The 72,089-nt window shown below is 42.5% G+C and overlaps 1 long non-coding RNA gene across 1 annotated transcript; it reads right to left on the bottom strand.

Moving 5' to 3' along the window:
- Window positions 1–23,438: 23,438 nt before the first annotated feature.
- On the bottom strand, window positions 23,439–55,953 carry LOC138741570 (uncharacterized). Its single transcript, XR_011343579.1, has 4 exons — window positions 55,464–55,953; window positions 35,575–35,632; window positions 32,222–32,299; window positions 23,439–26,625 (listed from the first exon to the last, which is right to left on the bottom strand). It is a non-coding gene; the product is annotated as an uncharacterized lncRNA (long non-coding RNA).
- Window positions 55,954–72,089: the final 16,136 nt, after the last annotated feature.

A 72,089-nucleotide genomic window follows, 5' to 3' on the forward strand; every position in this document is an offset into this window, starting at 1 on the left:
CTGGAATGACCTCTGCCTCCCTCAAGACCCGCAGTTCAACTCCTGCTCCTGTTCCCTACCACAGGTTGTAAGGAGCTGCAGCTGGATGCACCTTCTGCAGGTGTAGTCATCAGGGACAAGTACACTGTCCCAGATTTCCCACAACCAGAGCAACCCACTGCCCTAGCCAACTCCATTGTCTAACTTTAATTAAAGGATTTAAACTACCTCACCTGGCCTTACCTCTCTGGTAGCAAGAAAGCTCCTTCTCAGCCTCTGCTCACCAAGGCCTCAAGCTCCACTCTGACACTGGGCTGTTCCTCACAGGCCACTTATTTAGCTACGTCCTCCTTTTATTTGGTCCCTGCCAATTAACTCTCCAATTACCCACTCCCACAAATCAACACTTAGCTTAACACTTTGCCCTTTTTAAACAGTCAAACACTTACTTCCTATGGATGTTGTATGACTTGCCGAGTTCCTCCAGTACCTGTGCTTTGCAATATATAGTACCTGCATTGCTGTGGGTCGGATTGGTTTGCATGCCAAGCGACGAGTCCTAGTGAAAAATAAGAGTTTATCAGATAGGATATCTGATAAAATAGCCCAATGCCTCTCGAACTGCTGAAACTATTTCCAAAATCACATGGACTGTTTAGCTTAAATTTGATGCGCAAGTGACAAGGATGGGATTGAACCACAAGGCTGTGAACTAACAATTGAGCCACCATCTAGGCGGCTACACATTAGAGCAGAGGTTCTCTTTTTCTTTCCATTCACATCCCACTTTGTAATCCCTATACTATTAGTGCTCTGTGATTAGTAAGGGATTGCTTAAGGTGGGATGTGAGTGGAAAGGGAAGGTTGAGAACCACTGTTTTAATCGTCCCTCATTGACTGATTATGTGCAGGGTGTCAGAACTCCAAAGGAAATGGGCCATTGACAATTTTTCTCAAGTAAAATATTTCAGTAATGATCGGGTCTAGAGCAGTGATTCTCAGCCTTCCCTTCCCACTCACATCCCACCTAAAGCAATCCCTTACTAATCACAGAGCACCAATGGTATAGAAATAGGTGGAGAACCGCTGTATTAGAGAAAAATTAACTGGAAAAGCAGAAACTTGTTCAAGGCAGAGTCATAAAGCATGGAAACAGCCCTTTGGTGCAACTTGACCTCAAAGGCCAAAAATGTCCCACCTGCTTGCATTTGGCCCATATTCCTCTGTCTTATCTATGTATCTCTCCAATGTTTTCTTGAATAGTCCCTGCCTAAGTGACATTTTAACAGCCTATTCCATACACCCATCACCTTCTGCCAAACAAAAGACCCCTCATGTTCCTGTTCAATCTCTCCCATCTTTCCCCCCCCCCCCCCAACCTTAAACAAGGCCTTCTGGTTACCGATTCCCCTTCCCTGGGCAAAAGACTCTATACGTTCACCCAATATATTCCTCATGATATTGTTCATGAGATCACCCCTCGACCTCCTGCGCTCCAAGGAATAAAGCCCTAGCCTGCTCAAGCTCTCCCAAAAGCTCAAGTCCCCGAGACCTGGCAACACTTTTTTTCCAGTGAGGGTAGGTGAGATACAAACCAGAAGACATGGGTTAAGGGTGAGAGGGGAAAAGTTTAGCGGGAACTTCTTCACACAGAGAGTGGTGGGAGTGTGGAATAAGCTTCCAGCTGAAGTGGTGAATGCAGGTTCAAATGTAACATTTAAAAAGAATTTGGATAGGTACATGGATGGGAGAGGTATGGAGGGCTATTGGACTGGGTGCAGGTCAGTGGGATGAGGTAGAAAAATGGTTCAGCACAGACTAGAAGGGCCAAAGTTGCCCGTTTCTGTGCTATAATGTTCTATGGTTCTAACTGCAAGAAAAATAAACAGACTTCTGGAGGCTCAACAGCTTCTATTGTTGGTGGGGGGGGGGGGGTGGGGGTGAGAGTAACAAATCTTTATACTGATGTTGGCAAGAGCAGTCATCCACATACATATAGGCTTCTTTGACGGAATCACATCTTGCAAGTTGGTGTGAACCCAGCAGGGGGCATTTCCACCATAATAATACAGCTGGGATTCGGCAAAGAATCAGATGATCTCTTTCACCTTTATGGGGGCTGCAGGGAGATGCTCTTGTTCCTTGTCATATCTGTATTAATCTCTTGCAGCTGGTGCTAATTGGACCTCAAGGCATTTCGAGAGAGAAAAAAAAACAAGGAACCTGGTAGAGTTTTGCTATTAAAGGCTCAGAAAGGATCTATCTTTTTTCATAATTTCCCCGTCTCTCCTGTGTCTGTTCCCAAGAAGAGGTCTTCCAGTCCAGATCATTTGAAATGCCCTCCTTCTTCTACAAATGTGGCTTCTCCTCCAACACCATCAAACTCAGCCCTCATCTACATCTCCTTCATTTCCTGCTCATGGGACCGTGGCTCCTCTGCCCCCAAACGGAACAAACAGAGGATTCCCCTTGTCCTTACCTACCACCTTATTAGTTTCCATATCCTTCATAATTTCTGCCACCTTCTGTAAGGACCACCCCCTCCAGGACTCCCTCATCCCTTCCCACCAATCTCCCCCTTGGCACTTTCCCTTGTGACCGTAGGAAGTGCCACACCTATGTCCACACCTCCTCTCTCACGAAACAATCCTTCCAAGTGAAGCAACACTTCACATGTCTATCCACGGGAGTTATCTACTGCATCAGATGCTCCTACGTCGGAGAGACCGGATGGGGACTGAGAGATCACCTTCGCTCTGACTGCGTCAATGACAGGGATCTCCCAGTGGACAACCACCAAATCTGCACCCTACTCCCATTTGTTGACCTACCTATCCATGGCCTCATGTCCTGTCCCACCAAGATCACCCGTAAATTGGAGGAGCAACACAATTTTTCATCTGGGCACCCTAACCGGATGGTATTGACATCAACTTCTCCGGTTTCTGCTAGTCTACTCTCCGTTCTCCCTCCCTTCCACTTTATCTTCTTTCCTCCAGGCCTCCACCACCTTCCCTCTCCATTCACAGAGCCATCCCTGCTCTTGGTTGATGGTGTGCCCCCCCTCCCTTATCCATCTTCCTTTGAGACTGTGCTCGCCCCCACTATTATGTTCGAGCACCTACCCACTTCTTTTTTCCCGTACCTCGATGAAGGGCTCAAGCCCAAAGTGTTAGTTATGTCTTTTTAGTTATACAGTGCTGAGTCTCTCCAGCACTGTATTTTTACTTCAGCCACAGTGACTGCAGACTTTCATGTTTCCACCCCCCACCGCCCCCCCCCCACCACCCCGCCGTCTCCTGCAGGGCATTCTGTTGAAAGTTTCCGAAAATCCAGGCACATGGCATCCACTTCATTTTCTCCAATTAACTGTCATTTGAGAAGTTTGTGGGTGAAGCGTGTTCACTTTCCTTCAGAAGACAGATGCTCATTAAATCTAAAAATCTTTGTTTGCAAACTCTGAACTGGCCACTGAAACTCTCCCTTCAGGGAAAGATCCCCAAAAGAAAATCTTGAGTAAAAAAGTTTCCTCCTCATTGCCGCTGGCTCCTTATCTTGAAACGATGACTCATAGTTGACTATTTTAAATTATCTTGACCAGATTGCTTAGTCGTACAATACTTTGCATCGAAGTACAATTTAGACACCATGATTAGCACAGGCATATGTGGTGAATGGCCTGTACTTGTGCTGAATTCTTCTATGTTCATTGAAAATATTTCGATTTGCTTTCCACTTGACAGCTTTCTCTACAAGGGCAAAAGCAACGTCCTGCAGTTCCCTGGGGCAAAATTTACTGTCAGAAATTTTGAGACCTTGTGCTCGTCATTTGGGGCCAAATCATTGAATTAGTGTCAAATTCCAACATCCATTTCAATATTGAAAATAAATGGCTCCAAGGAGCAAACTTCTTATTTACAACATTAGAAAAAAAGGAATTTTCATCAACTGGTAATGACAGCTTAATAGCGTGTTTTAAACCAGGCCAAAAGCTTCTAGTGTGGCTATTGTGCAGAATATGCCACTTGACTGAAGCTTGAAATCAATTCTTCATTCTCGGTTAAAGAACTAAGATATTGAAAATCAAAAACCTGCAAGTTTTGGAATTGGGAAATTAAACCAAAAAATGATGGGAATACTCAGTGTGGAAAGAAAGGCAGAGCTTTAAAAAAAAATTGACAGTCCAGAACCAAAATTTTTTTTTCTTTTTTCTTTATTTGAAATATTGAAGATATTGAAACAAAGTCATTCAATTACCAAAAGCAAAAGTCCCCATTTGGCAGAAATTGAGAATTAAAACCAGAAAACAGTGGAGGTTCCTGCAAATACAGGAGTTAACATTTTTTTGGCTGATGACCTTACAAATGCACATTTCCGTTGTTTTCAGATTTCCCGATGGGTTTAGATTTTGCATTTACAAATGGAATTCTTTGGGCCACAAAGTCACAGCAGAGTCCATATGAAAACTTTGGCACCGTCCTGTTGGGGATTTGTATCGCTGAGTATACAGAGCTGCAAATCACAGAAACACATCGTGAAAGACAACTGCTTATGGTCCTGTTAACCCAGATTTAAATACCGTGCCAGAAACAGGAAATGATCCAGGAATTGATCAGGAAGGGTATGGAGGCTATGGATTGGGTGCAGGTCAGTGGGAAAAGGCAGAGTAATTATTCAGCACAGACTAGAAGGGTTGAAGAGCCTGATTCCGTTCTATCATTCTATGGAATTTGCTCAGCACCACCTTAAAAAATATAACCTCTTCCATTTATTCCTGAAGTCTCTGAAGGAACAGCTTTTGGGATGAAGCTGAGAATCTCTGTTCTACGTACAGTATCCAGATACCCCTGGTATCTGGCAGCTATGGAGATTGGTAAATGCCGGATAAGTGAATTTGCCGTTTGCGTGAGTTCTGGATAATGGGCCTTTTACTAAATTATGATTATAGAGACATGGCTTTAAGAAGCACAGAAAATTGCAAATCACCTACCAATCATCCACCTCCCACCCACCTGTTCCCACGTTGACCTCATTAGCGCTATCAGGTCCCATAAAACCAGGTCACCTTGGATCCCACATTAAAAGAAACCAGTGATATTACAAGAGAACCAATGAGTCGACCTGACTGCCATCAGACACTGCTCAATAGCAGCCCTTTTGTCACCAGAGTGAGACAGTCAGGTGTGTGAGCCCCACACCGGGGCTTGGAGCACCAGATCTAGATGGGCATTTCAGAGAGCATCGTAGAGAAGGTGTATTGCACTGTTGGAAATACTATCTGTTGAATAGTGAACCAAGGCAAAAGACCTACTATTTTATTTGAAGCAATCAAGTGTTCCCTCCAGAATTCATCCCCAAACCAACACAAATAGGATAGATCATCAGGTTCTTACCTTACTGGGCAGTACTGTTAGCGCAACATAATTATGGTGCTAGAAACCTGGATTTGAATCCGGTGCCGTTTGTAAGGAGTGGGTACGTTCTCCTAGTGTCTGCATGGGTTTTCTCCGGGGGTTGTAGGTTAATTGGTGTATTTGGCCAGCAGGGGCTTGTGGGCCAGAAGGGCCTGTTACCCAGCTGTATGTCTAAATTTAAAACTTGTGTAGCACCATTTGCTGCTGTACAATTATTTTAATTTTAAGAGAAGATACAGCAGGGTAACAGGCCCTTCCATACCACCCAGTTCACCTACTAAACCTGCAATTCTTTTCAACGTGGGAAGAAACCAGAGGGATCCCACGCTGACACAGGGTCTTTACAGACAGCGCCAGATTCAAACCCAAGTCCCTGGTGCTGTAATAGTGATATGCGAACTGCAAAACTAACTGTGCTGGATGTCAACTCAAAAAAAGTTTTCTTGGCTGTGAATCACTTTGTAATTATTCTGTGGCCATGATGGAGGATCTTCCTCTTTGCTTTAAAACTTCATTGTCCTGGTGGTGGGTGGCAGGTTTAAACTATAAACAGAAATAATGTCAGACTGTTATTTACAAATATCCATAAAGTGTGTCAGGTCGAGTTGTTTAGTTAAGGTGCCTCCCATCTCGGAATTATTTATGAAACAGACAGATTTTCTCTTTTTCTTGGGGTAAACTCCAATGTCCTCAGAACTCCGCATCCAATGTGTAAACAGACACTGAGAATCATTATTTCTTTGAGAGGACATCTTTCATTTTGTAATGTTAGGTAGATCAGTGCTTCTCAACCTTTTTTTCTTTTCACTAGCATCCCACTTTAAGTATTCCCTAGGCCATCAGGGCTCTGTGATTAGTAAGGGATTGTGTAAGGTGGGATGTGGGTGGGAAGGGAAGGTTGAGAATCACTGCTCTAGTCCCAATTGTTACTGAAATATTTGGCTTGAGAAAAAATGTCATTGGTCCATTTCCTTTGGAGTTATGAAACTGAGCACATAACGAGTCAATTAGGGACAATTAAAACAGTGGTTTTCAAACCTTTTCTTCCCACCCACAGACCACCTTAAACAACCCCTTTCTAATTAAAGAGCACTTATGGCATAGGTATGTGAATGGAAAGAAAAAGGTTGAGAACCTCTGACATAGATCATCATTACTGCAAGTCATCAATCTTCAATCACATTTCACACCCACAAGCTCTAACCAATCATTCCTTCATTCTACCCTCACCTAGGAGATGAGACTAACAATTTCCTCTCAGTTCAATTCTTGGAAGTGCATTATGATTTCATGGGCCTGTCCTGTCATTTTGACTGTGTGGTAAATACTGGCTTGAACACAAGGAGCACGATTCCCTTGCCATTCTTCAGTGAGTACCATGGGCTATGTCCACCAGCAGGTGGCCCTTTAGTTTGCCTTTTGGTTTTCATTATACTCCACAAGCTACACTTTTGCCCAATCACCTAACCTATCAGTATCATACCTTGAATAAGGGCTCAGGCCCGAAACATTGGTCGTAAATCGTTACTTCTTATGGATGCTGAGTGACTTTCTTAGTTCTGTCAGTACTTAATTGTTTTTATTATTTTACTGGTTCAAGGTTCATTCAGAAGTCTGATAATAGCGGGAAAGATAAATTCTTGGATCTGGTGGTGTGAGACAGCACACTTGTAAACCAATGGTTCTCAACCTTTTCCTTTCCACTCACATCCCACTTTAAGTAATCCCTATGCCGCTGGTGCTCTGTGGAGTGTTTCACATTTCAAATGGCAACTTTGTCTTAACTATAATCGACCGTTGCCGACCCTCACACTCACCCTCGCCCTCCCTCCTCACTCTCCCCCTCCTCAGCCCCCCTCCCCACTCTCCTCCTCACTGTTTAAGGCATTGGTGAGACCAAGTTTGGAGTTCTCTGTGCAGTTCTGGTCTCCAGATTATAGGAAGGATATAAATAAGGTTGAGAGGATTGCCTGGATTGCAGTGTCTTGAATATGGAGAAAGATTGAGTAGACTGGGACTTTATTCATTGGAGCGTAGAAGATTGAGAGGGGATTTGATAGAGGTATATAATATTATGGGGAATAGATAGAGTGGTTGTGAATAGCCTCTTTCCCCTGAGGGTAGGGGAGATTGGAACAAGAGGTCATAAGTTAAGGGTTAGGGTGCAAAACATTGGGCGTAATATAAGAGGAAGCTTCTTCACTCAGAGAGTGATGGCTGAGTGGAATGATCTTCTGGAAAATGTGGTTGCCGCAGGGTCAATTCTGTCATTTAAGAGGAGGTTAGATAAGTACATGGATGTGAGGGGGTTGGAGGGTTATGGGCAGGGAGTAGGTAGGTGGAACTAGTGAAGTTTCACGTAAGTCGGTGCGGACTAGAAGGGCCGATATGGCCTGTTTCCGTACTGTAAATTGTTATATTGTTATACTGTAACCAAATTTTTTTTTGTGTGCAAATATTTTGTCCATGGTCACTTACTGATAAAGAAATTAATATACTAAGTCGAGAACAAAAAGAGCAAAGCTGTTTTGACAGATTTAGCGATGTGCTTTTCGTCTGCCGTTATGAAAGCGGTTTTGATAAGGACAGCTCGGCTTTTGTAGCTGTTAGCACAACGCTATTACAGTATTAGCACCCTGGGTTCGAATCCTGTGAGGAATTTGAATGTTTTCCCTCCCCTTGTGTGGGTTTCCTCCGGGTGCTCTGGTTTCCTCCCACCCTCCAAAAACAGACAGGGTTTTAGGTATTTGAGTGGCACAGGCTCACGGACCTGTTACCGTGCTGGATCTTCAAGATGAAAAGCGGGCATACATTTGTTAATATTCATAGCCTCACTGAATTCGATCACTCAACATAAAGTCAACTACCTGTACTTCACAAAAACAATAGAACAGAGAAAAAACGATAACCAAGGAGGACAGTGCAGGTCACTTGTTCATGGGTTCTGACCTCTGGTTCATTTTGTTTCTTGAGGACGTGCCACCAGCTCCCACCAGACCCCATAAGAAATGAAAGCACAAAGGCAGCACAAAATGCATTTTGATACCATTTCATCAATGCTCATGTCTCCAGCTTGACAATGGTGTCATGGCTGATTGGAAAGCCACTCAGCTTGTTGATGTAGTGTGAAATGAAACCACTACCTTTCTGCCTCTGCAACTTTCTCTGTATTGTGGAGAAAGATCAGGCTTGTGCATGAGACGAAATAAGGACTATGGCTGTCAAATTATTTGCAAAGTTTTCGCTTTTGCATCTCCATGAAAAAGAATTGAAAAATTAAGTTCACACTGCACTGGTTTGCAATGGCGAAGTCAAGTGCTTTAGTGGGACAGTGAATACCATCTCTCAGTGCAACCAAGATGATTCCTTGATTATGAATTTGATTAAATCATGGAAATGGTAGATTCAGCTGGATGACAATAGAGTCTCCAGATTCATTAGTGCCATTCAGAGAGAATCTTAGAGTAAAATATGATCTTATAAGCCTCCGAGATGAATTCCTCTTACAGCTTGTGTTACAGCATGCTTCTCATTCCAGAGGACTTGCGTACTGACAAGATTATTTGTCTTGATCAACTGACCAAAAAGAGTGAAATATCACAACATCATCACCTTGGGTGCTCACTCGTTAACGTTTTAATCTATTTATTTCCCTAGTCCTAGGTATACAAATTATCAATGTCTGATGCTTTTAAAGTTACCAAGAGAAATTTTCAAAATCTGATCAAAATAATGAAAGGTTGAAACATGGGTCTTCATAATTCAATCTCTCTTAATTCATACATGAATGAGATTTCTTGTCAATACATACCATATATTTTGGCATGTAAGTTGAGATGTGAAACCCTAAAATAATTTATTGGGGGTGGAGGGAGGATCAACTTATACGCCAGTATAATTACACCAATAAAAAAACATCGATAGTCATGGATTCAATGTATAAGTTGATGCTGGAAGCACTTGCCCATCGCCACACCCCGTCACCTCCCCACCGCTGGTGGCATCGCTCCCCGAAACTCCCCACCGCTGGGTTCTGCTCCCACCTGGGACCCTGAGGTCACCGTCACCACTCCTGCCCGGTAGGTCGAGGTTCCTGCTCCTGCCGGAAGTACAATGTCAGTGCTCTAGCCCCGTGGGCTGTCGCCACTGCTGTCCGGTAGGCCGAGGGTTTTTTAATAACTTACTTAAGTTACAGCTTTGTTACTTATGATTGAGGTGTATTAAGAAATTTTGGGTTTTTCCTGGGAGGCCTGGGTGGCCCGATAAATGGGGGTCGACTTGTACATTGGATATAACGCAAAATCACTAATATGAGGCTAAAAAGATGGGGGTTGACCTATCTGCCATTCGACTTGTACACTGAAATGTACGGTATATACAGAATCAATGGAAGTCTTTCTTGTTGCAGTTTTCCAGGATTTAAAATTGACACATTTAACAAACTACAAGAGAAAAGAACATAATAATAAAATAGGAAAGGAAAAATTAAATTCAGTTGGATCAAGTGCAAGAAATTGTGCTGAATAAGAAGTGCATACAGATCTTCGATAGTTCTGAGGCAGTGAGGATGTTACAGGCAGGTGCGAGAGCCTGATAACTATTGGAAAAATATACTTAATTCATAGTCATGAGTACAGAAACAGGCCCTTCAGCCCATCTTGTCCATGCTGAGCAAGCTAGTTCCATTTGCCTGTGATTGTCCCGTATCTCTCTATATCATCCCCATTCATGTACTTGTCCAGATATCTTTTGAACATAATCACTTCCTCTGGCAGCTTATTCCACATATCTTCCATCCTCTGTGTGAAGGTGTCCTTCAGGTTTCTTTTAAAATGTTCCCCTCTACCCTCAAGTCTCTGCCCTCCAGTTTTAGATTTGTTTACTCTGAGGGTGGAGGGGGGGTGGGGGGTGGTTGGGGAAGGCAAAGACTATTTACTTTAGCTATGTCCCTCATGACTTTGAAAAGCCTCCAACAGCCTCACCCCCCCCCCCCACCTTAGATTTCTATGTTACAGGGAGATAAGTCCCAGCTTATTCAGTCCATCCTTACAGTTCAAGCCCTTCCCATCACCCCCAGTCCCAGCCAGACTCTCATGAATCTTTTCTGTATCATTTCCACCTCAATTATGTTTTTCTGATAGTCAGTGAGCAAATCTGTGTACCATACTCCCAAGTGCAGCCTCACCAATTGCCCGTACAGCTGAAACCAAAATGCTGGAGGAACTCAGCCGGTCTTAAGGCCTTTAACTCTTGAAGAAGGGCTCAGGCCAGAAACGTCCGCAATTCATCCTTATCTCCTATGGATGCTGCGAGACTGGCTGAGTTCCTCCGGCATTTCAGTGTGGTTTTTTAACTACAATCATAGTGTCTGCAGAGTTTCGTGTTTCACTCATTGGGAACACAAAATCCCTGATCCGACTGAGGAGGGCAAACGCGCCAAATGTTTTCTTCACCAGCCTGTCTACCTGCGTTGACGTGCTCATGGAACATGAACGGTTTCCTGCTCCCTCTCTGTACGACAACCTGATCTCGGCGACGTTGCTTCGTGAAAATCATTGCATGAAATGGACTGACCCTCAGAGGGTCTGCTAGGTTGCATTGAACATATAGATTTTAGAGCCTAGAACATAGAATGGTACATCATTGCCACAGGCCCTTTGGCCCCCATGTCTGCTCTGAACATGCACAAATTAAAACAAAAACTGCTGCTTACACGTGATACTTAATTCCCCACATATTTACATCTAGAAGCCTCTTAAATGCTGCTATTGTATCCACCACTAGTTCTCCCAGCCTATTCTGTGCACCCACCAGTCTCCGAGTACATTAAAAAAACTTAACACAAATCTACCTTAAACTAGCCCTGCCCCTCACCTCCACCGTACCCTGACCTCTCATATTTTTATAAACTTGTCAGGTCATTCCCCCCCCACCAAGAGAAAACAAACCATAACTCATATCCTCTCATCGAGGCAACATTCTGGTAAATCTCATTGAAACCCTTTCCAAAACTTCCACATGGTTCTTGAATTAGGCAATCAGAATTGCATGCAACACTCGAAGGGCTGCCGAACCCAAATTCTATATTACTCAAGCCCTTGCCCATTGAAGGCAGGTATATCATATACCTTCTTTACCACCTTAGCTCCTTGAAAGTGGTCATGCAAGCTATGAACCTAAACCACAGAATGATGCTTTCAAGAGTCCTGCTGCTAACTGTATACATTTGACCTGCCAAAGTGCAACACCTCGCACTTGCCTGGATTAAGTGCCATCTGTCATATCTCTGCCCGTGACAGATCTACATCCTTTTGTATCCTTTGATAGCCCTCTACTCTGTCCACAGGTCCTCCAACCTTTCCATCAGCTGCAAACTTACTCACCGACTTTTCCATCCAATCCCTGAGGAACACCATTGGCTATGGACCTCAAGGTCTCCAAACCTGCAGAGCCTTCCACCTGCCAGAGAATTCATGGCCACGCTAATTACTGTAGTTTACATTCTACCTTCAGCGAATGAGGGTGAAGCAATAAAGGAACTTTATGGTGCCATCTGTGAAGCCCAGATGACCTACCCTACCTGTTGTGTGATTGTAGCTGGTGATTTCAACAACACCAATCTGAAAATTGTTCTCCCACAGCTTCAACAGCATGCCACCTTCTCCACCCGAAGAAAGAACATGCAAAATGGGGAGTACACCGAAGTCCCTCGTGTGTACAGTGCTGCCCCTCACCCCCAGCTTGGATACTCAGACCACCCACTAACCCCAGTGTACAGACATCTGGCAAAATGGATGAGCAGGGAGATGAGGTTTTGACGGATCAGGGAGGGGGAGTGGGGGAGACCTCCTGTTCCTGTATCAAATACAGCCATAACACTGCAGTCCGGTACTTAATGTTCTGGTAGCTGTTGAAGTTATATAATAGAGAAAATCTATTGGGAAGAGAGATAGGGAGTTTGGTGTGGGTGATCATGTCTCTCCATCCATCATGATCGCTGACCCTCCGAATTGGAGACCCTGTTCTCCTTCGGTGAAGGCTCCATCTTTGAGCTGAGACCGTAGTTGATGTTGAGTTTAGGATTATTCAAGGGAAAAATACTGAAGTAGTTTCCCGTTGCTGCCTTCAGTTGCAGTGTTCATACTGAATGGGTAACCCTGGTCATTGATCAGCAGATTCATCTTCCTAGTGTTTTTAGTTTTACAACCATAAATTCCAATTTGCAGGGTCTGCTTGTAAAAACCATCCACCCTCTGCAAATCCATGGCTTCACATGACCCTGATTGGGGGGCTAAACAGGTCCTACGCCTTGCCCAAGGGTGACCTGTAGGCTATCGAACGGAAGGAGCACCTTACACCTCCTTTTGTTGAGCAATTGCCCAGCACCAACATCAAAGATAGAAATCCATTTGTACTAAAATCCTCCAACATTTCCTTTTGGTTTCTTTACAGAGTTCACTTTATGAGAAACTTCGTAAAAGTGATCATTTGTAAATGAACAAATTTCTGTTCTGTGGAGATGTCACGATGCACAAGCTTCAATCCCAGTGGTCTCTCCTCAGTTAGAACCAGGATGAACACTTTATATTTTACTCTTCACATTCTGAGTGTCTGATATAGTTGTTGAAAGTTGCAGGTGATTCTAACTTTTGCTTTTCTCGGGGTCAGTTTTCATGAAGCCACAGTCATCAATTTGTTGACTAACATTGACTCTCATTCTCCATCCATTAACCCACAAATACAGGGAAGAACTGCCTTAGGCAGGGAAAGTAAACATTCCAAAATTGAACCTCACCTCAATCTGGTACAGTTCATCAACACATATTTATTGGTGTTTTTTTGCACCCGGCAGGAAATTCAATTCCAGACTTTTGGCAGGATTCTCATTTGTGCAAGAACCATGTTTCACCTGAGGCCGGTCATCCTACCATGAGGACCAAAGTTTGTCTCCCATATGAATTTTAACCTTATTAGTCCACAGCAGTTCCCATTCAATCACAACTCAGCTAGTTTTTTTGCCAACCCGTGTTACTTGAAAATCCAATCTTTGGCCTTTTCTCTCCCTCTCGCTCTTATCTCGGATTTTTTGGGGTGTAAATTGAAGACTTTCATGATCTCTCATAATTTATCATGGTCTGGGCCGTGATAAATCTCTTCATATAATCAAAGAACAATTTTAGCACAGAAACAGGCCAGTTCGTCCCTTCTAGTCCATGCTGAACACCTTCTCCCACCTAGTCCTATTGACCCACACCCAGTCCATAACCTTCCACATCTCTCTCGTCCCTACGCCTATCCAACTTTTCCTAAGTCTTAAAATCGACCCCAGATCTACCGCTTTGGCCAGAAGCTCATTCCACAGTCTCCCTACCCTCTGAGTGAAGAAATTCCCCCATGTTTCCCCTAAACATTTTCCCCTTCAATCTCAATCCAAGTCCTCTTGCTTGAATCTCCCCCACTCTCAATGGAAGAAGCAGAATTATGACATATTGGTAATGCAATACAAAATGTACACAATCTACACATGTAAATAAGGAACTATAATCAGATAACAAATGCAGAGAGAATAGAAAAATCAACAATATGCAAACATAAGAGTCCTTAAATGAGTCCCTGATTGAGTTTGTTGTTGAGGAGTCTGATGGTGGAGGGGGAGCTGCTGTTCCAGAAACCTAGTGGTACAAATCTTGTGGCTCCTATACCCCTTTCCTGATGGTGGCAGTAAAAACGGAGTGTGTGCTGGATGGTGTGGATCCTCTATGATTGCTGCTGCTCTCCGATGGCAGCGTTCCCTTAGATGTTCTCGATGGTGGGGAGGGTTTTTTACCTGTGATGCCCTGGGCTGAGTCCTTTTACAGGGCTTTACATTCAGGGGTATTGGTGTCCCCAGATATATCCGTGATGCAGCTGGTCAGCACATTCTCCACCACACACCTGTAGAAACTTGCCAGGGTTTCCGAGGTCTTGCCAAACCTCCGCAAACTCCTGAGGAAGTTGAGGAGCTGACGTGCTTTCTTTACAATGATACTTGTGTGTGGATCAAGGAACTTCCAAGATAGTGACTCCCAAGAACTTAAATTTTCTCACCCTCTCCCCGCACACATCTAGTTTATCTTCCCTGAAGTCAATAATCATCTCCTTTGCTTTGGTGACATTGAGTGTGAGGTTGTTGTTGGTGCAGCATTTGGCCAAGTTTTCAATCCTCCTCCTGCATGCTGACTTGTCACATTTATTTTTATATACAACCCACTACCATGTTATTGTCTGCAAATTTGTAGATGGTGTTATTGTCATTACCTAGTGTTGTGTTGGGAAGAGCATCAGGTTCAGTTGGTTCACAGAGGGACGAGTCTGGACACAAGTGTTACAATCAAAGGTAACTTTATTGTACATATGAGAATCAAACAGGGGAAGACATCAAACAATACTTAACCACGTTCATTATTTAATAGCTAAACAGGCCTTCATGTTGGATTGAGGTAGGCCGTATATCTACTACATGGTACAAGACAAAAACAACAATATCGGGCGCAAGGGTCCTCGATACCAGTGGCTGTTTTCCCTACCTCACTCTCCCGCATGTGTACACACTCCCAGACAGGGCCTTCAGCAGACACTCCCGATCCCTGAACCTTGGTGTGCGGCTCAGTGCTAATATACAGTTACTATCACAACCGCACACTCTCGGTTCCCTGTACCAACGGGATGAGGAGGGGGGGAGGCTCAATGCTAAGTACTGCCAAAAAATACTGCAGTCCCACTCTAAGTGCAGTGCACACCTTACCAACGACTCCTCCAGTGATGTCCAACAGTTAAGTGACCTGGCGTTCGTAGTCAGGACCAAGGAGCAGAGAGAGAGAGAACCGTCACATGTTTACGTTCTGAGCTGGCTGTCTGGCCAGTGATGATGCTACGTAATTCAAATGAGCCAGCAGTAAAGTGTGCACTAATGGGTGTCTGGGGTCTAACCTTGATTGGCAGGTGATGCAACTTCCAACTAGGTTCCAGACAGGGAGGTCACGTGACCCTCCACATATAACACTGAGCCACACAGTCACAGCTGTAAAGTGAGTAGAGCTGAGGGATAACACCACAACCTTGTGGTGTTCTGGTACTGATGGAGATTGTGGAGGAGATGTTCTTTCTAATCCTCACTGGTTGTGGTTTGGAGGTGAGGAAATCCAGGATCGAATTGGCCAGTGGGGTGTGGAGTCCCAGGTCTTGAAGTTTGCTGATAATTTTGGAGGAGATGATGGTGTTAAACGCCAAACAGCAGTCAATAAAGAGCAATGGGATGAATGCGTCTTTGCTGGCCTGGTGCTCCATGGCTTTGTGTAGAGCCAGTGAGATGGCATCTGCTGTGGATCCATGTCACTGCTCATACAGGAGCTGATATGCTTCATCATCAACCTTTAAAAACACTTCATCACTGTGGTCGTAAGTGCTACTGGTCGATGGTCATTAAGGCAGATTACTGCACTCTTCTTGGGCACCGATATGATTGACACCTGTTTGAAAGAGGTGGGTGCCACACCTTGCAGGAGATGTTAAAGATATCTGTCAATACGTTGGCAAGTTGGTCAGCACAGATTTTTAATACTCGGCGGGGAACTCCATCCGGACTGGATGTTTCCCTCGGAGTCATTCTTCCTGAAAGGAGCCCACATGTCATCCTTGGATATGGACAGGATAGAATCATCAACAGGCATGGATGTGTGGAGGGGTGATTCTTCCCTGTCACTCTGGTCAAATTGGGCAGAGAAGGCATTGAGTTCCTCTGGAAATGAAGCTTTGCCATCTGCTATTGCACTGGATATGGTTTTGTAGCAGGTTATGTCATTTAGGCCCTGCCACATCTGTCAGGGGTCCTTCATTGTTTCCATTTTCATCCGGAATCTCCACTTGCATCAACGTTTCTTTTGAATATTTTATTTAAAATTCCCATATATGCAGTAACTATAATTGTTATAATCACACAAATATCACAAAAACAATTGATTACATACATGATGGTCTTCACCCCACCCCAAAAAACCCTCCCTCCCACCCAACCTCCCCCCTCAGAGAAACAATAACCATATAACAATTACAGTACAGAAACAAGGCCATCTAGACCCCACTAGTCCGCACTGATTTAAGTGAACTCCACTAGTCCCATCTACCTGCTTCCTGTCCATAACCCTCCAACCCCCTCACATCCATGCACCTATCCAACCTTCTTTTAAATGACAAAATTTACCCTGCTGCAAGGTCATTCCACTCAGCCACCACACTCTGATTGAAGAAGCTCCCTCTCATGTTACTATATAAAGTTTAAAAAAAAAAAAAATTTATAGGTATAAAAAGGGAAGAAAAGAATGAAAACAAATCTTTGGATTTCGGAGAAAGATGCTATTCCAACACAATTCACCAGTTCTAATGTAAACAGAGGTGAATTCTGCAGGGTCGAAGGTTATCGTTACAAATTTAATCCAATTATTTGCATATGCAGGTACCAAATTTGCAGAAGCAGGATATTTATTCCTTAAATTATAGATTATTTTTCTAAAAGAATACAGCTTTGAATTTTAGCATCCCACTTTGGCATAGATCAGATTTCCAAGTAATGGCAATACATTTCCTTGCCACCACTAACGCTAAGTTAACAAATTCCAATTGATAAATTGATAGTTTTAATTTAGGCCTTGTACCTTCAATATTTCCTTATAAAAATAAATCAGGACTTTGCGGAAAAAGTATTCCTGCAGCCTGTTCCAAAAAATTATGTAAAACTGCGCAAAAGGGACAAGACCCCATTGAATATATAAACAATCCTACATCTTCACCACACAAAACATTGGTCTGATAAATCTGATTTCAATCTGTTCAGCTTCTGTGGTGTAAGATATAGTTGGTGCACAAAATTATATTGAACTAATCTTTAACTTATATGAATAGTATTAGACAATCCCTATGGAAATTTTCCCATGTTTGTTGATCAATTGTAATATTGAATCCAAGTTCCTTCTTGTAATAATGAATGTATCAAAGAAGTAATTTTTTTAACAATCCCAGTCCTAAAAAGAAGTACTTTGCATCAAAGGTGTTTGAATATTATGGAAAGAGTAGCATTTAATGAATATGTTTTGTCATTAAATCAACATTACTCCCCATCATTCATGGTAATTATGACAGCTTGTCTTGATGATGTTTATCAGTTGCAAATCTGTGAATCAGCATAATGTTGGCAAACACGCTTGGCATCCAAAATTATCAAAATTACAGTTTCTTATTCTGCATAACAATTTTTTTTTGCAGTGAAAATAATCACATCCTGGTAACCAATTCAGGTTCATTGGAAAGGCAGTGCAAATTATGCTTGTGATAAATTCTCTCACAACAAACACTCACTTATCCCTTGAGTTTTAAAGTCTCAGCTTTACACCCTTCTTATTTTGCACTCTCACTGGAAAGAATTCAAGAAAAAAATGCTTGTGCAATTGATCCTTCCCTAAACCACCAGCCTTCTCCTCTGTCATAGCTTCTTCATGAAGAGGAATAAAGCCCTAGCCTGCTCAAGCTCTCCCAAAAGCTCAAGTCCCCGAGACCTGGCAACACTTTTTTTCCAGTTAGGGTAGGTGAGATACAAACCAGAAGACATGGGTTAAGGGTGAGAGGGGAAAAGTTTAGCGGGAACTTCTTCACACAGAGAGTGGTGGGAGTGTGGAATAAGCTTCCAGCTGAAGTGGTGAATGCAGGTTCAAATGTAACATTTAAAAAGAATTTGGATAGGTACATGGATGGGAGAGGTATGGAGGGCTATTGGACTGGGTGCAGGTCAGTGGGATGAGGTAGAAAAGTGGTTCAGCACAGACTAGAAGGGCCAAAGGGGCCCATTTCTGTGCTATAATTTCTATGGTTCTAACAGAGATACTGAACAACTCTGATCATTTGCCACATTCAGGACCAGGGATGAACCGACTTCTTGGACTATTGGTCATTATTACCACATCATTCCCACATTTCTCAACTGCTATGTAACATTTTTAAACGTTACACCACATTATAGTGATGTTCCCAGTGAATCAGACAAGTTTCAGGGGAGTGAGGGTAATGGAACCCCAGGGAAGAGCCATGCTCTGGCAAGTTAGAAGGCAGCACGGAAAGGAGGGTCCCAGTGAAAAGGAGGAGTACATTTACCCGCTGAGACGGGTGCCAAACCATCGAGTTTAGGCAGAGGGTCAAAGTTTCATGACAAGCACATGTGTTGCACGGCAGTTGAAAAAAAAGCCAAGAAATTAGATGCATCGGATCTCCACCAGAGTTTGCAACTTTATATTATGTGATCCTATCACCAGACCTTTCCATTCCTTGCTGGTCAACTCATGGATACCAAGAACGACACAACTGCTAGTGGCCTTACCTCACTGCTACAGGCACCTAGATTTGATGGGAAACAAACAAGTCTGCAGATGCTGTGATTGTAGTGTATACACAAAGGTGCTGCAGAAAATTAGCATGTCCTTCAGTGTCCATAGGAGGCAAAGATGAAGGGCTCAGGGCCAAAATGTTGGTAAAATATATCTTTGTCTCCTGTGGATGCTGTGGGACCTGCGGAGTTTCTCCACCACTTTTGTGTATTTCCCAAGGTTTGATCTTGATCTTGGTTGCTGGGTTTTTCAGTTATTCGGGACCCTGCAGGCATCCCCTGGGTCCCACAGCCCAGAGCTATGCAAACTGACAGGTTTGGAGGTCACAGTAAATCACTGCTTTGTGGAGGCAATTGTCAAAAGAATCAAATGGGACGATGAGCAGAATCAAAATAAGTTGCAGGAAACACAAGAGGAGGAGAAATAGAGCTAATAAGATTGTTTCATTGCATGCACTCACTGGCTGAAAGGCTCCTTCCGTTCTTCAGTAAGCACTTAGCTTTCCCTTAAGATGCAACATTCGTAAGAGCTGCACGCTCTAAAATGTAACTACTCTTAAGCAAAGACATTTCTTCTGAATTCCCCAATGAATAAATGGCAAACATGATCCCAACTTTTAAGCAGCTCCCGCATGAAACCACCTTCCCAGAAAGCTTCATAATTTAATCAGGCTATTTCTCAAAATTTCCATTTCGGGGAAGCATTGCTCTTAGTAGCCAATTTACTCAAATCCATTGCCTGCACAACCTTCACACAAATCACCTCTGTCTTGCCTGAAGCAAATTCACACCATCATTTGTATTTTTCTAGTTGTTAATCATTTTAGTTTTCTGTAATCAGGATTATCTTTGCTTGGCTGCTGTATCCAAAGTAAATCCCCTTCCACTGTGCACAAGGGGAGAATTGCAGAATGTATAGTGTGGCAGGAAGCCCTTTGGCCATTGTCCATTTGAGCTCAATATATGAGGAACCCTACGAGTCTCACGGTCCTTTTTAAAATTTGTTTATTTAATATTTCACCGTGAACTCGAACAATATATACAATATATACAATATATTAAAATATACACAGTGACATTTTTTCCCCTTTCACCCCACCTTCCCCACCCCTATAACATAAAGCAAAAGTGAAAGAAAGAAAAATAAATAAACAATAAAAGAATACAAAAGGAAAAGAAAAAAAGAAGTCACGTCATCCTAAATTCTATGTTTAAGTATTTTCTACCATTTTAAGGGAGGTCTGAAATCGGTGGTTTCTAGTATACTCAATGTCTGGTTCCCAAATTTGTTCAAATAAAGTCTATTTGTCTTTTAGATTGTAGGTAATATTTTCTAATGGAATACGCTTGTTGATTTCTATGTACCATTGTTGTATCTTTAAGGTTGCTTCTGTTTTCCAAGTTGCCATTATGCATTTGTTTTGCAGTTGCAAGAGCAAACATAATAAAGCTTTTTTGAGTCCTGTCTAATTTTAGGCCCTCATTCTTTATCTTTTATGTTGTTTAACAGGAAGATTCCCACAATCCTGCCCTCACCCCATAGCCTAGCAACTTATTTCTTCCCAGATACTTGTATAGACCCCTTCCAATACTTCAGCTGTTTCTGCCTCCCCAATACCCCCATAAATGCCCGCCTCTAATTGTTTGCCGAATACAAAACAATATCCTTCCGTCACTTTTGGATCTGTACCCCAATTACTTTTCAAATAAATGATTGCTACAAATGAGAGAACCGTCCTTCGGTTTGATTCAGACGCCTCCTACCTGCAACCAGGTGAAGAATAATTCCTTAAACCTGTATCCTCAATATTTTGTGATCAGGTCTCTGGTGAGATTTGAACCCAAAAGGTCTCACTGACAGAGTACACACGAACAAAAACACCGAGTAACAGTACAAGGCAGATGGAGGAGAGAACAAGAAAGGCTGGTCAGCATCTGGGTCAAAGTGAGAGATGTGGTCAGCTCAGAAATGGACAACGAGGGGATAGGCCATGAAGGAGAAGGTTTGTTTCAATGATCAATAGTTAGCAATAAAAGGAAAAGGCAGTAAATTAATCGACATTGGTCTAAAATCTGAAACCGTCAATCTCCACTCCAACTTCCCTCACCATTGTTGAAGAAATGATCTTGTATATAGAAAAGGGACAGATCCTCTCCCTGTAGTCCATCAACTACAATGCCAAAATAACTAATCCCATCCACCTGCATCCATGGTCTAGTCCCAGCCCTCATCACGTGTCCATCCCAATGGCTCCCAAATATTGCTAATGCACCTACTTCTGCCACCTCCACTGGCAGCAGGTTCCCAGGAATCAGCCCCAGACCTTGTCATGAGTTTGTTGGCTCCACTGTCTCACAACTTTCACAAAGGTCTCGCTTCTGAACGATTTAGCAGATGATGTATTCACTGGGGGTGTGAGCACACTGACTGAACTATCAGCAAAATTAATGAGCTCATAGTCAAGAAAGGAAAACACCAAATAGAGGTTTGAATGTACACGGTTGTTTAACTGACAGTGGATAACAGATTGATGCAGACATTGCGTTCTGTTGCTCTCTTATACCGGTCAATTCTGGCATTTTTCTCTGATGCAACTTTCCTGTACCAAACAGCGCTGGTGACAGTTAGTTCTTCCTTGAATTGCAAAATCCTCAGAGTGGAACTGATCTATATTAACTAAACTCTGGTGCCTGGAGGGGTCTGATATCTAAAAAAACCCCAGAGTTCAAAGGACACCTGTCCTTTAGAGATGCCGAAGAAAGAAACCCGTCCAATATCCTAGTTTCTGCTCTGCTCACTTTTTACGAGTGCAGTCATTTTGCCCAGGGTGGGATAAGGATCACAAATGAGAGAGGACAGTGATAGCTGAAAAGGGGGTTGAAGCAAGGATCAGATGTTGGCATTTGGTGTGTTAGGGGCCTGAAAGTGGGAGTCAGTTAATCGTCAGATCTGTTGGGTTCGGTGTTGGGCTTGAACATGATAGAATGAAGAACATCGTAGTATAGGCACTTCAGCCCATCATGCTATGCCAGTCTATGTAACTTACTCCACTACAATCTAATTGCTCCCTAACAAACACCAATAGCTCTCTTTTTCCTACATCCATGAATCAATTTAAGAATATTTTAAATGTTTCTACTGTGCCCGTCTCCAGCCCCACCCCTAGCAATACATTCCAGGTACCCATCGCTCTGAGTAAACAAAATGCATCTATCTCCCTTAAACATTCCTCCACTCACTTTGAACAGTTATCCACTGATATTATTGCCCCAGGAAAAAGGTACTGGCTGTCCACTTCATCTAAGCCCATCATGATCCTATTTCAAGTCACCACGATGGATCTCCAGTGGGTGAATTGTTGGATGAGAGTTGGACCAAGGTGGCTGGAGTGTTCAAAGGTTCACTGGTCAGTAAATAAATGACTTAAAGAGCTCTGCCTGAAATGGGCTCACGGCTGTACTTTGGGAGCACGGGTGCCTTTTTATGGCAGGGCACCACAATGCCTTGGTCGATGGTGTGTGCACGACAGCTATTGACCACGATGATCTAATCTCTCCTGGTATTGCAGGAGAGGGCAGAACAGCTGCCCAGCTGTCTCATCGCTCAAGGACCCATGTTCAATCCTCTGGCGCTGCTGCTTTCCTTCGACATCTCAAAGATGAGCAGGTTGAATGACACACTCTTCGTGTGTAGGTGACGGTTAGAATTAGGGACGGGGCTGATGGGAATGAAGGAGAATTAATGTCAAACAGTGCTTGAAGGTCAGACTGCTCTGTGAATGTTATAAAAAATTGCACAGGAAATAATACAGACACCTTTTCAATGCTGAAAATGACTGTGATTCAAAAGTGGAAGTGTCTGTCAAATTTCCAAAGCAGAGTTAATGAAATCACTGGCGATTCACGTTCCACACTCTAGCAAAAAAAAAAGCAGAATGCTGGAAGGGCTCAGTGGGTCAGGCATCACCTGTGGGTGGAAAAAAGGCACATCAACATTTTGGGTCAAGACCCTGCATCAAGATTGGGAGGGAACAGAAAGAATTGCCTCTTCCATGGAGAAGTGAGAGAGAGGCTGGGAATTGATAGGGGGATTCAGACGAGGATGGGCAGATGGAACCTGGTGGGAGATGGAAGATTGGACAGAGGACAAGAGGGTGTTCAGAGCAGAGATGTGAGAATAGGAGGAGGGTCGTCTGCTGAGTTTCGATGACTGACATGTACTGAAGGAGGGCCTCTTTTAATTATCCAGCTGGAAAGTAGGTGACCGCTTTGTGGAGCATCTGCACTGAGTCCATAATGTCCATCTCGGAGTTTCAGTTGCATGCCATTTTTTTACTCTCCTTCCCATTCCCACACTGACCTGTCTGTCCTCAGCCACATTCAACTTGGAGGAAGAACATCTTATTCCTCTTTGGCAGCTTACAACTCAATGGCATAGACATGGAATTTTCCAAAATGCCGAGACCCTCTGCTGCCCCATGTACAATCTCCTGCCCACCTTGTTTTTTTTCCTTTTGTTCATTTCTCCCTCCCTCTTCCCCTCTGGAAGCATCTGTCCCCTCTCCACTTGTTTCTATGTATCATCTACCAGCCTCTGCCCAACCCCTCTCCCACCCAATTCCATCGAACCACCACTATCTGATTCCACCAGCTACATACCAGCTCCTCCCCCACCCAGGGCCTGCACTTTCCTGTTCTCTCAACCCTGATGAAGAATGGTGACCCAAAATGGCAATGTCCATGCTTTAAAAGGTTTTAAGGTTCCTTTTATTGTCACATAATAAGAAATTAAAAATGGAATATACATGATATACTTCAACTTTTGTCTGCTGTAAGGTAAACAAAGAATCTCCATGAGCATTGCTTAGTATTCCTAACAAAAGGGGAAAGAGAAGCAAAACACAGTCCTTTAAGAGACAAAGTGTTTCTTAAGTACTCCCCGACTTGCAACCTATGTAACTTACATATGACGCACATATGACGGGAAATCTGTTAAAAAAATATAAAATTTATGTGGTTTTTGTTGTACTTGACAAACTATAACAGGGATACAGGGCATGTGAGAGCCAAAATATGCGTACTTACCTTGCAAGTCAGCATCCCAAGGTCCATATGCTGGGCGCAACTATCTTGATTCCTGTGCGCAAACGGGTGTCTTCAGTTGGCGCATGTGCAGTTCATGAATTGGAGTTCAGCGGACACATGTGCGAGAGTTAAGGGCACGAATTCGATATCTTCAAGGCGCTTAACTCCCGTGCATGCGCCAACTGAACTCCAATGCGTGAACCCTCTGCGCATGCCCACAGGAATCAAGATAGCCTCACCCAACCTATGGACTCCGGATAACAAGGTAAGTACATGGTAGCCGATGAAAATTTTGATTAAAAATTTCCTTTAAGACTTATTCACTCAACGTGCACAGGCAAAATTCTGACTTCGTCTATTTTGATATATGACCGATCCTTCAGTCCCAATTACGGTCATAAGTCAAGGGAGTACCATGCTTTAAAAGGTTTTAAAGGTCCTTTTATTGTCACATAATAAGAAATTAAAAATGGAATATACATGATATACTTCAACTTTTGTCTGCTGTAAGGTAAACAAAGAATCGCCATGAGCATTGCTCAGTGTACCCACCAATAGGGGAAAGAGAAGCAAGAGAGTCCCTTAAGAGACACAGTGTTCGTGGATTCGCACACAGCGTTCCCACACACTTGATTTCAAACCATGAGTAACCCAAGCTTCAGATCCAAACTTCCAATATGATCAGGAAGTCTTCAGCACTCTAAGCTGTTCTCGGGGTCTTCTTGACCTCATCACCCTCTCGAATCTTGGTTCTGACACCTGGTTCCCATAAGGTAGTCTCCAGCTGCCCACGGCCTTTGCGAGACCTTCAGCAGCGAGTCGCCAACAGCCTGCAGCCCATCTGGGCCCTTCAGCGACTGAACGCCTTGCTGGTCCACTGCTATTGGTTACCATGCTGTAGGGTAGTCGCTTGTGCTTCTACTTCTCAACTGAGGAGGAGGGGTCACGGGTTGTTCTCCCAGTTTCTGCAACTCTGCTGCTCTCCCGGAGCCTGTAACTCCTCATGGTACGGTGCCTAGCATGAGCAACATCATCTTGGGCACAGACCTCCTCGGTCGCATGATCTTAAAAAGTCATACCAAGCCCTTGTCTCCACAGTTGCTGCTTAGCCCATTGAGGTCTTCCACCTATGTCCTAGATTCCTGCATCGGCTGCATCTGCACTCCAGGAAACAGTGGCTTTCATTGCTGTATTGAAATAAAATTGCAACCCAATTCAAAACAAACTTGCTTCATTAACGAGAAAGATATCTGTCAAAGTTATGCTCTCAAGCTCTTTGGTGCAATTTCATAATCTCAGCATCACTTTTGGCTTTTTTTTAAAAACCTCTTTAACAAGTGAAGGAAGCCACTCAATTCAAGGAGAAAGATGGCATGAACGAGAAGTGTCGGAGACCTTCGCAAGGCGTGAATGAACTGATGGAATATGCTTTACCTTTTTTAACAAAGCAACGCAAAAAATCAGAAGACAGCAATTGAGGGTGAAACATTTTGAGCCAAACTCAAAGATCGGTCATTATTCAATCACCAGAAAGAGATACGCATAATATTCACACACCAAAATATCTCTAATAAAACTGAACAGCATTTCCTCTTTATGACATCTCATTAAAGTGACAAAAATGATGCCCATTTAATTCCCCCAAAAAGTTTCTGAGCAATTTTCTCTAATGTACCAAATGCTCCCTGGCCACACAGAGATGCTTTCTTCATTCAGAACAATACTCTGACCTTCACCCAGATTTGGGAAAATTTTAACGTTTTGGCGTAAGGTCAGGAGAAATAACGAAGGGGAAACTATGAGCAAACGAAGTCACTCCAAGCCTTTGTCCCTGGACCATCATCACGTTAAGTCTTGGCTGATTTTCCATAACTTGGAGTCACTTTTACCCCACAGTTGCAGGCCCTTCTGCCCAAACTTCCACTTTCCCTGGTGTTCAACATCCCCTGAATTCTTCCAATCACAGTACAGTATGTTTCCCCATATCCAAAAAGCCTGGGACAGGACGGTTTTCAGTTATTGGGTTTTTTCATTTAACAGAACAACGGCTTTAAACAGCCAGTGGCAAACAGCAGAATACATGGTTCCGAGGAACTAGGGCATGAGCCGGGGATTGAGTGGAACGAGTTGTGAGCAGCACAGTAGCAAGTTGCGCTCCACCCCCTGGAAGAATCATCTTCCACTTCAACAAATAGATGAAAGATAGATCAAAACATACTGCAGATGTCTAAAATCTGAAATAAAAACAGAACGTGCTGGAAATGTTCAGCGGGTGTGCCCACATCTGTGGGAAGTGGACAGAGCTAATGTTCCAGGTCACAGATACTTCTTTAGAGGGAGTTAAAACCGAGCTTGTTAAAGCTACTGTTCAGACAGACATGGTTCGATGGAAAGTGAAGATTAAAGTAGCCATGGGGAAGAGCAGATTATAGAAGAGTTTGTGCAGCCAACTGCCTCACTGCTCCAAAGGCTCCGAATCTGTCACCACTTCATGTTCGGTCTGTGTGGAGTTGGCACGTGACCACACAGGCTTCTTCCTCGGGTGCTCCATTTCCCTTCCACATCCCAAAGGCATGTAAGTTGGTAAGTTAATTGGAAATTGCCTCTGGTCATAGGCGATGGGTTGAATCTTCAGGAGGGGGGAGTTGATGGGAAAGTAAGGAGAGCATTAAAAATGTGAATGATGTAGGATCAGCTGAATTGGTGGTTGGTAGGCATTGTTGACTGTTGGGTCAGAATCTGAAGAGTGAAGGAGAGGGTTTAGAAGGTGTCACTGGAGATAATGGATGCATTACTTGTCACCTTACAAAATTCCATATATTCTTGGACAACTGTCACAGGCGAGCAGACAAAATGTAACCTCGGTATTTAAACGTAGCCACAAAAGAATTTTGACATCAGTAGCTGGGAGAATGCGAGAATATTTCATGAAGATAAACTAATGGTTCTCAACCTTTTTCATTCCACTCACATTCCACTTGAAGTAATCCCTATGCCATGGGTGCTCTGTGAGGGATTGCTTCAGGTGGGATATGAATGGGAAGGAAAGGTTGAGAATCACTGCTCGAGACCCAATTATGAATAATTTTGGCTTGAGAAAAACTGTCATTGCCCATTTTCTTTGGAATTATGAAACAATGCACATAACGAGTCAATTAGGTATGATTAAAACAGTGGTTTTCAAACTTTTTATTTCACTTTAAGCAATCCCTTACTAATCACAGAACACCCATGGCATAAGTATTACTTAAAGTGATATGTTAGTGGAAAGAAAAGGGTTGAGAACCACTGAGATAAAGGAAACTCAGAAAATAACAGAAGGATTGGGCAAAGTAAATGTGCATTTGTTAAAAGAGAGATCGTGCTGCAATTTTTCTTAAGATGTTCATATCAAATGGACTTGGGTGCAGCAGTGGATATGTTTGAATTTTCATTGGTAAATGAAAAGTGGTTGCAATAAAAGATGAGAGTGCATGGTATTGGGGGCTATGAGCCAGTGAGAGCCGAGGATTATTTCTTCTAAAGCCCATGATAAAAATTCCACAAGCCCATAAGAGGAAGATATTACTCTTAGCAAAAACCACACGCGTGTTTCTGTAATACAAAATGCCAAGGTAAAACATCCCTTCTCATCTTACTTGGAATCAAAATGATTAGTTAGCATTTACCCGGTAACTGGAGTTTTTACGAATTATTCTCATCAGTTTCCAGTGAAAAGGGGATAATGGATATGACATGGCATTTATTGTCAGTCTATATGACTCAGTCCTATAATTATTAAAATGGGATTCTTTCTGCATCCATACATAATGCTCCAGGCACATCTTGAAATGACAGGCCTAGCAGCACATTTTGTAATGGGCTGATTTTCTCCAGTCTTTAGATAATTATTCTGATGTTTGCCTCGTGAAATGTGGATTTAGAAATAAAAAAAAGCAGTTTTATTTTACAACTATCTGTGTTCATGGGAGTCTGAATGGCTATAGTAATTGTAGCAGCAAATAATACAAGATTGTCAAGGAAATGTTCATGCTTTCAAATTGTCAGAACCTTGACAATCTGTACTAAGTGTGAATACTCTTGCAGGGTTGTTTCTAAAGAGATGAGCTTCAAAGGCATAGAATATCAAGCTGGAGTCTCATCACAAGTAGCACTTAAAAAGAACGAACAAACTTGGACTTGTAAAGACCTGAGTGAGCCGCACAGAGAGTGGCAACATTTACAGGCCTTTGGTTAGAATAAGATGAAGCTGGGAGGAAGAATCTCTCCAAATTCAAGGTACATTGAGAATTATTTTACTCTTTTAGCACAAAGATAATAGCAGGTGATTAAATATAGAGGTACAGAATCTTTTATCTGAAACCCCTGGGGCTGAGTTTGGAATTTTTCGGATAATACAGTAATAGTAACGGTTGTACATTAAGTAATTGCACTGATTTCAGATTTGCACAAAACAAAGACACCCTCCAACTAGAAGAGGCTTTGGATGAGGGTGGGGTAGGGGGTTAGTGCAGCAGCGCCAGATGAGGGGGGTTGCAGTGGCGGCAGTGGACGAGGTGGGGGGTGGTGGTTTACAGCACTAGACCACTGGATATGGGGTTGTGGCAGCATTGGATGGGGAGTTTGTGACAGCACTGGACTGGGGGTTGCAGAGGCACAGGACGAGGGGGTTTGCAGCAGTAGACGGGGGTGGGGTTATGGGAACACTGGACAGGGAGGTTGTGGCAGTACTGGATGGGGAGGTTGTGGCACCACTGGACGGTGGAGGTTGTTGCAGCACTGGACAGTGGGGCTTGTGGTGGCACCGGACAGGGAGGTTGTGGCAGCACTCAATGGGGGGGGAGGTTGCAGCGGCACTGGACAGGGGTTTGCAGTGGCACTGGATGGGGGTGGGTGGGTTGTAGGAGCACTGGATAGAAGGGTTGTGTTGGCACTAGATGCTTCTCACTGTTACCCATAGTGTTCACTGCAGTTCTTTTTGATATTTCCACAGTCTTTAAAATCTGTGAACAACAGAGGCACATCTGACTGGTAAGAGCGCTTAGACATGGCATTTCATGGGGGGGGCGGGGCCAGCCATCTATGACGAATCGGACATCGCTATGCACTAGACTTTGCTTTTTCCGCTGGCACCTATAAAGTAAGGATTCCTTAGGGTTCCATTAATTACCAACATGGACCGACTCGGGATATTCAAGCGTGAGTTGAGTGTGGGTCGCATCAGGTCATGTTTGGTGCCAAAGGTGAGCTCCTAAAATGTTGCCCCCTTACCCTTAACTCATGGCCTCTTATTCCAACCTCCCCTGACCTCAGGGGAAAGAGTCTGTTTATGTCTAGTCTATCAATTCCTTTCATAATTTTAAATACCTCTATCACGTCCCCTCTCAGTCATCTATGTTCCAATGAATAAAGTCTCAGTCTCCTTAATCTCTCCCTGTAATCCAGATGCTGTAAGCCAGGCAACATCCTTGTAAACCTTCTCTGCACCCTCTCCACCTTATCTATATCCTTTCTATAATTTGGAGACCAGAACTGAGCACAGTACTCCAAACTTGGCCTCACCAATGCCTTAAACAGCTGCAGCATCACCTCCAAGCTCCTATACTCTAGACTATGATTTATGAAGGCCAGCGTACCATATGCCTTCTTAACAACCCTGTCTACATGGGAATCCACCTTCAGTGAACTCTGTACCATAACCCCCAGGTCCCTCTACTCCTCTGCATTCCTCAATGCCCTCCCCTTAACTGTATATGATCTATTCTGGTTATTGTTACAGAAATGTAACACCTCACACTTGCCTACATTAAATTCCATCTGCCATCTTTCAGTCCACTCTTCCAAACAAACCAAATCCTTCTGTAATCTAAGAAAATCTACCTCACTATTCACCACTCCCCCTATTTTCGTATTTCGGATAAAAGATTTTGTACCTGTATTTTAATCGTTACAATTTCAATATGTAATTCAATAATTTAGGTAGGTACAAATGAATCCACGGAATGGCTTTAAAACTGGGAATCATCTCAACTAACAAGAAGATCAAAGACTTTTGTTCATTTAAATATTCCAAAATATTATTTAAATGTTTTAGCAATATTCCAAAATAATGCTATAAAGCTTCAGAAGATGTCAGTGTTGAGAGGGCTGGGTATGCACACACCAAATGATAAATACAGAATGATTCTATACATTTCATGTAGTAAATGGCCAATTAGCCACAAGGGAAACTCTCTTGAGCTCTGTCTCAAATGGGCAGTGGGGAAGGTTTAAATGCAGTTGGTGTAGGCTTGGGAGGAGTTGTTCAGATGGAGTAGAAATAGTTACTTAATCCAGTTGCCAGGTAAATGCATACCAAAGAAATTCATAGCTAAATTGCATCTATTTTAATGCAATGAGTATAACTAGTAAAGCTAATGACCACCTAGCCTTAATTAATATTTTTGCCATCACTCAGGCATGGCTGAAGGATGGGCTAGACTGACAATGCAATATCATAGGTCATAGAATTTCCAGGTGCGATGGAGGAAAAAAGGCATTGGACTAGGAGTCAACAATACCATTGCTTCAGTATTGAGAGGGGATGCTCTACAAAACAGTCAAACTGGCCAAATGTATAGATTTTTTTTTTAACTCAGTGGGAACAAAAGAATGATCAACATTTTGAGTAGGAACCCTTGATCATGACTGATGAGACCTGATAAAGGGTTCTGACCCAAAAAAGTCAACCAATCTTTTTTCTCACTTACAGATAGCGCTGCAAAAGCTAGTGGACACAGCTCAGGGAATCACAGGCCAAGCTCTCCCCACCATCTACAGGGAACGCTGCCGTCGAAGAGCAGCAGCAATCATCAAGGATCCACACCACCCAGGGGGTGTGGCAAGATGGCGTAAGGAACAGACGTGCCTTCCAGACCTCTCCCAACTCTAACTTATTGTTTTGTCTTTAAGTGCCCGTTAAAACATTTTAAAAAAGTTTATAAATAGTATGAGGTGTTGAATTAATACCTAATGGTACATTTGTTAAAAAAAAGTAAAAGGAAACATCAACAGATTGTTAAAAAATTATATTTTCCGAAATTATCTGAGCCTGCTTGTTTACAAAAAGCCACGGCTCAGCGTGAAATGAATCCAGGAAAACAAGCGAAGAATTCGGCCTTGGAGCTCCGTTCTGATTCCGTAAGTCTTTCTGAAGGTCGTTTTCAGCTGCCTTTAGAACAAAGGGCTGGCCAGATGCCAGTATTTCAAACAACGTCTACTGAGACTTTGACTACTGAATTAGCTGGGGCGCCACCAGTTGGAGAGTTAAAGAGTTGTTATTTGACTGCTACACCACCAGTTATAACAGCTCTTCCAGATACTGACGTAACGAAGCTTTTAAAGGAGGTTTGGATCAAAGATAACCCTGACTATCAGCCTCCTGATACTTCTGGGGGGTCCGTGGCAGGGGCTCTTACACGGAGTCAAACTGCAAGAAAAACTACTAAATTAAAAGAAGGGATAGAAGGTCCTCTGATTCCACAAGAACAGCAGGATCCCACCATGTCTGGATCTACTGATGTTGATATACTTTTCAAGAGTCTTGAACATAAGATATTTTCTTCAATGATGCATTTAGGTGATTCTATGAATAATCTTACTTCTAAGATTAATGCATTGGTGGATGTCAATACTCAACAGATGGCTGATTATGGAGCTTTTAAAGTCGAAACTATTGAAAGACTTGAGATGTGTGATCAAGGATTATCTGATGTACAAGATCAACTGCAAGATGTGAATAAAACAATTGAAACGTTACAGATTCAGAATAGAAATTTAGCAAAAAAGGTTGATTATTTGGAGAACCAATCCAGACGGAATAATGTGAAAATTGTCGGCTTGCCAGAAGGCATAGAAGGGCCAGATCCAAGAAAATTTTTCACTGAATGGATTCCACAAGTGTTGGGACAAGATAAGTTTCCTGAAGGTTTAATATTGGAACGGGCTCATAGAGCTTTGAGAAGGAGATCTTTTTCAGGACAGAATCCAAGACCTGTTCTGGTTCACTGTTTAAATTACTGTGATAGAGAGACTATTTTACGTATGGCTATCAGAAATGCACAGCAAAACAAATCTCCTTTGATGGTTCAGAGTAATCGTGTTTTCTTCTATCCGGATTTGAGTCAGGAAATTATGTTTCAACGACGTGAATTTAATTCTGTGAAAGAATTATTGTGGAAAAAAGGATATAAGGCAACATTTAGATACCCTGCGGTACTGAAGATTTTTCAGGATGGATATCAACCAAAGTTCTTTGATAATCCTAAAGAAGCTATGGATTTTGCTCAGTCTTTACCAATTATTCAATTCCAGGAACGACATAGTCCTCCACGGTCTCCAAAGAGGGCAGAGCTGCAAGAAGGGAATTTGATTTCTGGAAGAAATGGAAGAAACGGTGGTCACAATGGCAAAGTTGATTAAAAAAAAATACAAAAATATATTTTTTTAAATTATTTTTGTTGAGAAGATTTTAAATAATGATGGGAGTTGGGAGAGGGAACTGGGTGGGCACCAATTTCCAGAAGTCATCAGCTGCGTGTGAGTTATCTCACACCCAATATTTTGGGGGAGTTACCGCATTAGGCGGTTTAAACAGGAGGAGGTAATTGTGACCTCCGACCTGATTTTTTTCTTTTTAATTTTTGGGTTAGGGAGTGAAGCTTTTTTTAAATCTTTTTTAAATAATTATTTTTTTTAACTTTTTTATTTTTTTTTAGTTTTTGGTTGTAATTTCAAAGGGGAATTAAGGGTATTTTTTTCTTTTTTTCTTTTTTTGGGGGGTTTCTTTTTTTTCTTCTTTTTTTTCTCTCTTTTTTTCCTTTTTTTGTTTGTTTCTTGTTGTGTTTTATTGAGTGTAAGAAATGTCTAAATTGAAGTTTGCTTCTCTTAATGTTCAGGGTTTAAATAATCCTATTAAGCATAAGAAAGTACTTGCTTATTTAAAAAAAATTAAAAGTTGATGTTGCTTTTTTACAGGAAACTCATAATGGCGGTTATTTTAGAAAAATTTCCTCATGAGTTTTTGTTTCGATGGAATAAAAATTTATTACAAACTTATGATGTGCCAATATTGAAACTTTTATGAATTTATGGACAAGTAAACTCAAAAAATTTGGACTTAAAAATATATATTCTGGAAGATTGCCATTATATAATAATCAACTTGTTCCTTTTATGGTCTCCAATGCCACTTTGAAACAATGGGAAAAGAAGAGAATTAAAAATTTATCTGATTGTTTTTCTGAGGGTTGTTTTTGTTCCTTTGACGAATTATAATGGAAATATGGTATTAGTGCAAATTCTATATTTGTATATTATCAATTGAGATCTTTTGTAAAACAGTTATGTGGTCGACATATGATTTTATTGCCTGAATCTAGTTTTGAAGAATATGTACTTTCAATACCAAAAAAGGGATATATATCTGATTTGTATTGTATTTTACAAGAAATTGATAGTAAAAAAGACTGGGATAAAGACAAGTTGAAATGGGAAAAAGATTTAGGACATAAAATAGCTGAAGAAGCTTGGATGGAAATTTGTCAGAATAGTATTTGGAAATTAATTAATGCTAGACTAGCAATGATTAATTATAATTTTATTCATCAGCTATATTTAATGCCGGAGAAATTAAAAAAATTTGGTTTTAGTAAGTTGGATTCTTGTTTTCGATGTGATCAGACGGCCAATACTTTTTTGCATACTGTTTGGCTTTGTGATCGATTGCAACAGTTTTGGAAAGGTATTCAATCTGTTTTTAACAGTTTATATAATATCTATCTTGTATTAGATCCCGATATATTTTTATTAGGGGACATGCAATCATTAATCGATTTAGGTTTAGAGGATTATCAGATTTCATTTATTTATTTAGCTTTAGTTGTGGCTAAGAAATGTATAGCACTTACTTGGAAAGATAGAAATATACTAACTTTAGATAAGTGGTATTTGGAAATGAAATTTTGTTTGACTATGGAAAGGATATCTTTTTCAATTCAGGATGTCTTTTTATAAGTTAAAGTGGACTCTGTTTGCTAATTATATGCATTTAAGTTTGATTTAAATATATGTTTAAGTGTGATATTTTAGTATTGACAATTTTTTGTTGTTGTTGTTAGAATTTTTTTAGGTTAAGTTTTATCTCTTTTTTTTGTAAGTGGGTATTTTTTTTCATATATAATATTGTCAATTTTATTAACTCTTCACTCTTTATTTTGGGGGGAGGGTTGGACTAATTTTAAGTTAGACTATTAATATTGTGTTACAATTAATGGGGGGGTTATTTTGTGTAGTTTTCTGATGTAATATTGTAATCATACCTTTTTAAATTTTTTTTCTATTTTTCTTTAAATGTAATTCTTTATTGTATTCATGTTATAAAAATTTTAAATAAAGTCTTTAAAAAAAATAGGATCCACACCACCCAGAACATGCTCTATTCTTGTTGCTGCCATCAGGAAAGAGGTTTAATGTACCACTGGGATCAGGAACTGCTGCTCCCCCTCGATCATCAAAATCCTAAGCAACAAATTTAAGCAACAAACTTAATCAGAGACTCATTTATGGCCTCTCACTTTGCACATTATGTATAATTGAATAATTTTCTGTATTGCACAGCTTGTTTACATTTCTTTCTTTGTTTGCACTTCTCTCTTAAAGTTCTTACTGTCCCGCAGGAAAAAGAATCTCAGGGTTGCATGTGAATTCATGCATATTCTCTGACAATAAATTGGAACTTTGAACTTTGCAGTGACCTGCTGAGTTCCTCCAGCAGATTATCAGAGCATAAAATGTTTAGGAAGGTGCTTAAAGAATAAATTAGGAAGGATAAAAGGAGTAACAAGAAGTCCATTAGCATGTTTATCTCAATTTACTTTATAGCCCAAAACTTTTCTATATCCTTCCAATTTTGAGTACAATTTCTGCAATTAAGTTACTAGTGCTGTCAAATATATCAATACAACATCAACAAATAAATTAATTTTGTATTTCTCCTGGTTAACCCTAAATCCCTTAATGTCCAGATCTCAATCGGTTCTATACCCAAAATGAATAGAGCTGGACACAGTGGACATCCTTGTCTACTAGATCTTGACAAATGGAATGATGTAGAAATTTGTCCATTAGTCACCACTTTAGCTTTCAGTTGATTGTCTGATGCCTTAATCCAATTGGACCTAATCCAAGTCTTCCCAGTACCTTGCAGTTCAAGTCCATCCATCCATGAAGTTAGCCACATGAGTAGAGAAGGTGGCCAGTAAGACATATGGTATATTGGTTTACATTTAGTCAGGCTATTGAATACAGAATTAGGGATGTTATGCTCCAACTTGGTGAGACCTTAGCTGCCGAACTGTGTGCTGCTCTCACAAAATCTGAAGATATAGGAGCAGAAGTAGGCCAATCAGCTGATCACCATACTAAAGGATGGGACGGCACAGGAGAGGGTGCAGATGAGATTCTCAAGGATATTGCCTGGATTGAAGTTCAGTTCCGAGAAGGTCTGTATTCCCTGGAGCAGAGGCATGAATAATGAAGGGTTCAGATGGGGTAAATTTCATGTTGTATCAACAGTAAATAACACAAAAGGAAATAAACATAGGTAATAGGAAAGAGATTTAGGGGAAATGCAAGGAAAACTTTCTTTACCCTATAGCCAATAAAACCCCTGTTATTCGGATTTCAAGCAACCGGCAGCCTCAAGCAACTGAGGAAAAAAAAAAAATAGTTAAGAAATACAAAAGTTTAAAATTGATGTACCCCACTGTTAGTTCACCAATTATGCAACACACAATCTGAAGCAACTGTAAAATTCACTTATCCAGCATCTACCTATCCCCATAGGTGCGGGATACCAGGCGTTTTACTGTATGTGGAACACACTGCCTGAGAGAGTGGATGAAGCTGGGCCACTGACAGCATTTATGAAGTGTCTGGAGGAGAACCTAAATCGCAAAAGTGTGGAAGGCTCTGGACCAAATGCTGGAAAACCAAACTAATACAGAAAGTGTGTCTAATTGTCGTCATGAAAAAGTTAGGCTGAATGGCCTGTTTTCTACAATCTTACAAATATCTGAGTTGAAGATGTCCAATGTCTGGTTTGAATCTAGGGCACCCTTGTGGACGAGTGTGTGTCCACGCTCACATGCCAGGAGTTCCCCAACCAGAAACCTTGGATGAGTAAGAGGATTCACAAGCTGCTGAGGGTGAGACCATGGGCTGGGGATCCAGATCTCTACAAGAATTCGAGGTATGACCTGTGGAAGATCATCTCTGCTGCAAAGTGGCATTTCCAGAGGAAGCTAGAGACAGATACACGCCAGCTATGGCAGGGAGTGCAGACCATTACAGCCTACAAAGTGAGGTGAACACCATAGATGACTGTGATATTACATCAGCTGAACATCTTCTATGCCTGCTTTGAGAACCCAACGGTGCCTACAAGAATTCCTGGAAAAGCCGAGGACCCTGTGATATCTGTCTCTGAGGGTGATGTGTCAGGGCATCATTCAAGAGGGTGAACCCTCACAAAGCATTAGGCCTTAACAGCGTACCTGGCAGGATATGAAAATCTGTGCCAACTTACTATCTGGAGTGTTCATGGACATTTTCAATCTCTTATTGCTGCAGTAAGAAGTTTCCATCTGCTTCAAAAGACCATCAATCCTCCCAGTGACCAAGAGGAGCAGAGTGAAGCGACCTCAATGACTATCGCACTATCATCTACTGTGATGAAATGCTTTGAGAGGTTGGTCATGGCCAAAATTAACATGTACCTAAATAAAGGACTGGACCCCCTGCAATTTTCCTATTGTCTCAGTCGTTCCACAACAGACACAATATCACTGACTCTCCACTCAGTTCTGGATCACCTCTAAAAAAGCAACTCATACATATGGCAGCTCAGCCTTCAAGACCTTTATTCTCTCAGTTCTGGTCAACAAGCTCCAAAACCTGGGCCTCTGCACCCCCCACCCCCCTGTAACTGGATCCTTGACTTACTCATTAGAAGACAACAGTCAGTATGAATTGGAAACAATGTCTCCTCCTCACTGGCTATCAACACAGGCACACATCGTGCTTAGCCCACTGCTCTACTCACTCTACACCCATGACTGTGTGGCCAGGCACAATTCCAATGCTATCTACAAATGTGCTGATGACACCACAGTTGTCGGCAGAATCACAAACGGCAATGAAGAAGAAGCGTACAGAAGGAAGATAGGTCAGCTTGTTGAACGATGAAACAACAAAAACAACCTTGCGCTTAATGTCAGCAAAACCAAGCTATTAAAAAAAGAACCATATTTACATTCACAGCAACTTTCATCATGGAAGCATTGGGATTGTACTGAGAAGAACAAGATTCTGAGGGCAAGATAAAGTGCATCTAGCTGGTTCTAGGGACATGGAGTGCAAGCATAGGGGACATTGGCCCAATTCTACATGGTGGGATCCTCTTCCACTCAAACTAGATCTACAAATTCTGGGTGGGCAGAAGGGCGGACAGTGGAGGATTTACCCCCCCCCCCAAAATAAAACCTGCACAACCAATGGTAACGTGGGCGACATACAAATCCTGTTAGGGTCATGCATATCAAGCAGGTTTAGTGTCATTTTGAGGTGGAATTAGACTTCATTGTGGGATCTGAGCTCTAGGTTTAGCTGATAGGAGACATCTGTTAACTGCATCTGTAGACTCTCCCACAGTTGATCAAGTTAACCTCATGTTAAAAGTTTGCAAGTGAAAAATATGAGACTCATTCCAACTACAGTGATCCACAATCCAATTGTTCAAAGTTTCATGACTTGCTCATCTGTTTTCTGTGCGCCTTATAAACTCAATAGTAGCCTCTTTCCTGTCCTTCTTTTGAATTTTGCAAGACCCTGTTTCTTTTAATTCCTTTAACGTGGATCATTGACGTGATACCTAAAAATGGTTGGCGTAGCAGTTAATGCAACACCTTTACAGCAGCAGTGATCTGGACCGGGGTTCAAATCCCTCGCTGCCTGTAAGGAGTTTGTACGTTCTCCCTGTGTCTAGTGGGTTTTCCCCGGGGCTCCGGTTTCCTCCCACTGTTCGAAACGTACCGGTGCTGTAGGCCAATTGGGTGTAAATTGGGCAGCACGGATTCATGGGTCGAAATGTCCTGTTACCATGCTGTATGTCTCAATTTAAAAAAAATCAAAGGTCCATTGGTGTATTAAAGGAGGTAACAGTCAATAAATAGGAAAAATCCATGGAATTCATTGCCATGGATAACTGTGGAGGCCAAGTCACTGGGTATATTTAAGACAGAGGTATATTGGTTCTTGATTAGAAAGTGCATCAAGGATTAAGGGGAAAAGGCAGGAGAATAGTGTTGACAGAATAATGGGGCAGACTAGATGGGCTGAATGACCTTATTCCGCACCTATGCCCAATAGTCTTAAATGGCCCAACAGCACCAATATTTCAAGAGTTAGAGGTTATCAGAACATTACCAAAGAAATCTTCAGCTTTAAATTCCAGTTAGTGCCAAAATAGCCAATCTAATCTCCAACACTAACGAGCTTTGTACGACTGCCCAGGTTACCACTGGCTCTGTGGGGATAGTGGTTGCCAGGGTCCTGGCCTGCCAGGGCCCTGAAAGCTCCCAACAATCACAACTGAATCATCTGCAAGATGTGCCCCATCTGAATCCCTGCACCAAGAATAGTGAGTGATCTGTGTCCCATACCTCATGATTTCTGACCTTTCCAGGTGGTCGGCACCCTCTGGAGATAGAAGAAAACTAAACGGAAAGAAATACAAATCTGTTGACAGCAGGGTGATTTTGTATGCCAATAGGAGCCAACAGGGAAATAAATAAAATGGAGAATTTCTTCATGCTGATGTTATTCAGACCAATGTTTCTGACGTTGACAAATTCTGTTCACCTTTGCAAGCTTGAAAATAATCAATTTCTCAGCCCCAAGTTGCCATTAATTCATCTTTCTGCTCTACATGATCAGTCTTTATGTTCGTTCTACTCTCACACTGTCTGAAGCCTTAGTCTCTCAATTGCAAACGCTTTCTTCTCCAGTTGTGCTCAATGCTTCTTAATTTCACAAAGACCCTGACGGACTAACCGTTTGTTCAATTTTAACCCATAGTATTTACAATTCCCATTGTGGCATAAAATGAGGAGCCCTTTGTTGGCCAGGCTTCACCTCTTGGCTACATAAAATCTATTCCACAAAGGAGAATTAATGCCCTGTCCTAAATTTTCCAGTTCTGATGAAAGGAGGGTTATCAATCGGGCACGTGAATTCTGCACCACCGTCCAAAAGTTGGTCATCTTCAGTATTTTCTGTTTTTATTTTGGACTTCCATTAGGTGGTTGAGAGAGGTTTATGGTGAAGAGGGAGCAGAGGGTAGTGGGTGCGTGGCACAGGCTGCTGAGGAGGTGGTTGAGCCAGGCACCACTGCAAGGTTTCAGAAAAAGCATTGGAAGGTATGTGGATAGGATGGACTTTGAGAGAATTGGCTGAACCCAAGCAGACGGGACCAGTGCGGGTGGGAGATTCCAGTTGGTGTGGGCAAATTTGGCTGAAGGGCCTGCTGTTATGGTTTAGGACTCACCTGCAGTTTCTTTCTTGGCAAGCTCAGGGGTTTGTTCACATTGCTCGCAAACACATTCCGTTAGAGAAAGTGGTAGAACACAGGTTTCTGTTGACACCGTTGTTAAGTGAGAAAACTCACAAATGCTCGAGAAACTGCAGGTCAAACAGTGCCTTTATGTTGCAAAGGTACTAACCTTTCAGGCTTGAGCCCTTCATCAAGGTATGGGGGAACATGAGAGATGTCCAAACATAAGGACACAAGTCTACACAGGCAAGACTCCCCAACTCTTCCTACTACGTCGGGGTGGCCTCATGCACCGCGATGAGGTTGTCAATTTCAATTTTGTGGCCAATTTCCACCCTGACCTCAAACTCACCTGGTCCATCTCTGATCACACTCTTCCTTTTCTGGGTCTCCCTGTCTCCATCTCAGGAGACAGACTTTCCACTGACATTTATTACAAACCCTTGAACTCCCACAACTACCTGGACTACTTGTCCTCACACCCTGTCCCCTGCAAGGACTCCATGTCCCTCTCTCAATTTCTCCATCTCCGCCGCATCTGCCAGTCCAGAGCCTCTGAAATGTCTGCCTTCTTCCACAAATGTGGCTTCCCCTCCACCACTATTAACTTGCCCTTCACGTGCATCTCCTCCATTCCTCGCTCATCAACAATAAAACACAGAATCCCCCTCATCTTCACCTACCACCCCACCAGCCTTCACATCCAACGTATTATCCGCCGGAATTTCCAGCACTCACTACAGGACCCCACCACCAGACACATTTTTCATTCTCCTGCCATCTCAGCCTTCCGTAGGGACCATTCCCTCCATGACTCCCTTGTGCACTCTACCCTCCCCACCCATCGCCCTCCTGCCACCTTCCACTGTGGTTGTAGGGTAGGTCACGTCTCCAGAATGGAGGACCATCGCCTTCCCAAGATCGTGTTATATGGCAAGCTCTCCACTGGCCACCGTGACAGAGGTGCACCAAAGAAGAGGTACAAGGACTGCCTAAAGAAATCTCTTGGTGCCTGCCACATTGACCACCACCAGTGGGCTGATATCACCTCAAACCGTGCATCTTGGCGCCTCACAGTTTAGGGGGCAGCAACCTCCTTTGAAGAAGACCGCAGAGCCCACCTCACTGACAAAAGACAAAGGAGGAAAAACTCAACACCCAACCCCAACCAACCAATTTTCCCTTGCAACCGCTGCAACCGTGTCTGCCTGTCCTGCATCGGACTTGTCAGCCATAAACAAGCCTGCAGTTGACGTGGACATTACCCCTCCATAAATCTTCGTCCACAAAGCCAAGCCAAAAAAGAACATCTGCACCCACACTTCCTCCCTGACCATGATCCGAGGACCCAAACAGACCTTTCAGGTGAAGCAACACTTCATCTGTACCTCCAAAGAACTCATTCACTGCATCCGGTCCCTTCTCTGTGGCCTTCTCTATATCGGAGAGACTGGTCGCAGATTAGGAGATCGCTTTGCCCAGCACCTCCTCTCCATCCACAACAAAAGCGATCTCCCCATTACCAACCAATTCTGAGCCACACTCTCAACCTCACATGTCTGTCCATGGACCTTGACACTACTGACCACCCACAGACAGGAGGAACAAGACCTCATTTTTCGTCTGGGTACTCTCCAACCCCAGGCATAAGCAATTAGTTCACTGCATGTCACTAATCAACTTGCATCCCCCCCAGGTCTTACTTCCTTTCTCTCTCCACCTATCCACCCAGCCTAGACTCCTTGCTCACCATTCCTGCAGTCTTTACCCCTTACCTCCACCTATCATCTCCCACCCTCACCACCCCCCTCTTCCCTTCTCCCTTTTGTTCAGACATTTCTTGTGTTCCGCTGTGATAGTACAGATCTATCACCAATGTACATAGTGTATATAGTTACTGTATCTAGACTGTGCTTACAGCGATTGGCTGAGAGCTAAGCCACACCTATTGTCTGGGCCTTAAAGGGTTGTGTCCCTAGCCAGGTCGGATCATTCCGGACTGGTCGGCCACCTGTGAAGAGCTCCGGTCTTTTGCTAATAAAAGCCTTGGTTTGGATCAACAAGTCTTTGGTTCTTTCGACGAGCTCTACATCCCCACACCTCGATGAAGGGCTCAAGCCCGAAACATTGAGGATGTATCTTTACCTTTGCTACATAAAGGCACAGATTGACCTTCTGAGTTTGTGTTTTTTCTGTTATAGATGTTGATTTTTACCAAAAATCTGTTTGGTGGTTCACAAGAGGTGTACTCCTGTAAATTTGCTCCAGTTTTCATTTTGTACCAGTGTAATCTGGCACATTCAAATGCTGCCATTATGTGTAACCTTATTATGCACATTTTCGATACTGAAGAGACCTCCAGAGGATGACTCCAGTCATCGTGGTACAAAAGGGGCCAATCTTGTTTGGTCTGCACTGGGAAGGCCAAAGAGTCAATCTTGCAAGTTTCCCAGCATTCATTTTCAACTTGTTCAACTCACTGTCAATTGTGACGTCTCTCAACACCATTTATTCCCAGCTCCCACCCAAGACCGATTACTTCTCCATTTGACTCATGCTTATGACCAACTTTGACCTGGAATTTACTTTTCTTTCAAGCAGAACCTTTCTCAGCACCAACAATGGATCCTTCCTTCACAAATAAATGCCTCACCCTGACAATGTCACCTCTCTCTATTTTCAGATCTTTCAATTCTGCTCAACTGCCCTCAATTCCATATTTGCAAGACAACTGAATAAAGATTCACCTAGAGATCCAGTTAGGCTCGAGAAGAAAATAACACATCAAATATCTTTTGTTTATCAGACCCTTGTAGGCACGATCTCTGGGTCAAGAGACCCAGGGCGTTTGTAATGAGATGTGGAAGAAACCATGGTGCACCCGTAGGTTGAAACAAAGAGAAAACAGTCAGGGGAGATGAAAATTAAATCTGTAAGCACTGGAAAATCTGAAGCAAAAACAGAAAATGTTGGAAACACTCAGATCAGGTGGAATGTCTGAAGGAAAAGTAGCTAATATTTTAATTTCAGGATCTATCAGAATGGGTACAAGAGCAGAAGGAAAAATGGGAAAATGATGGCAAGAACAGATGGAATATCTTTGATGAGGTGAGACCAACTGAGTACAGATAGGGGGCTACGTAACAGCAAGAATCAGTTCATGCTTCTCTCTCTTTGTGCTATGGACCACTAATAATGAAGTGGCAGGACATGGCCAACAGGGAAAGAAAAACTGAGCCATACTGATGACAGGCAAAAGTGGCCAGATAGCAGAAGGTGGTGAGAGCAAACCAAGCTGCAGAATTCAATATGGCACCTCGTATTCCATCAAGGTACACTCCAACCAGATGGCATTAATGTCTACTTTGTTGGTTTCAGTTAGTTCCCCCACTTCCCACTCCCCAGCCCATCTCTCCCCCTTTCCGTTTCCCTCCTTCTCTTTTCCTCCAGCTCTGAACCACTCCCCTTCCCTGATCAATTCTCTCCTGTCAATGTCCAATCATGATCTTTTGCTGCTGGCCTGTGCTCCTCTCCCTGCCCCTTCTTCCCTCCTCCCCCAGCCTTTTCATTCAGTTGTAGCGGGCTACGCCGGCCCGCAAGTGAACCGGGTACCAGAGGCGCAGGCTCGCGCAGGGCTGAGAGCCCCGAGACACTGGGAGCGGTGCCAACCCTCCAGGTTGTCGTCACAATGGTCCGGGGGCAGCAAAGTATCATGAGGGTTGTGTTTATAAGCTCACACAGGAGTTCCTGTAAAATCAGTTAAACTGACTCACAGCGACTTCGGTGTCTTTCTTCGCTACACAGTCTGTTTTTTGCTCATGCTTTGAAAAAGTGCTCAGGCCCAAAATTTATCTTTACCTCCTATAGATGATGTGTAATCCACTGAACTTCTCCAGCATTTTTACTTGGAGAATTCTATATAAAGTCTGGAAGCCTGCAATGTGAGTGGATGCAAGGTTATGGGGTTATGTTCCTCAAGCTTGTGTTGGTCTTCATAGTAAACATGCAGGTGACCAGAGCCCAAGGGAGAGGGATGATGAATTAAAGTCACAGGTAACTGGAAGTTTAGGGTCACATTGGAGTGAGTGTACATTTTTGGCAAAGCAATCACCTGATCTGCATTTGGTTTTCCACTGCAGAGAAGGACACATCATGAACACCAAATGCAGAAGTGTAAGTGATTCAGTGCTTCACCAGATTTGAAGGTCTGTGAGAAATGGAGGAGGTGAAAGGAAAAAATATGCATCCCTTGTAGATTAAAGAGAGGAGCTCTAACTAACGGGGATGGAGAAACAGAGAATGGTACCAATTTCTTGGATGATGGAGAAGGTAACAATCAAGGTAGTTGTGAGAGAAACTCTAATTGATATTTGGACAGCCTCATGTTAGGTCTTACGTCCATAATATTTCCTAAAAGAAACAATTCTGGACTTAGGAGGCAATTGTTTCCCAATAATTGGATTTAATAATGTGCTTAAGTTTCCCAAAAAGGGTTTCAATTTGGAACATGATCAGGTGGAGTGTAAAAGAATACCCATTTCTTCCCTGCATCTAAAACATATATCAGAAAAATTAGGATTTAATTTATGTATTTTTTGCAGGGTAAGATACACTGACGCAAAAAATTATATTGCACCAGTCTATATCTTGCATAAATGCAACCAGGTCTCATCATCAATAATAATATTCAAGTCCGATCCCCATCTTTGTTTTGATGTATGCAACTTCCACTTAGGACATTGGCCAGGAAATGTATTGCAGTTACCGTGAAGTCTGATTCTCTCCTGGATATAGTCGGTTGGAATACTGAAATGCATGAAGAAAGTTACTTACAACTTAAGGAATAAATATAACTTGTTTTTGCAGGTATGGGAAGCCTACTTCCAAAATGTAGGGTTGAATACTTAATAAACAAGATTCTATTTATTTTTCTTCCTTTTATTGAAATTTAGATAAAAATAGCTGGGCCTCTTTGTTGAACTGGATTTCAGATCTAGATCGCTCCTTCTCTTTTTCTCCTTCTTGTCTTTCTTTCTTTTGTTTCCTTCTCTTTCTTTTTCACCCTTTTTATTCTTCATTAGGATTTTGTTTGAGGTGGGAGGGGTGGGATAGGGGTCATATTTGGAATATATCTCAGAATTAAGTCTTTCAAATTGTGAAAAGGTTCAGAAACCAGATTTGTTGTCATAGTGTGAACATTCATACTATAACCATCTTACAACACTACTATATAAAATACAATAAATAGTGCATGTAAAGTAAGGCAGTATCTTTGGTTCATTGATTATTCAGGAATCTGATGGGAGTAGGGAAGAAGCTGTCCTTGTGTCACTGAGGGCTCATCCTTAGGCTCCTGTACCTCCTACCCGATGGTAGCAGAGTGAAGAGGGCACGGGCTGGGTGGTGATGGTCTTTGAGGATAGAGGCTGCCTTTTTAAGACACTGCCTCATGTAGATGCCTATAATGTTTATTCTTGTCCTGAGAGTTGGCGCCTCCGTACCAGGCAGTGATGCAACCAGCCAGAATGCTCTCCATGGTCCACCTATAGAAGCCTCTGAGAGTCTTTGCTGACATACCGAATCTCCTCAAACATCTCACAAAGTATAGCAGCTGGCATCCTATCATTTAAATCAGAGTGAGTTTCCTCATGGAAAAGACCAACTCGCGATATGCATAGAGGACAATAAGTAATAAATCCAAGGAAGAATTCAAAAGAGCCTTCTCTCCGCAGAGAATGCCAAGACCTTACTCCCATTAGGCGCAGTTGAGGGAAATGCGATCTGTCCATTTATGATTAAGCAAGGAAGAATGAAATAAAAGGAAGATAATGGTAGCGTCAAAATGGAACAGAGGCTCATGTAAAGCACAAATATGAAATGAAATCTGAAAAGCCTCCTCTATTCTCTGGCCTCAGTTGAAAAAGTGAAGGCAGCTCTGCAGTGTTGGCCGACACAAGAACTGAACCTCTTGTTAAATATTTATTATCTTCTCAGCTTTCCCTTCTGGCAAAATTCTGAAGGCAGTTTGATGGTGAAAGATGCTGAACAGTTACCATATGCATCAGCGAGTCAATTCCCCAGAAAATAGGCAACTGAAACATGCTTGGTGTATTGACCCTGATCAGTTGCTGGAGACCCGGGCCATCCTGGGGAGAATGTCCTTGCACCTTCCTTTCTACTACATGCAGTATTTAATCCCTATGTGGATCAGTGTGTTACAGAAAATGTGGAAGTCTGCCATTGCATCTTATATTACTTTGGATTACCCTGTTCAAAAGACAGGTGCTGGAAATAGTGTTTGCATTTCTGAAGGAAAGGATCATCACGCCAAATGGAGCATTTGCAACTTAATTTACAATTAAGACAAGTGTAATTAGTTGCAAAGATCCTGCATTACTGATTGCAACGAGAGTGAGAAATAATTCTTCTGTTTCATTGTTAACAATGACAGAAGCTTTACAATTTGTCCTAATCTTCTCTTCTTTAAGTTAAACGATAGGGTGAATAAAGCATTTACTATCAGATATTTTTTCAATTTCCTGCCAGGATGGTTCACTAAAATGATACCATTGTAGTCATGCTGAACGAGTTGTCCTGAAACTTGCTTTCATCCAGAGTTAAAACTTCCACAAAGGATTAATGAATGTATCTGATAATCTCAATTTTGATTTCAGTTAAATATTTGATTGCCTTCAACTGAAAATTCTGGATTTATCATTAAGGACGAGGTTCATTGATCTTATTGTCAGAAATATCTCAGCTACTGTCGCACCTGTGTGGCTTCAGAGCCAGAGCAATGTGATTGACTCCTAACTCCCCTCTGTCATGGCCAAGGAATTTGAATCAAATTGCTTTGCAAATCATAGGAACCTAGAATTTTCTGGTTGTCCTGCGCAAGAATCATTTCTCTTAATCAATATTCCAGGCTCATCGATAATGATCCAAGCCCGCAATGGATAGGAGCATTGTGTTCATCTGTCGAGGGCAAATTGTGCTAGGAGTCTTTGATGACACCGCGTGGCAGCAGATTAAACATGGATAATCTAATCAGTGTCATGCTGGAACCTATAAAGATTTGATAAGAGAATTCCCGAAAAGTATAAAGGAATTTAGCACAGTCAACATGGAGTTAAGAAAAGGAAATTTAAGTATCTTATTGAGGATATGAGTAATGGAGGACCTGAGGGATGTGGCATTTCCAGGCTTTTGATAATGTATCATACAAGTCAACAAGGCGCGATCACATGCATCAGGGGTAATGTACTGGCATAGAATGAAAAATGATTAACATATGGAAAGCAAAGAATTGGAATAAATGGACCTTTCTCAGAGTGAATGACCAAGCTGCATATACCTGTTTGATGAACAACTGGAATTTGTGAGAATGTGATGAGCCGAGAAGATGGGGGGGGGGGGGAATTTTTTAAAAATCAGTCGATGTGATAATACTTGGGATTCCAAAAGGCTTTCAGGAAGTAGAAAGAATCAAGATTCAATTTATTGTCATATAATAAAGAGTGTCGTATTACACAAAATCACTATGACAGACAGATTCAAAATTGGCAGAAATTGCCTGTTTGCCTCTTACAGTCAAAAGAGATCTTCCCCCTCCACCCCCCCCCCCCCCAGGGTCAATGAGCATCCATGGATTCGCCTTCAGTGCTCCTGGTGCCACACAGAGCCTAATATAATCCATCCAGATACAAACCTCCACCACCTTCAGCGCCCTCTCGCATCCCGGTTCTGATATCTGGTGCACCTTCAGCCAGCCTCGAGCCAGTATCCAGCAATGTACAGCCTGGTGTGAGTCAAATGGCTGCAGTCTCCAGCAGCCCACAGCTGGCATGGGTTCTTCGCCTCGAGTCGCCAATGGCCTGCTGCCTGTGTTGAACTTTCAGCTGCAAAACCCTCATTGGTCCACCACTGTGGCCACCGTCCTGTAGGTTGTATCCTCTGCTTCTCCTTCTCAGACATAGGGGGTGCTCTTCCCATTTCCTGGTGCCCTGCTACTAGTCCTCCACTTGCCTGGAGTCTGCTGTAGATCCTAGGCATCGCCATCTTGGGTGCAGACCCTTCAGTCGTGGGATTTTAAATAAAAGTACATCAGGTCCTTCAACAGGCCATTGAAGCCTGTGCGGAGCTGATGACAGTCGGACTGGACCCCGCGGGATTGCTGTGTCTTCGCTCCCCGTGGGTCCACACCAGCAGAAGTGCAGCCATTACAGCAGATCTGGCAGTGCCACCACTTTTTTTCCTCAGGGTAATTCTAATGCAACTCAGGGCAATGCACTTGTATCGATTAAGAAATGGTTTTCAACCAATAGGCACAAGCGTGTCATTCTTGGACTTGACTAGTGGAATATCACAAGGATCAATCCATGGTTGCATCTACACTGATGGTTTGAGCAAAGGAATCAAAGTTTATATTTCCATGTCTGATGATAATTCAAAAAACAGGTGGGATGGAAAGAACCTTCAGAGGATAATGAGAAGTCGTGGAGAACACAGCAGATGACATACAATGTGGAACACACAAATTCATCCGTTATGGAACACAAAACAGGAAAGCAGAGTGATGTTCAAATAGAGAACATCCATCACCTCCACTCATAGCAAGTTCCACCCTCTCACTATCCTCTGGGAGAAGAAATTCTCCCTAATGTTTCCCTTAAACATTTCCCTTAATCCATGTCCCATTTCCTGTCTTGAATGACCTCAGTGGAAAACACTTGTTTGCATTAACCCTGTCTATACTCTTTAATCTCCAATGCTCCAGGGAATAAAGTCCTAACCTATTCAACCTTTAACTCAATTTCCATGTGGCCTTAAAGATTAAATTCAATTTCTAGCAGCATCCTTGTAAATTTTCTCTGTACTCTTTTAATCTTATTGATATCTTTCCTGTAGGTTGGTGACCAAACTGCACACAGTACTCTAAATCTGACCTCACTCTTGTCTTGTACAATTTCAACATCCCAACTCCTGCACTTAATACATTGATTTAGGAAGGCCAATGAGTTAAAAGTTCTCTTTACGATCCTATCCACCTTCTTCCACTCGCCTGTCTTTTCTTTGCAAGCTCACCAACTTTTCCCTTTGTCCTTCTGCTATCTCATTGCTCATCAACGTTTTTCCATCATCTCCCAGTTTTCTGTTAAAATGCTCTTCTGAACAGTCCAGATGTAGATTTATTTACATGACATCACATACAACCCTGAGATTCCTTTTTTCTGATGATGCAGCAGAATTATCCCTAATTAGTGCAAAAAATAAACTGTACATAGTATTATCAAATAAAAGAACTGTAAACAGATAACAAATGTAAACAAACTGACGGCAATACAGGGAAAATCAATAAAGTTGATTGAGTTTGTTGTGAGGGGTCTGATGGTGTGGACACCTGACTACAAATGCCAGGCAATCATTTGCATGAAGCAACATACAATTCAAACTGAATGGAAACAGCAGACCTTAAGTCAATTATATCACAGATAGCCAAAGAAGGACAGCATTTATGACGAAAGGATTATTGTAAAAGTCTAGTATCGTGAAATCGACCCGAAGCTCAATTCAGCTTATATTAAGTGTCTCTGGATAAAATTATACAAGATGAACACTGCTGTTTAGGCCTCGATGCCAATTCATTGCAAATTCCAAAGGCTAATTACCTTTCATCTTTAATTAGACTTGTACCAAAGAAAGATTAGAATCCTCGAAGACTCTGACTGAAACTATTTAAATTACAAAATGCAGGTATGACAGGGGGAGTTCAGTTTCTAGAGCACCAATTTATTGTGTATTAAAAAGAAAAAACATTCTTGTTAAAATGGAAAGCTTATGACCATGTGGCCTACATATCTAAGAATCCAAACTCAGAGCAATTACTGATTGATGGAATCTGTGCAGACTTTGATTGCCGATGTCAGTTACATTGCGACTCAAGATTGCAAATTAAAGTTGCAGTAATATATGCAGCTCACAGTTTTGCGCCGCACAGTTCGGCGGGCAGCAACCTCCTTTGAAGAAGACCACAGAGCCCACCTCACTGTCAAAAGACAAAGGAGGAAAAACCCAACACCCAACCCCAACCCACCAATTTTCCCTTGCAACCGCTGCAACCGTGTCTGCCTGTCCCGCATCGGATTTGTCAGCCACAAACGAGCCTGCAGCTGACGTGGACATTTACCCCTCTATAAATCTTCGTCCGCGAAGCCAAGCCAAAGAAAGAAGAAGATATGCAGCAATACTTTATGTGGACATGCAGACATACTGTAGTTAAGCACACAGATATTTCATCACACAAGTGGGAGAATCATTTTCATTTGGAATATCAGATTAAAAACCGACAAAAATCTAGAGCGACATTAGCTTTTCAGTGTTACAATGAGCTGAGGTCATTATTCAAACCTCCCCACCGACTCCATCTATACCTCAGGAGAGCTGCTAACAGAGTAAAAGGACCCATTCCACCCCAGTCATATTCTCTGTCCTCCCTTCATTGGGCAGAACTACCTGTGCTTGAAAACTCGCACCTCCAGTTTCTTGTTGTTGTGAGACTTTTCAATAGATCTCACACTGGCAAAAGATGATGTCCCTGTACTGTTTTTTTTAAACTGCACCGTTATCTATTCATCTTCCACTCTATTTTTCTACTTTTCTCCATATTTTGCACTATTTGACTTGTGATAATACCTCTCCCCACATATGTTTTATTAATGATTTTTATTATTAACTAGCAGGATTCCCAGTGTTGCCCAGGAAATAAAACACTCAGTTGTTGACTCCATGCCTGTCTGGAGGCCTGAGCACTGAGACAGGTGTATCGCTGCTGTTCTGTTTCCTACTGCCTGCTCCTTGAATGTGTGGAAGCATCAAACAGTGAGGGGCGAAACTGATGCTCCTCTGGCTTTCTCCTTTGTCTAAGTCCAGGGGTTTGTGAAGAGCTTCTGCTAATGTTGCTTCACTTTGTTGGGCCCAGATTGAAGTGGGTTTGGCCACTTGTTTTTTTATTCTGAATGGACATTGACGTGCAACTCATTGAGGTGTCCCTGGTGCAAGTTTAAATCTTTTTTTGTTCGGGAACTTTGTATGACCTTAAAGGTTAAATTCAATGCGGTCTTGACATTCAGCAGTTATAGTAAACAGTGATGCAAGTTAGGGCTAGTAAATACTTGGATGATAAACCAAAGAAGAGGTACAAGGACTGCTTAAAGAAATCTCTTGGTGCCTGCCACATTGTCCACCGCCAGTGGGCTGATCTCGCCTCCAACCGTGCACCTTGGCGCCTCACAGTTCGGCGGGCAGCAACCTCCTTTGAAGAAGACCGCAGAGCCCACCTCACTGACAAAAGACAAAGGAGGAAAAACCCAACACCCAACCCCAACCCACCAATTTTCCCTTGCAACCACTGCAAACGTGCCTGCCTGTCCCGCATCGGACTTGTCAGTCACCAATGAGCCTGCAGCAGATGTGGACATACCCCTCCATAAATCTTCGTCCGTGAAGCCAAGCCAAAGAAGAAACAGTAATGCAAGTCACTGCAAGCTGGTCAAAAGCACTTTTGAACCTCATGTGGCCTTAAAGATTAAATTCCATGTGGTCACGACAATGTTACCCCGACTGAACCTCCTTGGACATTTCTAGAGGGCTCGATATTGATTTGCATAGAGAACAGACAAACAAACAAATATACATGCACAAATATATATTAGATATAGCACCTGCTGTACAAATGACCTTGCCTGGAAAATGATGCTTTTCACTTGTACCTTAGCACACGTGACAATAAAATCAATTCAATTTTAGATGCGGTTTAGCTCTACACCTAACCTTGAAAAATGGACAGGTCGGGGTAAAATTCTTCGACATGAGAGGCATGGATAGGATAGATTGAGAGACTCTATGCCACAGTGAGGAGGGGTCTATAACCAGAGGGGAAAGGTTTAAGACAAAGGGTAGAAGGATTAAAGGGTATCTAAAGAAACCTTCCGTTCCACTTGGAGGCTGGTTGAAATGAAGATCAGTGGTTCTTGACCTTTTTCTTTCCACTCACATCCCACTTTAAGTAATCCCTATGCCATAAGTGCTCTGTGATCTGTAAGGGATTGCTTAAGGTGGGATGTGGGTGGAAAGAAAAGGTTTGAAAACCATTGTTTTAATTGTATCTCATTAACTCATTATGTGCATGGTTTCAGAACTCCAAAGGAAATGGGCCAGTGACAATTTTTCTCAAGCCAAATATTTCAGTAACAATTGGGTCTGGAGCAGTGGTTCTCAACCTTCCCTTCCACTCACATCCCACCTTAAGCAATCCCTTACTAGTCACAGAGCACCGATGGCATAGGCATTCCTTAAAGTGCGACGTGAGTGGAAAGAAAAAGGTTGCGAACCATTGGCTTAGATTGGTGAGCAATGAATCAGCAAGGCAAACAAGACCACCCATCACATATACATAAACGGAATTTACATAGAGAGGCACTTCACGTAGAGGTTAGCGCAACACCATTGCAGTACCAGCAACCTGGGTTTAAATCCAGCGCTGTCTATGAGAAGTTTGTACATTCTCCCTGTCACCACATGGGTTGCTGGTTTCCTCCCACATTCTGAAGAGCTGGATTAGAAGGGCCAGTTATAATGCTACATCTTCAAATTAAACATAACTTAAAACATTAAATTAATGGTCATCTCTCAAGTCCTGGTTATATTGCAGTGAAAGGTTGGTTTTATTTTCTATGACTGTGAAAGTGACTGAATGCAGCTCAGACCTTCAAACAAACCCCCTTCCCCTCCCTCAGCTCCATCTATACTACCTGCTGCCTTGGAAAAGCAGCCAACCGAAGCACTTTCATCGGGGGTGAACTCATACACCACCAGATTCATGGATAGTCTCTTTCCTGCTGCTTTCAACCCCAGATCAAACCTCAGATTAGTAAAACAATGTTGCCCTTGCCCTGTTCCAGGATCTCCCTCTGTAACTCTGAATTCTGTACCTCATTTTACTTGCTATATGGGTCGATTTTCTGGATAGCGCAACAAACAAACCTTTTCTCTCGAACGTGGTCCACCTAATAATTAACGAGGTCCACGAAGGGGATGGTGAATTTGCAGTGTTCTCGCCCTCGTCTGGGCAGAGGATATGGCTGGAGTCTTCCAGTCACCATCACTTCAGGAAAGGAGGTACATCCAACTGTTACAAGTGCACCAGATGATGGGGACTGTTACAAGGAAGATCATTACCAGGGATCTACCCCAACCACCTCCAGCCATTGGAGGAAGAGCTGCTGCAATGATATTCCATTTGGATGGACACAGGCATGAACTACACCAGCCAACAACAACAATTGCAGGGAGCAGCACCAGTCACTGGACACTGTCTCCTTCCATCCCATGAAAGACGAGGTACAGGGTCATCAAACTCAGGGTGCCAGGTTGGGAAAGAGCTTCTTCCCACACTGTGAGATTGATGAACAGTATCAAGAAACTGAGTAAATCATCCCAAAATATTTATATCCATCTTAAATTATATATTGATGTGAATTTGAGATCGTGCTGTGTCTATGCATCAGGCTCTGGAAAAACACTGTTTCATCTGGTTGTCTAATATACAGAGAGATGATAACGAACTTGAACTCATCAGATCCAAACTCAGTTCACAATGCGATAACAAGATGTTACTTTGTGAAAACCATCAACTTTCACGTAGCAGCGGGCAGAAAGGCATGACGTCCCCTCTATAAAGTGAACAACTTCAAGCTGAGAAACCAGGCATGCACAGATAGTCTTAGTCCAACAGAGGTAAGATTCCTGCATAGTCACTTGAAATAAAATAAGAACATTTGCACTGCAGTGGGCCAAATCGCACCCAAACCTCAGTAATGATTCTGAGGCTACAGTCACCTGGTGCAATTGTTTCATGAACCGGAAAAATCTGGTATTACGACAAAAAACAAAAATTGCACAGAAACTACCAAAAGATCTTGATCATAAAGTTGTAAGTTTTCACCAGTTTATTATACAGAACTGGCAGAAACACCAGTTTGCTTTGGCAAATATCGGAAACATGGACGAAACCCCCATGAATTTCGACATGATAGGCAGTAGAACAGTGGAATGGAAAGGCATTAAAACTGTGCAAATCAGAAATACAGGCCACAAAAGGACCAAGTTCACCGTGGTGTTATCGTGCATGGGCGACAGGATGAAGTTAAGAGCCACACAGTAATCTTCAAACACAAAATGAAAACAAAAATAAAATTCTCTGCAGGTATTTTTGTACATTTTCATGAAAATGATGGATGGGTGAAAATGGTATAAAACTATGAATAGACAATGTGTGGAACAGGCGGTTCATGCAAGGAACAGAGTTTGCTGGTCTAGGATCTGTTTCATAGCCACTTAACTGAGAAGACTAAAAGTAGATTAGCATTACATTATACTAACATGGCGGTTATTCTGGGTGGTTTGACATCTATATTTCAACCTGTCAATGTCTGCTTAAACAAGCCATTCAAAGACCATGTGTGCAAGGAATGGAATGCATGGATGTTGAAGGCAGAAAAGTCATTTACAAAAGGTGGGGCAATGCATGCTGCACCACTTGATGTGCTCTGTAACTTCATGCTCAAGGCAAGGGACAAAGTTAAAATAGAAACTGTGATAAAATCATTTCAAGTGCAGTGTCTCTTGTGCAATTGATGGCACGGAAGATGATTTATTGTGGGACACTGATGACGAAGCTGAAACCACCTATCAGATACAGACTGGGACCCTATCAATAACTGTTTAGACAGTGAGTGTATGTATGTGTTGCCGCCATCCTTCCCTCAGACGATGATAACGAGAGGGATTTTGAAGGGTTATAATGTGTTGTTGTTTTCAATAAAAATCTCAATGAAAATCTGTCGCAATCAGGTTTTTTTTTTGGTTTTTCAAGGGTTGAGCTCCACTGCCTCACAAGTTGAAGGTTATGGATACGAGTCACCTTCTGGAGACCTGAGCGCAAACTCTGGACTGATATCTCTGTGTTGAGAGTACGCATTAACCTGAGCCCCTGGGGGCACAAAATATCCCATAGAATAACATGGGGGAAAACAGGGTGGTCTTCCAAACCGATGTTTATTCCTTATCCACCAGGAACATAATTTGTTGCTCCCTGCATTGTTAAAACAATTGATTTGAAAATCACTGGCTTGAAAGTGCTTTGGAATATATGAAGGAGTCAGGGGAACTGCCGAATTGCAATTAATTTCCTTTTAAACTGTCAAACATTTTTAACAAAGTCGCACAGAGTGCTGGATGCAATCTAACATTTTTAAACTTCCACATTTGAGAGACTTTTGAAAAAAAAAACAAATTTGGCAAAAACACCTCGACAATTTGTACACGAAGGTCGAGCAATCTGATAATTGGTTTATTAAATCTGCCAATAGTGTTTAGAAAAAAAATCGCAGTTCATTCCAATATTGCATTAGTGTTTATGATGCTCTCTCCTGTGCACTGGTGGAACCTAATTTCAGACCCGAGGGTTGATCCTGAATGTCCAGTTCCTACCAACTAAATTTTCCATTCAAGATTCAATTTATTATCATAGTTAAACAATGTCATATTACATGAAATTTCCTATTGCCTGCTGCAAGGCAGACAGATTTGTCACCGGCAGGAATTGCCTTACAGTCAGAGAGAGAGAAGCAAAAGTGATTCAACACCCCCCCCCCCCCCGCCCCCAGAGTCACTGAGTGCCTATAGATTCATCTCCAGTGCTTCCGCAGCCACACAGAGTTCAATCCAAGCCATCAGCAACCCAAGCTCCAGATCCAAACCTTTGACACAGTCAGAAACCTTTCGGCGCCATCGCCACCTCCCTGCATCCCAGATCCGAGACCTGGTGCCCCTCCAGCCAGTCTCCAGCAGTCTTCCGCAGGTTCCTCACCTCGAGTCACCTGCTGTCCACCTGGTCTCTCAGCCGCAGAGCCCCCTTACTGGTCAGCCACTGTGGTCACTGTCCCCGCACAGTGTCTCCTCCTCTTCTTCTCAGATGGGTGCATGATCTTCCCACCCTCTGATGCCCTGCTCCAGTCCTCCTCTTCCCTGGAGACTGCAGCTCTTCAAGGTGCTGCCAATTAATAGGTGCCACCACCTTGGGCGCAGCCCTGCCTTTGCGGGATTTAAACTAAAACCACTGTCGACTCCCTCGACGGGCCATTTGAAGCCTGTGCAGAGCTGACAGCAGTTGACTGGGCAGCAGGACCCGGTGGGAGTGCTGCGCATCTCTGCTCCTTTGCTCCCATGGGTCCACACCAGCAGGGCCGCCATCTTCCAGAAAATGTCATTCTCATCTCATTCTGACACGGCTTTCTCTGACTTCCACCAAACCAATACAGGAACAGCACCTCACTTTCAGTCTGAGCGCATTTCAGCTTTCAGCATTCAATGAAATCAACAATTGATATGGAGTAGATTTCACAAGAGGGCAAGTCAAAGGGCATGTACTGTGCTATACTGTTCAATGTTCTGATTTCTGAGAACCGGATTTCACTGTTTGTTTCATCATTGATTAATTCTGCTGTAACATGATCCTCCTGTAACATTAACTCAACTTTTCTTTCTCCATACATACTGCTGGGCATTTCGTGAATTCTCCTTTAGCTCTCCATGCTCTGCTATAGCTATCGCCTACATTTCACAGATTTGACATGTCCCTTTATTTTTAATTCCACTCTCGAGCAAGTCTATGAATAGTAAACAGAAGAACACCACACAATCCCAACCTCACCCCATCAGACCCCTCCCTGTGTCCTCACTCCCCCATCTGTTCTGCAACTTAAAATTAACTTGTTTTCTTACTTTTCCCATTCTGATGAAGGGGCTCTGACCAGAAAAGTTGATTCTGTTTCTCTCACGAGCTCCCTGACCAGAAAAGTGGACTCAGTTTGTCTCACGAGCTCCTGACCAGAAAAGTGGACTCTGTTTCTCTCACGAGCTGTCTGACCAGAAAAGTGGACTCTGTTTCTCTCACGTGCTCCTGACCAGAAAAGTGGTCTCTGTTTCTCTCACGAGCTCCTGACCAGAAAAGTGGACTCTGTTTCTCTCACGAGCTGCCTGACCAGAAAAGTGGTCTCTGTTTCTCTCACGAGCTCCTGACCAGAAAAGTGGACTCTGTTTCTCTCACGAGCTCCTGACCAGAAAAGTGGACTCTGTTTCTCTCACGAGCTCCCTGACCAGAAAAGTGGACTCTGTTTCTCTCACGAGCTGCCTGACCAGAAAAGTGGACTCAGTTTGTCTCACGAGCTCCTGACCATAAAAGTGGACTCTGTTTCTCTCACGAGCTGTCTGACCAGAAAAGTGGACTCTGTTTCTCTCACGAGCTCCTGACCAGAAAAGTGGACTCTGTTTCTCTCACGAGCTCCCTGACCAGAAAAGTGGACTCTGTTTCTCTCACGAGCTCCCTGACCAGAAAAGTGGACTCTGTTTCTCTCACGAGCTCCCTGACCAGAAAAGTGGTCTCTGTTTCTCTCACGAGCTCCTGACCAGAAAAGTGGACTCTGTTTCTCTCACGAGCTCCTGACCAGAAAAGTGGACTCTGTTTCTCTCACGAGCTGCCTGACCAGAAAAGTGGTCTCTGTTTCTCTCACGAGCTCCTGACCAGAAAAGTGGACTCTGTTTCTCTCACGAGCTCCTGACCAGAAAAGTGGACTCTGTTTCTCTCACGAGCTGCCTGACCAGAAAAGTGGACTCTGTTTCTCTCACGAGCTCCCTGACCAGAAAAGTGGACTCTGTTTCTCTCACGAGCTGCCTGACCAGAAAAGTGGTCTCTGTTTCTCTCACGAGCTCCTGACCAGAAAAGTGGACTCTGTTTCTCTCACGAGCTCCTGACCAGAAAAGTGGACTCTGTTTCTCTCACGAGCTGCCTGACCAGAAAAGTGGTCTCTGTTTCTCTCACGATCTCCTGACCAGAAAAGTGGACTCTGTTTCTCTCACGAGCTCCTGACCAGAAAAGTGGACTCTGTTTCTCTCACGAGCTGCCTGACCAGAAAAGTGGACTCTGTTTCTCTCACATGCTGCCTGACCAGAAAAGTGTTCTCTGTTTCTCTCACAAGCTGCCTGACCAGCTGAGTGGTTTCTACTTTTGTTTCAATGTTTTTCTTGCTTTGTGCATTGGCAAAATAATATTCAGCTCCAAATTTCGCCTGTTCAGGACTATTTGTATCCATCAACATGTCTTCATTTGAACTTCATCAAAAGCCAGGCTTAAACAGCAAAGTATTTCTTATGGAGCATGGAAACTCTGAAGGGAGCAGGCTACAATCTGTCAATAGGAAGCAACTTAAGAAACATTCTCATATGCATTGGTCGAACATAGAGACAATAAAGCTATGTTACAGGCCCTGCATCAACCAGGCGTCAGGTATCCTCAGCAAAGATACCTTACTGAGCAAAGAATCATAGAGGATGGAAACAGGCCATTCAACCCAACTGACTAGCATCCATATAAATCACACCTCCCAGCACTTGGTCCATACATAGCTTTCAAGAACAAGGTGATTCATATACTCATTTAAGCACTTCGTAAGTGAGGTAAATACCTCATTTTTGTCCCCTCTTAAATTACTCTGTCCATGAACAACAGTCTAATTTCATAGATGGAATGCCCCATTCATGACAGCATACTGATGAATCTATCTGTACCCTCTCCAGCACCAAACACACCCTTCCTATACCTTGGTGACCAGAATTACATGCACTTCTCTAGTTGAGGTCTAACAAAAATTCATAAAGATGGAGTGTACCTCACTGTATTCAATGCCTTAATAATGAAGGCTGCATCCATATGCTTTCTTAACCATGTTATCTATCTTCAAGAATCTTTGTCCTTTTACAAAGGTCCTCAATAGTCCATAAGACCCTACCATTCATGGTGTAGGCTCTAACATTATTAATACTCTCAAAATGTAAAATCCACCTGTCATTTCTCAGCCCATTTCACCAATATATCAATAGCCAAAGACTGTCCACTAATCTATGTGCCATCTTCAAACCTGCTGATCCTGCCTCCTGCATCCACGTTCAAACTATTCACACACCAATCACTATGGAACATGAGTCACGAACATCCAATCACCAAAACAATAATCTACCATCAACCTCCATCTCGTATTGCCAAGTCAATTATGGATCCAATTAATCAGCTTGCCCTGGGTCCCATGGGCCACAACTTTTGGACCAGTCTTCTACTTGAGACCTTGTCATAGGTCTTACACAATGAATGTTAACCAGGTCTATTGCCGGGCCCTCAGTACATCTTCAAGATGGTGTTGGATCAGACAGGATTCGTCGTTTGACAAAAGTCATACTAGTCATATCTGAATCATCCCTGCCTTTCCAAGCAATGATTAATCCAGAACTTCAAAATTTTTCCCAGTTACTAATAACACATTGATACCTCCATATGTTCACTCGAATTTCACCTTTTCCTTCACTGAATCCTTCAACTACGGTCCATTTCCTTTATGAATACTGATTTAAAAGTCCTTTGTTTTCTGACCTCACCTCTTGGCTCCATGCTCAGATTTGCCCCATTGTCATTACCCTTACCCTTTCTTGATAATTCTTTTGCCTTCAATACACATATTTACCTTCACCTTATCGGCCAGTGATTTTTCATGAGCTCTCTTAGCCTTCCAAATTTCCTTCTTTTCAGTGCCTTCCTACAATTTTTATATTCTTGATGGGACTCCCAGTCTTTAGTCCCCTCTATGTGCCATATGCTTCCTTTGTTCTGTTTACGTAACACTTAATACACTTTGACACCCAAGGTTCTCTGTAGGATAGAGATAACGAGTTTTATGCACATATACAACAAAATTCTAACTCGCCGCAACTAAACAGGTACTTTGTTTTTAAAAAAAATCAAATAACAAATGAAACAACTAAAAATCAACTACATCCCTAGTACAGGATACTATCACCAATGCATATATATTTGTATATATTTACATATAGTAAATATAGTATATATTTACATATAGCAGAAGTGCATCTTGGCGCCTCACAGTTTGGCGGGCAGCAACCTCCTTTGAAGAAGACCGCAGAGCCCACCTCACTGACAAAAGGCAAAGGAGGAAAAACCCAACACCCAACCCCAACCCACCAATTTTCCCCTGCAGCCGCTGCAACCGTGTCTGCCTGTCCCGCATCGGACTTGTCAGCCACAAACGAGCCTGCAGCTGACATGGACATTTACCCCCTTCATAAATCTTCGTCCGCCAAGCCAAGCCAAAGAAGTAATGATTGGCTGATTGGCAGGTCTGCTCCTAACCAGACTCGGGTCAGTCTGGACTGGTTGACCTTGATGTACTACGCTCCAGTCTTTTGCTAATAAAAGCCTTGGTTTGAGTCAACGTCTTTGAGTCATTCGATGCGTTACAATACCAAATGCTTAATTGAATTTTAATTCTTTTATATATTTGTATTTAGACAAACAGCACTGTAACATGCCCTCCTGGTTCACAAGCCTGTGCCACCCAAATGCACCAATTAACCTGCAAACCTCGTATGTTGTTAGAGGGTGGGAGGAAACTAGAGCACCCAGAGGAAACCCATGCAGACACGAGGAGAACATACAAACTCCTTTCAGACAGTGCTGGATTGGAATCACAGCCGCTGGCTCCATAATAGCATTGCACTAACAGCTACATTTTCCATACCACCCTCTATTGCTAACCATGGCACCCTGATTTAAAAAGACCATAAATATAGATAGTAAATATTCACAGGTAACCTAGAGCAAAACACGAGTTAGCAGTAGGTGCAGACAGACATCTGTGGTGTTGAAGCAGTTCCTGTAACAAGGGGAGGTTCAAGAGCCCATTACTTGTCAGAAAGAGACTGTCCTTGAACCTCGAGATTAGGGGCCATGCAGTGACCCATTAATCTACTGGCATATCTTTGGGTTGTGGTAGGACAGTGGAACACCTGGGGACACCCACAAGGAGAACATGCAAACTCCACACAGACTAGACTGAACCCAATTTTTTTCACTGGAACTTTAGGACATATGCCACCCCACTAAGAATGACATAATTCCAATAAAATCACCACATTATACTTTGTAAAGTCTATCTGTTTGACATTATTATACAAAGAGAACCTGTAGGGTTAAGTCGATAGCTCACAAGTTCAACCTGTGTGCAATGATTTTGTTTCTGAATATTTTCTTCCCCATCAAAGATAAATTGCTTGCAAATGATACCCTAAATTGAAATAATATGAAAAAGCATAAGGTTGGTTTGCTGCTAAATAGGCTGAAACCATTTCATTAACCAAGTAAACAGAACTGAGCAGGTTAATGTTTCAGCATAAAATAACCAATTATAATCTAGCTTTTGCAAAGGCTGCTCGACTCACTCAGCAAGGAGAGAATATAAAAGTATTAAATAAGGGGGCATGAAGAAGCACGAAAATGATCTCAAAAGTCCTTCTGCCTGTGGGGCCGACACACAAGCAATCCCAATGTACATCTAAAAATAATAATGGTTGATTTAGAGGGTTGAACACGCCATCTAAAATATGGACATGTCTCTTTGACATGTTTGTATTCTAGGCTGCACCATTTCATCGGATGCAAGGATCGACAACGAGATAGACAACAAACTCGCCAAGGCAAATAGCGCCTTTGGAAGACTACACAAAAGAGTCTGGAAAAACAACCAACTGAAAAACCTCACAAAGATAAGCGTATACAGAGCCGTTGTCATACCCACACTCCTGTTCGGCTCCGAATCATGGGTCCTCTACCGGCACCACCTACGGCTCCTAGAACGCTTCCACCAGCGTTGTCTCCGCTCCATCCTCAACATTCATTGGAGCGACTTCATCTCCAACATCGAAGTACTCGAGATGGCAGAGGCCGACAGCATCGAATCCACGCATGTTCTCCTTGTGGGTCTCCCCAGGTGTTCCACTGTCCTACCACAACCCAAAGATGTGCCAGTAGAATAATGGGTCACTGCATGGCCCCTAATCTCGAGGTTCAAGGACAGTCTCTTTCTGACAAGTAATGGGCTCTTGAATCCATGCTGAAGATCAAACTGCGCTGGGTAGGTCACGTCTCCAGAATGGAGGACCATCGCCTTCCCAAGATCGTGTTAAATGGTGAGCTCTCCACTGGCCACCGATACAGAGGTGCACCAAAGAAGAGGTACAAGGACTGCCTAAAGAAAGCTCTTGGTGCCTGCCACATTGACCACCGCCAGTGGGCTGATCTCGCCTCCAACCGTGCATCTTGGCGTCTCACAGTTCGACGGGCAGCAACCTCCTTTGAAGAAGACTGCCGAGCCCACCTCACTGACAAAAGGCAAAGCAGGAAAAACCCAACACCCAACCCCAACCAACCAATTTTCCCTTGCAACCGCTGCAACCGTACCTGCCTGTCCCGCATCGGACTTGTCAGCCACAAACGAGCCTGCAGCTGACGTGGACTTTACCCCTCCATAAATCTTCGTCCGCGAAGCCAAGCCAAAGAAGAAGAAAAAGATTCTAGGCTGACTTCTGTCTCTGTGAAAAGTGAGCAAATTACATGATTCCCTCATTCAAGAAGAATATTGGATGTCAATGCATGTCTGTGCACTATTACCTGGGACATAGAAAACTGCAGCAAACATTCTCAATGGTGGGGCCACACCCCCCCCTCAGAGGCTACACAATTAAAGGAGGGGGGAAGTCACTGACTGAAATCGTAATATATTTTTAAATGTTTTTTATGTAGTTGGTAAGAGAAAAGTACAGAAGAAACCAACTGCTTCATAGGGAAAGGGGGCCAATAGACTTTGAGCATTTCTAAGGGGGTCAGAACCAAAAAAATATTGAGAATGTGTGATCTACTACACAGTACAGGTCCTTTGGCTCATAGTGTTGTGCCGACATAGAAACCTACTCTAACAACTGCCTAGTATTTTCCTACAGTATAATGTTATAACCCTTAATTTTTTTTCTCTTACATGTACCCATCTGAAAGACTCTTAAGCAATCCTATAGGAACTGTTGCCAGCTCTCGGTGTGAAGAACTTACCCCTAACACCCCCACTGTACTTCCTCCCAAGGCCCTTAAAACCATGCCCCCTGGGAAGAAGCCTTTGGCCATCCACACAATCAATATCTCTCATCATCTTCTGCACCTCTAGCAGGACACCCCTTGTCCTCCATCACTGCAGGGAGAAAAGACCAAGTTTACTCAATCTATCCTTATAAGGGTGCAGGAATCCAGGAAAACATCCTTGTAAATCTTCTCTACGCCCTCTCTACAGATTTGTTTTTGGAATACTTAATTTATACATTTTGAACCACAATAATAATTACATTACACTCAGTTCTAAATTATTTCAAAAGAAATTATACATGTGGTATATATCATCCAACCACCCACTCCCCCCCCTTCCAACCCACCCTCCCATCTCCCATCCTCTCACCCCTAAAGGAAAAGAAAGAAAGAAAAAGTGAATGCCATGAAAATAAAACATTTATTGGAGGTTACCAAGAAATGAGGTCTTCAGAGAGTGAATCACACATGTGTCCTCTCTACAGTATTCACATCTTTCTGTAATAGGCTGACCAGAACTGAACACAATATTCCAAGTAGGGTCTAACCAAAGTCTTGAATAGCTGTAACATTACCACACGGTACTTGAACTCGATCCCACTGTTAATGAAGGCCAACACAACATACACCTTCTTATCCACACTATCAAACTGCAGGAGCTTTGAGTGCCTATGGGCAGGAATCCCAAGATTTCTCGGTTTGTCCGCACTGCTCAGAGTCCTCTCGTTAACATCGTATTCTGCTTTCAAGTTTGACCTCCTGAAATGAATCACCTCACACTTTTCGAGGTAAAACTCCATCTTCCGGTCCTCAGCCCAGCTCTTTGTCCCTTTGTAACCTCTAGACGATCCACCTCCAAATTCTTCGTCATCGGCAAACTTACTAAACCACCCTTCCCCTTCTGTACTCGCATCATTTATTTAAAAAATTCAGAAAGAGGAGGGGATCCCAGAACCGTCACCGACCTCAACGTGGAATCCAAACCACTTACCACGACACTCTGCCTTCTCCAGGCAAGTCAATTCTATATTTACAAAGCAAGGCCTTCTTGGATTCCATGCCCCCTTACTTTCTGAACGAGCCTTGCATGGGAAACCTTATTAAATGCCTTTCTGAAATCCCTAAACATTACATCCACTGCTTTTGCGCCTCTCTAAAACCTACCTTTTATTCTCAGTAACTGGTTAAATTTGTAAATCACTCAAAAGCAGAAACATTAATTCCTGCAATTAACAAACCGAAAATGCTGGAAATATCCTCTCTCCTTCTACGTTTTAAGATGATCCCAACGTGCTGAGATTTTCATTCTACTGTGGTACACATTGCAATAATAAACACTGCCATCGGATTCCTGAATTATCAATGAACCAAAGACACTGCCTCACTTTCCCTGCAGTATTAATGTTATCATTATTTTATTTTTTATAGTAATGTTGTAAGATGGTTATAATATGAATGTTTGCCCTGTGACGCTGCCACAAATATAAAGAATTTTGTGACTCCGTTATGACAATAATAATTCAATTTGCTCACAATCCAATGGGGCAGCATGTTGGTTGCTAACTTGCTCACCCTTCTTGACTGCAGTAGGCTTGTGGCTTTTAAGTTAAAACAGGGTTAACCATTACCAGCTGTCATCGCAGACTAACACCAACATTTTCGTTCCTCACTCTCCTGACCTCAACAAAAATAAATTCAGCTCAAACCACCCGACTTCCAGCGACTGCAACTCACCTTGACAGTATCTTGTATTTGATCACTTCAGCTCTTCTTATCCACTTATTGACGAGATTACTTGGAAACCTTAATCTAATTTGAACTGCCCCTAAACTGTCCCATTATTTCAGTGGATTATTGAAATTCTCATTGTTCTGCCATTTGTCTTCTTTCATCTTCTCTGATATTTAAACTGGATTTTCTCTTTCTTTATTCTACGTAAACATAAAACAATACAGCAGAGTTCAGGTCCTTTAGCCTATCAATCAATATAAATCTACTCAACAATCTAAACCTTCCATACCTCACACCCCACCAATTATTTGTGCATCTATGAGCCAAAGAGTCTTTCTGTTGTACCGGACACCACCCCCAGCAATGCATTCCAGGCACCCACCACTCACAGATTTTCGCTGTTAATTACCACTGTTGCCCCATTAAAAAAGGAGCTGGCTGTCCACCCTATCTATGCTTCTCATAATCTTGGCAACCTCTATTAAGATAACTCTCATCCTTCTTCATTCCAAAAAGAAAAACCTTGCTTCACAAGACACATTCTCCAATCCAGGCAAATCTCCTCTTCACCATCTCCAAAGCTTCCACGTCCTTCCTGTAATGAGGCAACCAGAACTGAAAACAATTGTCCGAGGGGGGTGCAACATTCTGATGTAAAATCTCAGAACTGAAACGCATGCTCATTCCTGCCGACTTTTATTTCATTTTTTTACATTTCAGATTTCCAGTATTTGCGTTTATTTTAATTTACTGCTCGGCAAATCTTTTGTTACCAGAACAACCAACAACCTCTCCTCCACACCATCAAGGACATTCTTTTTGACCTCCCTTCTCCTTGATGTTCTAACACAAGAGTCATTGCATTGAACATCCCAGATATGGGACATTCAGCCCATCATGTCAATGCTGACCTTTAGGCCCTTCTGCACATTTTCCTATATACTTTAATGTCCTACCTACTGATATCTCTTAAAGCTAGTGATAGGTTAGTGATGTGGTTAGCAACGCCGTAACAGCATCAGTGACCAGACCAAGGTTTGAATCCCACGCTATCCACTGTATATATATCCCACGCTGTCTTTAAGGAGTTTGTACGCTCTCCCCGTGTCTTCATGGATTTTTTTCCTGGGTACTCCAGTTTCCTCTCACCATTCAAAATGCACTGGGGGTTGTAGGTAAATTGGATGTAATTCCATGGTTCATGGGCTGTATTAGCATGCTGTATATAAATGAAAAAACAAATTAAAATCTCCACCATCTCCTTTTGTAGTGAGCTCAGATGTCAACAACTCACTGTGCAAAAATCATACCTCTCAAATCTCCTCTCACTTTAAACCTATGGCCTCTTGTATTTTTGACTCTTGACTATTCATTGACATTTATTGGAGCGACTACATCCCTAACATCGAAGTACTCGAGATGGCAGAGGCCGACAGCATCGAATCCACGCTGCTGAAGATCCAACTGCGCTGGGTAGGTCACGTCTCCAGAATGGAAGACCATCGCCTTCCCAAGATCGTGTTATATGGCGAGCTCTCCACTGGCCATCGTGTCAGAGGTGCACCAAAGAAGAGGTACAAGGACTGCCTAAAGAAAGATCTTGGTGCCTGCCACATTGACCACCGCCAGTGAGCTGAGATCACCTCAAACCGTGCATCTTGGTGCCTCACAGTTCGGCGGGCAGCAACCTCCTTTGAAGAAGACCGCAGAGCCCACCTCACTGACAAAAGACAAAGGAGGAAAAACCCAACACCCAACCCCAACCCACCCATTTTCCCCTGCAGCCGCTGCAACCATGTCTGCCTCTCCTGCTTCGGACTTGTCAGCCACAATCGAGCCTGCAGCTGACGTGGACATTACCCCTCCATAAATCTTCATCCACGAAGCCAAGCCAAAGAAGAAGAAGATTTATATACCTCGATCAGGTTACGATCAGCTTTGCTCAGTCCAGGGAAAACAAGCCCAAGGGTTTCTACAGGTATATTAAGAGCAGAAGGATAGTAAGGGACAAAATTGGTCCCCTTGCAGATCAGAGTGGTCAGCTTTGTTTGGAGCCAAAAGAGATGAGGAAATCTTAAATGTTTTTTTTCATCAGTATTCACTTGGGAAACAGGCAGAGCTGTTGAAAGTAAGGAAAAAAAAAGTGAGGTCATGGAACTTATACAGATGGAAGAGGACTTAAAGCAAATAAGGGTGGTTAAGTCCTCAGGGCCTGAAAATATTCCCTTGGACTTTGCAGGAGGCTAGTGTAGAAATTGCAGTGGCTCTGGCAGAAACATTTAAAATGTCCTTAGTCACGGGTGTGGTGCCAGAGGATTAGAGGGTGGTTCACATTGTACCGTTGTTTAAAAAAGGCTCCAGAAGTAACCCTGGAAATTATAGGCTGGCGAGGCTGACATCAATAGCAGGTAAATTATTGAAAGGTGTTCTAAGAGATCTGATATACAATTATTTGGATATCCAATGTTACGTACCAGACCAGCAGCAATAGAAATTCACCAAGACAATGGTATCTTCAAAATAATAATTTTTATTAATAACATAACACTCCTTACTTAACTCTAACTTAACCTCTGTGTGTGTGTGTGTGTGTGTGTGTGTGTCTGTGTGTGTGTGTGTGTGTGTGTGTGTGTGTGTGTGTGTGTGGGTGGGGGGGGGGAGGGGGCAGGTCCCCAAACTATTATAGTTCAGGCACAAATATAAAAGGAATAAATTTTTAATGTTCAGTCCGTTTTGTGTTGAAACTCAAATTCTATAAATTGTTGTTCAAAAGTAATTATGGAGTAGGTGAGAGGCATCAGACTTCTCAAAATGCACGAAATTCTTGTAGAGTTGTTTTCAGAGAATTGTTTCTTCATACAAATGATTTACCTCTCTTGCATGAGGTTTCAGAACTTATGTTTTCTTCCACGATGATTTTACAAACACCGGCAAGGGTTGAATGAATGAACCATTTAAAAATGGTGATGTTTTAAATGCAAAATTAAATTTGCTTTCTTTCACTCAATACACTTGACACATCAGAACTGTCCTCTCTCTCTGTTCAAGAGACAGTTGAAAGTGACCATTATCTTTAAAGCCACTGCTTCTGTGTACCTCCTTTTCACAAGGAGAACACAAGCAACTGTCCTTCTCCAAGGATCATTACTGCTTTTCTGACCTCAGTTGAAATTGGTTCACGCTTAAAATGCAGCTTTTCAAATGTCTTTAATCACTTGACTTGACATCATTGTGGACTTTGAATTTTCTTCAAAACCACTTCAGATTTATAAAGCAAATGACTTCATCCTTTTACCGTTTACTTTAAGTTTGAATTCCAAAAACATGTATAAACATGCAAATGGTCTCTTATTTGACCATAAGGTCCTTACTGAGCAAACATCGGTGACTTTAGTTTTCAATGAACCATTCATCTCTAATTTTTATGGTTGTTTTCAGCTTACATTGAACAATGAATTTCCAAATGCCAGCTGCCATCTCAAAGTTATCTGTGGTGTCTGTGTGTATCCCTGGAGCATAGAAGAATGAGGGAAGATTTGATAGAGGTATTTAAAATTATGAAGGGGATTGACAGAATAAATGTAGATAGGCTTTTTCCACTGAGGGGAGTTGAGGTCATGGGTTAAGAGTGAAAGGGGAAAAGTTTAGAGGAAGATGAGGGGGAACTTCTTCACACAGGGTTGGAGTGTGGAATGAACTGTCAGCTGAGGTGGTGAATGTGGGCTCAATTTTAACAGTTAAGAGGAACATGTTCACATACCTTGATGTGGGAGGGTTATGGACAGGGTGCAGGTCAGGTGGACTAGGCAAAAAAAAGGGTTCAGCACAGTCTAGAAGGGCTGAAGGGGCCTGTTTCTGAGCACTAGGATTCTATAGTTCTAGGAAATTTGCACTTATGAATGCAATTCCCTCTTTTTAATAGATACCCTATTAATGATCAATCCTCGATTCAGTTCATTCATCAGTATCAAATATAATATTCAAGGTAAGGAACAGAGCTTAGATATTCTCTTACCTGTCAAATATTTTCATACTTTGTTTTAGAGACTCTAAATGAGATGATAGATAGGCTAAATGTCATACAAAGACGTTCTCACAGGCAGAATGTTATGTCCAAAGAAATATAATGTTGAACTTTTCAATAATGATGAAACTAATGACCCGTGAAGAGTTATTTAGTGTGATGGCCATAGTGAAAATGAAACAGTCCAATTGCGATGCTTCTACTGGAAAATCGCAATTAATTTAAATGAGCAATAAACAGATGAAATTGTTTGACCATTAATGTCAAATCAGACCTCTCAAGCAGAAATAGACAGCCTGAAAAATGACCAGGGTACAGACACGATAAGCTGCTTTTGACTACAAATGTGACAACAGAAGAGCACCAAGGAATGGCTTAGTCACACGATCAATAGTTCTCTGATGAGAGAAGGGAGACTGGGCAGAACTGATGTATTATACTGGGAACCATGAAGGTGGTTGCATACCAACTGAAGTTGTTCGAGAGAGCAGATAGAATAAGCAGAGGTGGGGAAATGAAGATAATATGAGAAATAAAATGAGATTCTGGCTTTAGCTAGAAAGTGGTGGGTAGGTGTGGGGTGCGGGAAAGCACTGGGGAACACCAAGGAATCCTCAAGATAAATGATAGTGGAAACTCGACAGTAGGGGAATATGTTTAGAGAATATTCTTTGGCACATATTACAATGACACAGTTGGCCATATTTTACCACAATATATCAAGGCAGTCGGATTTGGTGGCAGAACAAAAAAAAACAAGTCTCCACAAAATATATTTTCTTCAAGAGAACTGATGCACCATCAAGTTGTAAAGAAACTGATAAGGCTTTTACTCACAACAGAATGGACGTCCATCCATTCTGGTCGACTGTCCTGGACTGAAGAGGGGGCTGTGGCCCAGTTACATTTATTCAGGGGTCAGTGGGAGGAGCTTCAGGGACCGTCAGCAAGAGGCTAACGTAGCCAAACATATATACAGTGGTCTACATGCAAGAACAAAGGTAGACGGTGGTAGCAGTCTTTGCCACAGGGTCTGAGGCGATTGACTTATTATTCCAGTCAAACATGAAAGTCTGGAGGTGCAGATTCTAGTTAAAGCACAGAGATGCTGGAGGAACTCAGCCAGTCTCACAGCCTCCATAGGAGGTCAAGACAAAGAAACTATTGATGTTTCAGGCCTACTTTGTGGAAGGGCTCAAGCCCAAAACATTGGTAGTGTATCTTGACCTCCTATGGAGGCTGCAAGGCTGGCTGAGTTCCTCCAGCATTTCTGTTTTGACTTATTATCCCAAGATGGACAAGCAATGAGACAGCAGTAGGATAGCAAAGAGAAAAAGGAAATTGATGTAAAGTAATTAACTTTGCAGCAATGCAGCGCCTGGGGATAGGTACCTGAGGATCATCAACACAGCTGAATTGTATTAGTATGTGTACTCACATTCTATTTGGACTTGTCCCATGTGCAGATGCAATGAAAGTCCTACTCACTGCCACTTCCCAGGTATATAAAATACACTTACAGTGAAGTTCTGTGGGAAGGAATTCCGATTTGGTTGCTGGCAATAAATGAACATGAGTTATCACGCGTCACTGGTACTTACTCCCACATGTTTGGTTCCAAGTTAACTAGATTTCAGTACTCACGCCACATTTCGATGGATTTGTCCCTGCTGTCATTAAAATGGCATTTGAAAAGAACCATTTCTTGTACTTTTATTTGCTTTTAAATTTACTCTGCCTGGTGAAAATTCTCAAACTTCTAATCATTGGGCCAGAGTTATGCAAAAGTTGTTCTGTTTGTCTACCCTGAGAATTTTCAAACAGATGGACACTCATCCAGCCAGAAATTCCAGCCTGTCTATCGCCTGTGGTGCCAAATAATCATCCTGTTGGACTGGTGATTGAGCACTTTATCAAAGTACTGACTTTCTGATGCGGAGAGAGGGCTGCAGATGTTCCAATGGAGCACTGCATTGGTCTGGCCCAAGGACACTCAACAACAATGAAACCAGTCATGTCATATCATGGGCAACCCATCAACGAACTGGACGGGAGCCTCCGTCTTCTGCTTTGGGACATTGTCCTGTCTGGCTGCTCACTGTGGAGAAAGGGGACAGAAAGATTTGCCTCTTTCCTTTGGCGATTTTTCTTAAATTGAAGGACGCTGCCCCACCTACTCATGAGCAGTGGTTGTGGGACATCATGTCCTGTTTGAATGTGGAAAAGATTAGTCATTCAGCTAATAATTCAGTTATAAGGTTTCAGACGCTGTGGGGGATATTTATGACTCATTTTCTTATTTCATTTCAATGTAATTGAATTGTTTGACTAGTATCTTTTCCATGTACCTTTTAACAATTTTTTTTCCTCTCCCTTCGTTTTTTTCCTTCAACATTAATCATTTATAGCATCTGGCAACCGGGGGTGCAGAGATAATTTCTAACGTGCCGCAGCTTCCCCTGGAAGCACCTGGCGAGGCCCAATGAGACACCTGGAGAGGTCCCCATGAGGCGCCTGGAGAGGTCCCCATGACATGCCGAAGCGGTGCTCTGGTAAGCTCCAGTAGCACTCCACCCCTGCTGGCAACACTGTGAGGGACAGGGACTGAGTTTTTTTTTTCTTTTATCTTTTTCTTTTTATTCTCTTTATTTATTTCCTTTTATTTCGATTATTAGTTTAAAAAAATATTATTTGGACTATGAATTATGGATATGTTTTACAATTTTAATTTGATTTTGATGCACTGATTGTTTTAATAATTGTATGTAACTTAACACTCAGGGGTACTGTAACCATGTCATTTTATTGTATGTATCAGTTCTACGAGCTCTTTATTATAATTAATAAAAAATCTTTTAAAAAGAAAGATTTGCATTGATTCAAAGACTTTCACACTCTGAGTATCTCCCAAAATGTTTGATGGCCCAATGAAATGTGGTCACTGTAACACCGCAGGAAACATGGACGAATATGTGCACAGCTAGATCCCCGTAACAGCAAATAACAAGGTGACCTGTTCAAATGGCACAGTGGTTCAGTGAGTAAAGCTATGACTTCACAGCTCCAGTGAGCCAGGCTCGATCAAGGTTCAAGGTTCCTGTTATTGGCACGTAATAATATATAAAAGTTGCAATATACATAATATAAACCAACTTTTGTCTGCTGTAACACAAGAAAGAGTCATCATGAACATGAAATAAGACGCAGAAGTCTGCAGACACAGTGATTGAAGTAAAAACACAATGCTGGAGAAACTCAGCAGGTCAAACATTGTATCTTATGTAGCAAAGATACTGTAAAGGTACATAACCTACTTGTCGGGTTTGAGCCATTCATCAAGGTATGACAAAAGGTGCCTGAGCAATATAGTGGGGGTGTGGGGCAGGGAGAAGCACAGGCAGGTGGTAGTGGATGGATAAGGGAGGGAGGGCACAGCAGCCAATGGGAGGGAAGAAAGCTCTATGAATGGAGCGGGAAGGAGGTGGAAAGAAGGCAAAGGGAATAGGAAGGGAGAGAGAATAGAGACAAGGCTAGCAGAAACTGGAGGTCAATGTTAGTGCCATCCTGGTTCAAGAGCGCCCAAATGGAAAATTAAGGTGGGACAGTTGGTATTGCGGTTAGCGCAAAGCCTTTATGGTGCCAGTGATTGGGACCGGGGTTCGAATCCCATGCTGTCTATAAGGTGTTGGTACATTCTCTCGTGCGTG

This window comes from Narcine bancroftii, chromosome 8 (genome assembly GCF_036971445.1).
Source record: "Narcine bancroftii isolate sNarBan1 chromosome 8, sNarBan1.hap1, whole genome shotgun sequence".
NCBI lineage: Eukaryota > Metazoa > Chordata > Chondrichthyes > Torpediniformes > Narcinidae > Narcine > Narcine bancroftii.